The 62206-nt window shown below is 48.0% G+C and overlaps 1 pseudogene; it reads left to right on the forward strand.

Annotated features, from left to right (window-relative positions):
* The first annotated feature begins 44894 nt into the window (after positions 1–44894).
* LOC137460009 (U2 spliceosomal RNA) lies at positions 44895–45075 on the forward strand (annotated as a pseudogene).
* The last annotated feature ends 17131 nt before the right edge of the window (positions 45076–62206 follow it).

Consider the following 62206-nt stretch of genomic DNA (forward strand, 5'->3'; position numbering starts at 1 on the left):
CACCATCTGATCAACTAAACCATGGCACCAAGTGCCTCAGCCAGTCTCATTTTAAACACTTCCAGTGATGGTGACTGGCTTCATGCTGCAAGTGCCATAACCACTTGGCTCCTACCCTGGGAAATGAAAAGGCATGACTCACCCCTCCTCTCTTCCAACCTGCCAGTTCTAACTCCCCTGATTTTGGTGTCGGCCTCATTTCAGAGAGCTTCAACTGACATAAATTTCAGATGGTGCAACACTGAATCAGATCCCTCAGGCTCAGAAGATGCATTGCAATGGTATCTGTTCACTGACCTTTGTGAAATGAATATGGAGATCTCAGTTCAGCTCCTGCTTGCAGCACATGGTCGGCGCTGAAGCCCTCATCATTAATACCTCTCCTCTCTGCAGTGCAAGAGCTCTGCAGAAATATAGTCCTTTACTCCATTAAGACAAGTGTAAGAGACAGCAACATATATCTTAGGAGGAGAGAGCATCTCTGGGGTCATCAAACACTGCACTCTGCATCCATATCACCCACACAAAAAAATCTCTTTCAAGCAGTGAAAGAAACCTTTCTCTTACAGAGGTGGTTTTTAGTTCCTTCTCCTTGCCTGATGATAATCCTCCTCAGCTATCACATTGCTCAGTGAGAAAGCTTCTGCCAGGACCTTAGTGAATGGCTTTAGTTTGGGGTGGGTTTTATTCATCTTTCAGCTCCCTGATATGGGATAATAAAATATTCAGCCTTTAATTAAAGAAACAGTATTTCACACATAGCAGGATAACCCTGCCCCCAGAGCTGCCCTTGTGTTGGCAGCTACATGAGCAGCTAAGAGCTGAAGCGATTTTGCCTCTGCAGAATCTTCCTCTTCTCAACCTAGGATGGCTCTGCTAGTTGTAGCCAGCTGGGGGTTGGTCTCTTCTCCCAGGCAACCAGGGACAAGGGACACAGGCACCAAGTTAAACAGGTAAACTTACCTTATGGGGGTTGGTCTCTTCTCCCTAGTATCAGGTGGGAGGATGAGAGGGAATGGCCAAAATTGTACTAGGGGAGGTTTAGGTTGGAGATTAGGAAATACTTACTGCAAGAGTAGTCAGGGATTGGAACAGGCTGCCAAGGGAGGTGGTGCAGTTGCCATCCCTGAAGGTGTTTAAGAACTGTTTGGCCATGGCACTTGTGGACATGGTTTAATGGCCATGGTGGACTTAGGCTGACAACAGAGGTTTTTTCCAAGTGAATTAATCCTATGATTATATGGCTGATCCTGTTGCCCCTGTGATCTTTGTATTGTTCTAGTAACCTCTCTCGCTGGAAGGTGTCCAGAGAAGGGCAACAAAGCTGGGGAGGGGTCTGGAGCAGAGCCCTGTGAGGAGAGCCTGAGGGAGCTGGGGTTGCTTGGCCTGGAGAAGAGGAGGCTCGGGGGAGACCTTCTTGCTCTCTACAACCACATGAAGGGAGGTTGTAGCCAGGTGGGGGTTGGTCTCTTCTCCCAGGCACCCAGCACCAGAACAAGAGGACACAGTCTCAAGCTGTGCCAGGGGAGGTTTAGGCTGGAGGTTAGGAAGAAATTTCTTCCCAGCAAGAGAGATTGGCCATTGGAATGTGCTGCCCAGGGAGGTGGGGGAGTCCCTGTCCCTGGAGGTGTTCACAAAAGGATTGGACGTGTCACTTGGAGCCATGGTTTAGTTGTCAGGAGGTGTTAGGTATTAGGTAATAGGTTGGACTGGATGGTCTCTGAGGTCTTTTCCAACCTGGTTTGAGTCTATGATTCTTCTTGTCTCTTCTCTTCTTACTTTGTTGCTCAGGAGAGATACTAACTTACTTCTGCTTGGCCTTGGCTGCATTGTTTTGGTTAAGTCTAACAGCACCTTTGTCTGCTCCTTTCACTTCTTCCCTCTGGGACAGGGGGTGGAGGGGTCGAAAAGGAGTAGCTGGTAGTTTCTCCTGGTCTCTGACCAGGGTGGGAGTGTTGTGCTGTTTCTTAATTGTAAATCCCTGTCAATATTGTAACTTCTGGATGTTTTGTGCATGTTCATTGCATTCCACTGTAGATTGTTGCTCTGCCTGTAAATACAGCTTTCATTTGCTTCCAGCTGAGCTGAGAGTTAATGTTGGGAGTGTGGGGAAGTTTCAACCCACCACAGCTTGTTGTATTGCTCACAGCTTTAAAGAATGGAATGGAATGGAATGGAATGGAATGGAATGGAATGGAATGGAATGGAATGGAATGGAATGGAATGGAATGGAATAGACCAGGTTGGAAGAGACCTTCAAGATCATTGAGTCCAACCCATCAACCAATCTAACCCACCTAAACAACTAAACCATGGCAACAAGTGCCACATCCAGTCCCCTTTTGGACACCTCCAGTGATGGTGACTCCACCACCTCCCCAGGCAGCACATTCCAATGGGCAATCACTCTCTCTATGTAGAACTTCTTCCTAACATCCAACCTAAATCTCCCCTTTTGCAGCCTGAGACTGTGTCCTCTAGCAGAACACGTTGCAAATCCCTTCTCAGACAACGTTTCAGGTGGTTGTGATGTCTGTGGCAGCACAAAGCATTGCCCTGTGTTAGGACTGAAATGCAAGCTTGTCCTTTCTGCGAAAAACCTTTGCTTGGAGGAAATCAAATGGTTTTTCCTTGCCTTCTTATGCAAACCCCGATGAAAACATGCTTGAGTTGGAATTTGCTGTGAGAGACTAAAAGTTTGTCTCTCTCTGTGTGACTCAACAAAGATAAAATCACTTGCTGCTTGCCCAGACAATAGCTGATATGTGTTGGGCAGAGCCACTAGAATGACTCTTGGAAGGGGCAAAGATAACATTGATCACTGGGCCACAGCTGGCCTGATAACAATGGACCGAGGCCACCTTCGGGAATATGCATGAGACAAGATAATCTCCACCCATCAAGTACCCTGGGAAGAGTGACACAATGGATTCACCACCTCTTTTCCTGATGTGTAATGAGTGTGGGGGCTTGTCTGGATAAGGATGGAGGAGGCCCCCCCCCCCTCCATCCAAACACACAGGAATGCACAGAAAGATTTCCGGGGGAACGATACCTGGACATTTACCTAAGGATGATTTCCTGGCCCCTGAATTCCTGAGGGACAATACTTGCACACATACCTAAGGACTAAAAACTGTATAAAAGACTGGAGCCACTACTGGCTACTCAGAAGGAAAACACAGAAGAAAAATGTGGGGGACTGTGTCTCCCAGACTGGATGATTAACAGAAGAAAAGCGCAGGAGATGAAGGAAAACACAGGAGACGGAGCATGCCGCTGAGAAGGGAATGCCGGGACAATGCTGCTCCGGAGAAAAGTAGGCCGTGGAGCCTGGAAGCTCTACAGACCCAGGCTGCCCAGAGGACCACCTCTCTTCTCCGGCCAAAGCCTCAGCACCGTTTCTCTACAAACCCAACACCTCCTGCAGCACCTTTCCTCCACAGACTCAAACTGTCTTCAGGGGGTGAGGGGTGTGGTAATATAATTCATTTCCTCTTTTCTCTTTCTTCTCTCTCTCCCTCTCTATTTTCTCCCTCTCTATTTTCTCCCTCTCCCCTTCTTATGTCCACTTTATCTATGTAATCAATAGCCTAGCTGTTGATATTTTGGCCTCGTTTGTGCCTCTAATTTCACATCACGGGAATACTCAGAAGAACTTAGTCTCTTTCCCTCTCCGGACCGAGACATTTGCCCAGCCCTGTCCAGAGATTACCTGCTTTGACAAAAATACTTTGAAGTTTCCAGATGAAAAGCACACCAGGTAGGAGCTGAATATTGCTATAAACACATCAAATAGAAGATCTGAAAGACTTTTGTTGTTAGTATTATTATTATTATTATTCCCTGACTTGATTCTTGTGCGGAGAACACCACAGCCCTCTGTTTCCGTTTATCTTTCAGTGCTTGGGAACATCAAATGGCAGCTAATAGGGAGAATGTGCAGTTTAAGAGTTTTCTTCCTCCAGCATTTCTCTTGACAGGCCACAGAGAGCTTTGATTAGATTCACTGTCTGCAGCCTGTGAAAATTGTCACCTTTTCCCTTGATTTATACGCAGGGCTCTAATCATAAACCATCTTCAAAAGGAAACTGCGTGAGGCTGCCTGCCAGAGCTTCCAGAAAGGACTTGGCATAACTCAACAGCTAGCCCCAAAGTCAGTTCCAAACAGAAAACCTAAATTTTCTTGGCCTTAAAGCACCCCATCAAGTCTCCTCCTAAACACCTCCAATGATGGTGACTCCACCACCTCCCTGGGCAGCACATTCCAATGGACAACGACTCTCTCAGTGAAGAACTTTCTCCTCACCTCCAGCCTAAACTTCCACTGGTGCAGCTTGAGACTGTGTCCTCTTGTTCTGGTGCTGGCTGCCTGGGAGAAGAGACCAACATCCACCTGTCCACAACCTCCCTTCAGGTAGTTGTAGAGAACAATAAGGTCACCCCTGCGTCTCTTCTTCTCCAGGCTAAGCAACCCCAGCTCCCTCAGCCTCCCTTCATAGGGCTTGTTCCAAACCCCTCACCAACTTTGTTGCCGTTCTCTGCACACGCTCCAGGAAGTCAACCTCCTTCCTAAACTGAGGAGCCCAGAACTGGACACAGGACTCAAGGTGTGGCCTAACCAGTGCAGTGTACAGGGGCAGAATGACTTCCCTGCTCCTGCTGGCCACACTGTTCCTGATGCAGGCCAGGATGCCATTGGCCTTCTTGGCTGCCTGGGCACACTGCAGGCTCATGTTCAGCCTACCATCGACCAGCACCCCCAGGTCCCTCTCTGCCTGGCCGCTCTCCAGCCACTCTGACCCCAGCCTGTAGCACTGCATGGGGTTGCTGTGGCCAATGCGCAGAACCTGGCACTTGGATGTGTTTAGTCTCATGCCCTTGGACTCTGCCCATCTGTCCAGCCTCTTGAGGTTCCTCTGCAAAGCCTCTCTACCCTCCCTATCTCTATATTTATCTATCTTTATTTCTATCATCTATCTTTCTATCCATCTCTATGTCTCTCTCTATCTCTATCAATCTATCTATATTTCTATCTATCATCCATCTATCTCTCTATATCTATCTTCCTATCTTTCTATCTATATTTCTCTCTCTCTCTTTATCTCTTTCTCTCTCTATATCTATCTATCTATCTATCTATCTATCTATCTATCTATCTATCTATCTATCTATCTATCTATCTATCTTTGTATCTGTTTATCTATTTATCTATATCTCTATCTGTCTGTCTGTCTGCTTGCATGATCTCTGTTCTCATGAGCCCCCCACCTGTATCACTCTCTCAAATTCTGGTGCCCCCAGCAGAAGGAGGGTATGGAGCTGATGGAGGGGGGCTAGAATAAGCCATGATGATGATCAGAGGGCTGGAGAACCTCCCCTGTGTCGACAGGCTGAGAGAGTTGGGGCTGTTCAGTATCTGTAGGCAGCTACAAGAAAGCCAGGAAGGGACTTCTTACAAGGGCTTAGAGAGACAGGACAAGAGGAAATGGATTGAAGCTTGAAGAGGGCAGATTTAGACTGGAGATGAGCAAGAAAGTCTTTACAGCGAGGGTGGAGAGACACTAGAACAGGTTGCCAAGGAGGTTGTGAATGCCCCCTCCATGGAGGTGTTCATGACCAGGTTGGAGGGTTTAGTGGAAGGTGTCCCTGCTCATGGCAGTGGTTTGGATTTAGATGATTTTCAAGGTCCCTTCCAACCTAATATGTTCTATGAACATGTAGATATGTGTGTTTTCATACACAGGTCTCAAATGTGTGCCTCTGTATTTAGAGAGAGCTGTGTCTACAAAATTCACCCCTGACTTGAAAAGTATGAAAAAGTACTTTGAAGTACCCATAATAAGCCATCATAATGTAGGTAAAATACATTTCAGCTCTGCAAGTTGACTACACAGTAATTTGCTCTCTCTGAGTGGAATTCACTCTCTGAGCAAGGAGTTGAGTTGTCAGAAACCTTTTAGTGGAGAAACCATAGCTCCCCAAGGTTCCAAATGCTGTTCACAACGATGTTGTCACTTACCCTTCCATTATTTTCTCACCTTTCCCTGACTGACTTTTGGATCCTAATAGCTGCATACACACACAAGACTCAGTTTTATCTGAGGCATCTTTGGAATGACTTCAAGAGGTATCAGACTATCAGTGTAGACACTTTCCTGTATTCTTAGTGTTGGCATTAAGTCCTCAGGGTTATTTTTTGCAGAGGGGGAATTTTTGTTCTCATGGGGAGGTCTGGGAATCTCGACTGAAACACTGGCACAGGCTGCTCAGGGAGCTGGCAAAAGCCCCAACCCTAGAGGTGTTTGAAAGAGGCAGAGATGTGGGGCTGAGGCACATGGTTTAGCTCCAGACTTTATAGAGTTAGGGAGTCATAGAGTCATAGAATCAGTAAGATTGGAAAAGACCTCAAAGATCATCAAGTCCAACCTGTCACTCAAGACCTCATGACTACTAAACCATGGCACCAAGTGCCACATCCAGTCCCCTCTTGAACACCTCCAGGGATGGTGACTCCACCACCTCCCTGGGCAGCACATTCCAATGGCTAACAACTCTCTCTGGGAAGAACTTTCTCCTTACCTCCAGCCTAAACCTCCCCTGGCACAGCTTGAGACTGTGTCCTCTTGTTCTGGTGCTGGTTGCCTAGGAGAAGAGACCAACCCTCACCTGGCTGCAACCTCCCTTTGTCATTGCACTCAAGGATCTTAAAGAGGTTTTGGATGTTAGGAAGAGTTTCTTTAATGCAAGAGTGGTCAGGCATTGGAATGTGCTGCCCAGGGAGGTGGTGGAGTCCCCAAGCCTGGATGTGTTTAAAAGTGGTTTGGATGTGGTGCTTGAGGCTATGATTTAGGGGTGACCCTTGTAGAGTAGGGTTTTAGGTTGGACTTGGTGATCCTGAGGGTCTTCTCCAATGTGAATGCTCCTGTGACTCTGTGAATATTTTCCAACAGAAACAATTGTCTGATAGTAGAATTTCTTTGCTGTTAACAAAAACAAATGTGTATAGATGTACTTCTGACTTTGCAGTAGCTAATGAGTTTCTAGTTTTCAACATAGCCATGAATCCATGAAGAGATCCCTACTTTAATGCTTGAAACAGACAGAGAGATGAAATTAGACAGTATTTGGGGAACTGATTGACAGAATTATGCTGCTTGGTGATTCAAAAAGGATTGAAACTTTCCCTCAGAAAGTGGTAGAAGTAATTAAATATCCAGTAATGATAAGACAGAAAGAAGTATATGCAGTTAAGAGTTTACTGAAGTGCATTCACTGTTCATGACCTGGAGAATGAGACAATGTGGTCTTTGGTCAGGAGAATCATAGAATCCACCAGGCTGGAAAAGACCTGAGGAATCATGGAGTCCAGCCTATTACCTAACACCTAACACCTCCTGACAACTAAACCATGGCTCCAAGTGCCACATCCAATCCACTCTTGAACACCTCCAGGTATGGGGAACTCCACCACCTCCCTGGGCAGCACATTCCAATGACAAATGACTCTCTCAGTGAAGAACTTTTTCCTCACCTCCAGCCTAAACTCCCCCTGGCACAGGTTGAGACTATGTCCTCTTGTTCTGGGGCTGGTTGCCTGGGAGAAGAGACCAACCCCCACCTGGCTACAACCACCTTTCAGGTAGTTGTAGAGGGCAATGAGGTCTCCCCTGAGCCTCCTCTTCTCCAGGCTAAGCAACCCCAGCTCCCTCAGCCTCTCCTCACAGGGCTGTGCTCAAGGCCTCTCCCCAGCTTTGTTGCCCTTCTCTGGACATGTTCAAGTCTCTCAATGTCCTTCTTTAACTGAGGGGCCCAGAGCTGGACACAGGACTCAAGGTGTGGCTTGACCAATGCAGAGTACAGGGCACAATGACTTCCCTGCTCCTGCTGGCCACACTATTCCTAATGCAGGCCAGGATGCCATTGGCCCTCTTGGCCACCTGGGCACACTGCTGGCTCATGTTTAGGTGGCTGTCAATCAGTACCCCCAGGTCCCTTTCTTCCTGGCTGCTCTCAGCCACTCTGACCCCAGCCTGTAGCTGTGCCTGGGGTTGCTGTGGCCAAAGTGCAGCCCCTGGCACTTGGATTTAAGGGAAATTCGTTAGGTCAAAGCAGTTGTTAAGAAAGTCAGTTACTCTTATCAGTTGCATTCCAGGGTCAGTTGCATGCTCTCTGGCCAAAGATACAAAAAAGCCAGAGCAGACTGAAGCTGGAGTGAGTGAGAGAAAACTCTGTGAGCGATACTTGCTGTGGTGCATCTCACATATGACCAATGAATTCTGTTTAGAATTCATCTTTGTTTTCCTTCTTACATCCAAACATTCAGGTAGAGAATTAGGCAGCTGTCCTTTTCTTAAAGGCACAGCCTAACCTGCCACACATTCCAAAGGGATTTTCTCTTTTCAGTGGTTTCTGGACTGACAGACAGCGAATCAACCAAATGCCTTGCAGCATTTCAGATGTAAATTTCTAAGCACTAAGGCTGCTAATGACAAGACTTTGCAGACTTGCTCCAGTGGGTGCTGAGGGCCTGAGAGAATAAATCTAATTAATTCTAACCAGTGGGTTGTGCAAAGCTCTTTGAAGTCAGTGGACCTTCCACTCCCTCACACTACTGCACAGACTAACATTGTTCACCCATGGTGTCAGTGTGTATAAATGTATATAAACATATACCATAACCACAGCCTGGGTAAATCACAGAATCAAAGTACCTTAGGGGTTGGAAGGGATCTCAAAAGGTCATTAAGTTCAACCCCCCTGCCAGAGCAGGATCACCTAGGGCAGGTCACACAGGAACACATCCAGGCAGGTTTTGAATGTCTCCAAAGAAGGAGACTCCACAACCTCCCTGAGCAGCCCTCTCCAGTGTTTTGTCACCCTCAGTGAAAAAGTTTGTCCTTCTGTTCACATGGCAGCTCCTCTGCTCCAGCTTGCACCCAGTGCCCCTTGTCCTGTCACTGGTCATCACTGAAGCAGAGCCTGGCTCTGTCCTCCTGACACCGCTCTGCACATCTTTATCATCAGGATTGAGGTCACCCCACAGACTCCTCCTCTCCAAGCTCAAGAGCTCCACCTCCCTCAACCTGCCCTCACAGGGAGATGTTCCACTCCCTTAATTATCTTTGTGGTTCTGCACTGGACTCTTCCAAGCACTTTTCAATGGCATCAAGCAGTTTTCCAAGGCATGACTTCAATGTAGGTAATTCAGTTTCAATGTCCAAGTTGTGTTTCAGCTATTGGATAGGATTAAAAGAATATCTAGCAAGAATCTTGACAGCTCTATTGGACATTTGTCACACCCCCAGATCTGCTAACCTATCAGGGCAGGTGCATGGTATCTTGGGATGCAGCAAGAGAAGTGTGTCCAGCATGTGAGGTGAGACCTCACCTGGAATGCTGCATCCAATTCTGGGGTCCCCAGTTCAAGAAGGACAGGGATCTGATGGAGAGAGTCCAACAGAGGGCTACAAAGGGCTACAAGGATGCTGAAGGGACTGCCTGGTGAGGAAAGGCTGAGAGCTCTGGGGCTGTTTAGTCTAGAGAAGACAAGACTGAATGGAGATTTGATCAATGTCTATCAATATCTGAGGGCTGGGGCGTCAGGATGAAGGCACCAGGCTCTTTTTGATGGTGTCCAGTGACAGGACAAGGAGCAGTTGGTACAGGCTGGAAAACAGGAAGTTCCACCTCAACAGGAGGAGAAAGAGCACTGGAGCAGGCTGCCCAGAGAGGTTGTGGAGTCTCCTTCACCAGAGACTTTCAAAACCTATCAGGATGCATTTCTGTGTGACGTGTTCTAGGTGACCCTGCTTGGGCAGGGACTTTGGACTAGATGATCTCTAGGGGGCCCTTCAAACCCCTACCATTCTATGGTTTTATGGTGGTTCTGTGTCTTTGAGTCACCTGTTTCCAGTGATCTTCCACAGTGAGTTCCTAAACTAAACTCTTGACTTTTGGGCAGGATGAAGCCCTCAGGTTTATGGAAATTGCCAGTCCCTGGATCCTTTTGAACTGTGTTTTCAAACAGTCCTATTTGGAAATCTCAGAGAACATTAATTAGTCTTTCAGCATTTTATGGAGGGGGTGTTAGCTGAGCTTTTGCAAACCCAAATGCTTGTTCTGCCACAGATTTGTTGTGTGACTCTAGAGAATGTAATTAACTTCTCTTATCAACAGGAATGAAGCCCCAGCGTGGCTCTTGGCTCTGCTGTATCCTTTTAGTCTATGAGAATGGAGCTGTGTGTGTTTGACAGCGTGGATTTTGACAGCTATGACGACCTTAAAGCACCACTGTGGTGTCACCGATTAACTGCATTGCAGACCAGTCTTGCTCACAAGGGGGACACCAGGTGTTCCAACCATATCTCTGTTCCAGCCCTCTGAATTCCTCTGAGAGCTTCTTAGAAGCAGAGAATCATAGAACAGATTGTGTTGGAAGGGGCCTTTGAAGTTCATCTTGTCCAACCCTCCTGGGGATATTTGCATCTAGAGCAGGCTGCTTAGAGCCCCCAAATACTGACCTGCAATGATTCCAGAGATGGGGCACTTGCCACCTCTGGGCAGCATGGGCCAGGGGCTCACCACCCTCATAGGAAATCCTGCTTTGTCTCTAGTCTGAATCTCCCTGCTTTAAGTTTCAAACCTTCACCCCTTGTCCTGTCACAACAAGCCCTGCTGAAACAAATTAGAATGGAATGGAATGGAATGGAATGGAATGGAATGGAATGGAATGGAATGGAATGGAATAGAATAGAATAGAATAGAATAGAATAGAATAGAATAGAATAGAATAGAATAGAATAGAATAGAATAGAATAGAATAGAATAGAATAGAATAGAATAGACTTAACCTGGCTGGAAAAGACCTTCGAGATCATCAAGTTGAACGTATCACCCAACACCATCTGATCAACTAAACCATGGCACCAAGTGCCTCATCCAGGCTCTTCCTAAACACCTCCAGGGATGGTGACTCCACCACCTCCCTAAGCAGCACATTCCAATGGCCAATCTCTCTTGCTGGGAAGAATTTCTTCCTAATATCCAGCCAGAACTTCCCCTGGCACAGCCTGAGACTGTGTCCTCTTGTTCTAGTACTGGCTGCCTGGGAGAAGAGACCAACTCCCACCTGGCTGCAACCTCCCTTCAGGTAGTTGTAGAGAGCAAGAAGGTCTCCCCTGAGCCTCCTCTTCTCCAGGCTAAGCAACCCCAGCTCCCTCAGCCTCTCCTCACAGGGCTGTGCCCCAGACCCCTCCCCAGCCTTGTTGCCCTTCTCTGGACACCTTCAAGTCTCTCAATGCCCTTCTTAAACTGAGAGGCCCAGAACTGGACACAGGACTCAAGGTGTGGCCTAACCAGTGCTGAGCACAGGGCACAATGACTTCCCTGCTCCTGCTGGCCACAGCATTCCTGATGCATACCAGGATGCCATTGGCCTTCTTGGCCCCCTGGGCACACTGCTGGCTCATGTTCAGCCTACTGTCACCCAGTACTCCCAGGTCCCTTTCTGTTTGGCTGCTCTCCAGCCACTCTGACCCCAGCCTGTAGCCATCTTTCCTATCAACCCCATTAAGTACTTGAAAGGCCACAATAAAGTGTCCCTGGAGCCTTCTCTCCTTCACTCTGAACCACCCCAACTTTCTCAGCCTGGCCTGATAGTGTTCCAGCCCTCCTCAGCAGTGCTGTGGCAAATATTTCAAGATCTCTTTCTCCAAATTAAAGTTTCTTGGAGTGAAATCCCATGCTCTGCCTTTCCAAACCAAGCATGTTAAAGCTCAAGCTTCTCCAAATTACAATAAATTACCTCTTTTTGGTCTGCTAGTTTTAATTTAGGGGGAACCCAGCAGAAGATTCTGCTGTCTAGGAAACAACCAGCTTTAGCAGGAGGCTTGGGTAATGGCATGTTCAAAACAGAGCTGCTTCCAAAGGCTATCTCAGAAGGCAATGCAGGTGAAAGGAGCACATCTGACTGCTGACAGCACGAAACTTATGTCATTATCTAGTGAACTGAGATATTAAGTTCTTGCAGTGTTTGTCCTCTCTTGGATTAAGGTTTTAGTCAGCCTCAGGTCAGGAGTGGCATTTGAAATAATTCACAACCCTTTGTCTTCTTAGTCCTTTCACAGCAGGCTAGGCAAAATTTCATTTCCCCTGCTTTCAGATGCTGCATCTTCCCCCTCGTCACATGAGCCACGAGTACAGACACAGAAGCACAGAAACATTCAGGTTGGAAGAGACCTTCAGGATCACCAAGCCCAACCCAGAACCCTACTCTACAAGGGTCACCCCTAAACCAGAGGCCCAAGCACCACATCCTTTAAACACATCCAGGCTTGGGGACTCCACCACCTTCCTGGGCAGCACATTCCAGTCCCTGACCACTCTGGCTGAGAAAAAATGTTTCCTCATGTCCAGTCTAACCCTACCCAGCTGCAGCTTCAGGTCATTCCCTCTTGTTCTATCACTAATTACCTGTGAGAAGAGACCAGCACCAACCTCCTCACAGCATCCTTTCAGGTGATTGTAGACAGCAGTGAGTCAGCAATGAGTTGCAGCCAGCAGCCAGCAGCCAGCTCACAGAAACACAGAGCCAGTTTCAAACTTTGACACAACATTCATGGAATCATAGAATCATGAAGGTTGAAAAAGCTCTGTAAGATCATTCAGTCATTGAAACACTGTCATGCAATGAGGATGGGGAGAGGTCTCAAGTACAAGCCCTCTGAGGAGAGGCTGAGGGAGCTGGGGTTGCTTAGCCTGGAGAAGAGGAGGCTCAGGGGAGACCTTGCTCTCTAACAACTCCCTGAAGGGAGGTTGTAGCCAGGTGGGGGTTGGTCTCTTCTCCCAGGCACCCAGCACCAGAACAAGAGGACACAGTGTGGAATGTGCTGCACCAGGGAAGGTTTAGGCTGGAGGTGAGGAGAAAGTTCTCCCCAGAAAGAGGAATTGGCCATTGGAATGTGCTGCCCAGGGAGGTGGTGGAGTCACCATCCCTGAAGGTGTTCAAGAAAGGCTTGGATGTGTCACTTGGAGCCATGGTTTAGGTGTCAGGAGGTGTTAGGTATTAGGTAATAGGTTGGAATTGATGATCTCTGAGGTCTTTTCCAACCTTATTGATTCTATGATTCTATGCCCACTAAGCCATGTCCCAAAGTGCCATGTCTGCTTGTTAAAATCACCTCCAGGGATGGGGACTCCACCACCTCCCCGGGCAGCCTGTGCCAATCTCTGAGCACTCTTGCAGCAAAGGAAGCTTTCCTAATCTCCAACCTAAATCTTTCCTGGTGCAACTGAATGCATTCCCTCTTGTTACTAGGGAGAAGAGACCAACTCCCACCTGGCTCCAACCTCCTTTTGGGGAGTTGTAGAGAGCAATCAGGTCTCCCTTCAGCCACTCTTTCTCCAGGCTGAACAACTCCGCTTCCCTCAGCAGCCACTCCTCACCTCTGAAGGCAGCAGTGTTTCACAACCACAGTATCACAGTATCACTAAGGTTGGAGGAGACCTCAAAGATTATTGAGTCCAACCTGTCACCACAGACCTCATGACTAGACCATGGCACCAAGTGCCACATCCAATCCCCTCTTGAACACCTCCAGGGGTGGGGACTCCACCACCTCCCTGGGCAGCACATTCCAATGACAAATGACTCTCTCAGTGAAGAACTTTCTCCTCACCTCCAGCCTAAACTTCCCCTGGTGCAGCTTGAGACTGTGTCCTCTTGTTCTGGTGCTGGTTGCCTGCCTGGGAGAAGAGACCAACCCCCACCTGGCTACAACCACCTTTCAGGTAGTTGTAGAGAGCAATGAGGTCACCCCTGAGCCTCCTCTTCTCCAGGCTAAGCAACCCCAGCTCTCTTAGCCTCTTGTCAGAGGAATCCTAAGTCTTCTCAGATTTCTTACACTTGCAGTTACACTGCTCCAATTAATAATCCTTCCTGGGAAAAAGAAAAAAGGAAAAAAGGAAAAAAGAGAAAAAGCAATTGCAAAAGGAGTAAATCCTTTCAGTGTAAGTGGGCTAAGTGCTATTTATCTAAAAGCCTCTGGCAGCTGGGGCCTGGCTTAATCTTCTAGCCCAAATCAAATCATGTCAGCTCAGATCAGCTTCCCTGCATAATCTGATTTTTGTGGGAGTTCAGCCTCTCTCCCTGTGTGCGACCTCTGGCAGCAAAGTGAAGAGGGAAACTCAGCAGCTCTGGGTGAGTGTGGGGGTTTAGGCTGGGTGCTGGCCCGGATGCCACTGCACTGACCACACCTGGGAGGTCCCCAAAGGGTCCAGCCCACTGGGTGGACACAGCAAACCAGGTTATTTCACCCACAATCCTCTGCTCCTCTATAGGATAGGATAGGATAGGATAGGATAGGATAGGATAGGATAGGATAGGATAGGATAGGATAGGATAGGATAGGATAGGATAGAATAGAATGGAATGGAATGGAATGGAATGGAATGGAATGGAATGGAATGGAGTAGAATAGAATAGAATAGAATAGAATGGAATGGAATGGAATAGAATAGAATAGAATAGAATAGAATAGAATAGAATAGAATAGAATAGAATAGAATAGAATAGAATAGAATAGAATAGAATAGAATAGACAGCATGGGGTCTTCACTTCCTCTTTCATCCCCTGATGCTGCCTAGGTAAAATGGCTGGGATGCCTCCCTTGGGTGTACCCCCAGGTGGGGATGGGATGTTCTTGGGTCTGTTTTGGGGTTTCTTTTGTCACTGTGCTTCTGGTTTTCTGTACACACTCACTGTTCTCTATTGAAACTTTCCATCACTGTTGCAATCCCTTTGTCTGAGTCGATATTTCTGCCCGTGGTGGGGAGTGGGTCTGCCCCAACCCATTACAGTGAGCCAGCTCCTGAGGGGGTGGAATCCAGCACAGATTTCTGATGTCTTTTCCTTGAACTTGATCAATTCAAATCATCCAAGGATGTGGCTTCCGCGATTGAATATATTCATGGATGGTAAACTGGGAAAGGAATCACTCCAAAAACTTCTATTTCATGGCTTTCCATAATGTTAAAGTTTGTGTCTGTCCATTCAAAAATCTGAGCTTCCTCCCTCCCTCCCCAGAATGGCAACAGTCTGGTCAGAACAAGAGGACACAGTCTCAAGCTGTGCCAGGGGAGGTTTAGACTGGATGTTAGGAAGAAGTTCTATACAGAGAGAGTGATTGCCCGTTGGAAGGGGGCCTACAAGGAATCTGGGGAGGGACTGCTCAGGATCTCAGGGAGTGATAGGACTAGGGGGAATGGAATGAAGCTGGAGGTGGGGAGATTCAGGCTGGAGGTGAGGAGGAAGTTCTTTCCCATGAGAGTGGTGAAGCCCTGGAATGGGTTGTCCAGGGAGGTGGTTGGGGCCCCATCCCTGGAGGTGTTTAAGGCCAGGCTGGATGAGGCTGTGGCCAGGCTGATCTAGTGTGGGGTGTCCCTGCCCATGGCAGGGGGGTTGGAACTAGCTGATCCTTGTGGTCCCTTCCAACCCTGACTGATACTATGATACTATGATACTATCAATGTGCTGCCCAGAGAGGTGGTGGAGTCACCATCACTGGAGGTGTTCAGGAGGAGAGTTGATAGGGTGCTTGGTGCCATGGGTTAGTTGATTAGGTGGTATTGGATGATAGGTTGGACACAATGATCTTGAAGGTCTCTTCCAGCCTGGTTTATTCTGTTCTGTCCTTGTCCTCCTCGTGCCTGCTCCTTATATTTAGCTCTCCTGTTAGCTTCTCTGCTGCCTCACAGCATTCATTTCACAAACTTTATGCATAAGCAAACCTTTGCAAGGCTCCATGCAAAGATGAAAAAGCCTGTAAAAAGCCTGTGGAAATTGCAGTAAACAGCAAATGTTCCTGCAGAGAAATATTGGGTTTACTGTGTGATTAAACCATACCCAGCTCCTCTCTCTCTTTCTGCCATGCATTTGGTCTAGGACTGGTGGAGACACCAGAAGGCTGTGCAGTCATGCAGTGAGACCTGGACAGGCTGGAGAGCTGGGCAGAGTGGAACCTAATGAGGTGCAACAAGTGTAAGTACAGAGCCCTGCACCTGGGGAAGAACAACACCATGCACCAGTACAAGTCAGGGGTTGTCCTGCTGGAATCCTAGATGGGGCAGCCATGTGCCCTTGTGGCCAAGAAGGCAAATGGTATACTGGGGTGCATCACAAGAAGTGTGGCCAGCAGGTCATGAAGGGAGGGTGTCCTCTCCCTCTATTGTGCCCTGGTGAGACTACACATGGAGTACTGTGTCTAGTTCTGGGCTCCCCAGTTCAAGAGGGACAGAGGAACAACTGGAGAGAGTTAATGAAGGCTACAAGGGAGATGAGGGGACTGGAACAGCTGCCTGATGAGGAAAGGCTGAGAGACCTGGGGCTGGTTAGTCCAGAGAAGAGAAGGCTGAGAGAGGATCTTATTAATGCTTAAAAATAACTGAAGGGCGAGTGCCAGGAAGAAGGGACCAGGTCTCCTCAGTGGTGTCCTGTGATAGAACAAGGGGCATTGGATACAAACTGGAACAAAAGAAGTTCCACCTCAACGTGAGGGAAAACTTTACTGTGAGGGTGCTGGAGCCCTGGAGTAGGCTGCCCAGAGAGGTTGTGGAGTCTCTTTCTCTGGAGACTTTCAAGACCATTTGGATATGTTGTTGGGTGAGCTGTCCTTGGGTGATCCTGCTATGGCAGAGGGATGTGTTCTTGAGTGACCTGCCCTTGGGTGATCCTGCTATGGCAGAGGGATGTGTTCTTGAGTGAGCTGCCCTTGGGTGATCCTGCTATGGCAGAGGGATGTGTTCTTGAGTGACCTGCCCTTGGGTGATCCTGCTATGGCAGAGGGATGTGTTCTTGGGTGAGCTGCCCTTGGGTGATCCTGTTATGGCAGAGAGATGTGTTCTTGGGTGAGGTGCCCTTGGGTGATCCTGTTATGGCAGAGAGATGTGTTCTTGGGTGAGGTGCCCTTGGGTGATCCTGCTATGGCAGAGGGATGTGTTCTTGGGTGAGCTGCCCTTGGGTGATCCTGTTATGGCAGAGAGATGTGTTCTTGGGTGAGGTGCCCTTGGGTGATCCTGCTATGGCAGAGAGATGTGTTCTTGGGTGAGGTGCCCTTGGGTGATCCTGTTATGGCAGAGAGATGTGTTCTTGGGTGAGGTGCCCTTGGGTGATCCTGCTATGGCAGAGGGATGTGTTCTTGAGTGACCTGCCCTTGGGTGATCCTGCTATGGCAGAGGGATGTGTTCTTGGGTGACCTGCCCTTGGGTGATCCTGCTATGGCAGAGGGATGTGTTCTTGAGTGACCTGCCCTTGGGTGATCCTGCTATGGCAGAGGGATGTGTTCTTGGGTGACCTGCCCTTGGGTGATCCTGCTATGGCAGAGGGATGTGTTCTTGAGTGACCTGCCCTTGGGTGATCCTGCTGTGGCAGAGGGATGTGTTCTTGAGTGACCTGCCCTTGGGTGATCCTGCTATGGCAGAAGGATGTGTTCTTGGGTGACCTGCCCTTGGGTGATCCTGCTCTGGCAGAGGGATATGTAGTTGGGTGACCTGCCCTTGGGTGATCCTGCTCTGGCAGAGGGATGTGTTCTTGGGTAAGTTGCCCTTGGGTGATCCTGCTCTGGCAGAGGAATGTGATCTTGGGTGAGTTGCCCTTGGGTGATCCTGCTATGGCAGAGGGATGTGTTCCTGGGTAACCTGCCCTTGGGTGATCCTGCTGTGGCAGAGGGATGTGTTCTTGAGTGAGCTGCCCTTGGGTGGTCCTGCTCTGGCAGGGGGTTTGGACCAGATGATCTCTGGAGGTCCCTCCTAACCCCTACCATTCTGTGATTCTGTGATCCTGTGATTGACTCATTTTGATTTGAAGCTCCATTCAGAGAGCAATGCCTTTGATCAGTGACAAATGCTGCTGATAATTTTCCACTGGGAGCAGGTGAATGCATTAATTTGTTTTCTTAAGCAAGTTAGCAAGTATGATACATCCAGTGACAACTTACATTCTGCTTCCAGTTTGCCTGCTGTCTGTTCCTAACCTTAATAATTTTCTCATTCTGAGCACAGAGTTGCTGATCTGATCTACATTCTGGCCTGCAGGCTCAAGGTCAGAGATAGTGGAATATCATTAGAGTGAGTTGGAGTCACCAAAAAAAAGAGTGCATGATGAAACACAGGTCTCATAAAAACCTTAATGACTCTCCAGAATACCTGGGAGAATCCCAGACAGGGGAGAATTTGGCTCAGGCAGTTATTTGTACAGTGTGGTGTTTGGGGGTTGTTTAATTATTATTATTTTCTTCTCCTTTTTTGTCTCTCTTTTAGTTGTGAAGGGACAGTGTTAATTCTAAATCAACCATAAAGTAGCCATAGGATAGAATCAGAGAAGTGTCAGGGTTGGAAGGGTCCTCAAGGCTCAGCCAGTTCCAACCCCCCTGCCATGGGCAGGGACACCTCACACTACAGCAGGTTGCTCACAGCCACAGCCAGCCTGGCTGCAAAAAACCTCCAGGCAGGAGGCTTCCACCACCTCCCTGGGCAACCTGTGCCAGGCTCTCACCACCCTCATGGGGAACAACTTCTTCCTAACATCCAATCTGAATCTCCCCATTTCTAGTTTTACTCCATCCCCCCCAGTCCTATCACTCCCTGACACCCTCAAAAGTCCCTCCCCAGCTTTCTTGGAGCCCCCTTCAGATACAGGAAGGCCACAATTAGGTCTCCTCAGAGCCTTCTCTTCTCCAGACTGCACAACCCCAACTCCCTCAGTCTGTCTCCAAAGCAGAGCAGCTCCAGCCCTCTGCTTATCCTCATGGCCCTTCTCTGGACACCTTCCAGCACCTCCAGATCCTTCCTGGAAGAGAGGCTCCAGAACTGGACCCAGAGCTCTGGGTGTGGTCTCAGCAGGGCTGAGCAGAGGGGCAGAACCACCTCCCTCACGCTGCTGGCTCTGCTTCTCTTGCTGCAGCCCAGAATGTGATTGGCTTTCTGGGCTGCAAGTGCTCACTGGTGGCTCATGTTGTGATACTTCACTTCTGCCATTAATTTCATGTCATATGTTATGGCCTTTCTGGCAGGAGGCTGAATAAGCTTTTTCATTAGAAGTGAACTTTTCTTCTCTGTTCTTTTTAACACTTTCAGCATCTTTCACAAGGAGACATAGTCCCATCTGTAGATTACTACCTGCCTGCTCCCTCAGATTCACTGCTTTGCAACAAGATCCCTGTGAGCAGAAGACCTTAATCATAAATGGGAGTTATTTAGGACTGAATCCATAAAGGAAATTAGAGTGTCAAGTCTGACTCTTGCATTCAAGACATAAACCCCAAACTGAGACATCCACACCTCCCTGCAACTTTCCTCTCCTGTGTTTCCTCGACTGAAGATCTGCAGGCAATGTGATTTGCAAGGTGGAAGTTCTCCAGGAGCCTCAGATTTCATGGAATGATAGAATCATAGACTCAGCCAGGTTGGAAAAGACCTCAGAGATCATCAAGTCCAACTCATTACCTGATACCTAACACCTCCTGACAAGTAAACCATGGCTCCAAGTGCCACATCCAATCCCTTTTTGAACACCTCCAGGGATGGTGACTCCACCACCTCCCTGGGCAGCACATTCCAATGAAAAATTAATCTCTCTGGGAAAAGCTTTCTCCTCAGCTCCAGCCTAAACCTCCCCTGGCACAGCTTGACACTGTGTCCTCTTGTTCTGATGCTGGGTGCCTGGGAGAAGAGACCAACCCCCATCTGGCTGCAACCTCCCTTCAGGGAGTTGTAGATATCAATGAGGTCTCCCCTGAGCCTCCTATTCTCCAGGCTAAGCAACCCCAGCTCCCTCAGTCTCTCCGCATTGGGTTTGTGCTCCAGACCCCTCCCCAGCTTTGTTGTCCTTCCCTGGACACATTCAAGTGTCTTAATGTCCTGCTTAAATTGAGGAGCCCAGAGCTGGACACAGGACTCAAGGTGTGGCCTAACCAGTGCAGAGTACAGGGCAGAATGACTTCCCTGCTCCTGCTGGCCACACTATTTCATCTAGAGTATTTACAAACCCATCTTATTCTTGTTGAAACTGATATTTTTCATCTCTCAGATGTCTAATCCCTCTCCAAGTCACAAAGTGAGATTTGTTGTGCCTGTCCTGAGGCCTAGGAACAGCAGGAACAACATCACAGAATTGTCAGGGTTGGAAGGAACCTGAAAGATCATCCAGTTCCAACCCCCTGCCATAGGCAGGGACACCTCACACTAGATCAGGTGGATCATGGAGGACATAGGCTTAGTGATTTTTGACTGCCCAGGGACAATGCCATATCTCCTACCACCTTCAGGCTTCTTCCAATCATCAGTATCTGAGCTATTCCTGCTTGACAGAAGCTAAATGTCTTTGAATTTCTTTAATGAACTGCATTGCCTATGTGCAGAATAACTGCAGCGTCTCTAAGCTACCAGGCAAACAGCATTAGCATGAGAGTGTAGCCTAAGGGTTGAGGTATCTAGCTTAGAAAGGGAGATCAAGGGGTGTACTGTGTTCCAGTGCCCCCTAAATGATCTGATGTATAGTGGAAATATCATTGGGTGTCATTAAGGTGACTCTTCAGGATTAATTTTCTGACTGGAAAGAATCTATTGTGTGCAGTATTATATCTATCCATTATTGAACATCAGACTCTCCCAGGCAAGCAGCACCAGAACAAGAGGACACAGTCTCAAGCTGTGCCAGGGGAAGTTTAGGCTGGATGTGAGGAAGAAGTTCTTCCCAGCAAGAGAGATTGGCCATTGGGATGTGCTGCCCAGGGAGGTGGTGGAGTCACCATCACTGGAGGTGTTTAGGAAGAGCCTGGATGAGGCACTTGGTGCCATGGTTTAGTTGATTTAGATGGTGTTGGATGATAGGTTGGACTTGATGATCTCAAAGGTTTTTTCCAACCTGGTTAAATTCAATTCAATTCTATTCAATTCTATTCTATTCTATTCTATTCTATTCTATTCTATTCTATTCTATTCTATTCTATTCTACTCTACTCTACTCTACTCTACTCTACTTGGTCTAGAGATTACCCTTCTCATTGCAGTGGTGTTGGAGGTCCCTCCCAACCTGATGCAATCTGTGAATCTGTGAACATCAGCAAATAATCCTGAAGATCTCCAGAGAAGGGCCACAAGGATGATCAGAGGGCTGGAGCACCTCTCCTATGAAGACAGACTGAGAGCATTGTGGTTGTTCAGTCTTCAGAGGAGAGGGCTCTGAGGAGACGTTGTTGTGGTCTCCTGGTATCTGAAGAGGCCTGCAAGAAAGCTGGGGAGGGACTTTTGAGGGTCTCAGGGAGTGATAGGACTGGGGGGAATGGATCCAAGCTAGAGGAGGGGAGATTTAGATAAGGCGTTAGGAAGAGGTTGTTCCCCATGAAGGTGGTGAGAAACTGGCACAGGTTGCCCAGGGAGGTGGTGGAAGCCTCCTGCCAGGCTGGATGTGGCTCTGGGCAACCTGATCTAGTGTGAGGTGTCCCTGCCCCCCTGGCAGTGGGGTTAGAGCTGGCTGATCTTTAAGGTGCCTTAATGTGTGATTTGTGATCTCTTTAAGATATGAGTTATGAAAATAAGATTTACAATTTGAAGAGGAGCACAGTGATGTCTCTTCAGTTTTGCAGAGACTTGGGCCTGCACAGCTTATCTTATTTGACATATAAACTAAAGCCTAGGTGGCATCAATGCTGCCCTTCAACACTTTCCTCTCTCCTCTGCAGTGCCTCCTCTTAAATTCACACATAACTTTTTCTCTTTATCTTTTTACTTTTTTCTTTTTTTTCCCTCTTTTCCTTTTTCCTTTTCCTTTTTTTCTTTTTATATTTTTCTTTTTTTTTTTGTCTTTTTCTTTTCCTTTTCCTTTTCCTTTTCCTTTTCTTTTTCTTTTTCTTTTTCTTTTTCTTCTTTTTCTTTTTCTTTTTCTTTTTCTTTTTCTTTTTCTTTTTCTTTTTCTTTTTCTTTTTCTTTTTCTTTTTCTTTTTCTTTTTCTTTTTCTTTTTCTTTTTCTTTTTCTTTTTCTTTCTTTTTTTCTTTTTATTTTTTTTTCTTTTTCTTTTTCCTTTTTCTTTTTCTTTTTCTTTTTCTTTTTCTTCTTTTTCTTTTTCTTTTTCCTTTTTCTTTTTCTTTTTCTTTTTCTTTTTCTTTTTCTTTTTCTTTTTCTTTTTCTTTTTCTTTTTCTTTTTTTTTTTTTCTTTTTCTTTTTCTTTTTCTTTTTCTTTTTCTTTTTCTTTTTCTTTTTCTTTTTCTTTTTCTTTTTCTTTTTCTTTTTCTTTTTCTTTTTCTTTTTTCTTTTTCTTTTTCTTTTTCTTTTTCTTTTTCTTTTTCTTTTTCTTTTTCTTTTTCTTTTTCTTTTTCTTTTTCTTTTTCTTTTTCTTTTTCTTTTTCCTTTTTACTTTTTTCTTTTTTTTCTTCTATTTCTTTTTCTTCTTTTTTTTCTTTTTTCTTTTCCTTTTCCTTTTCCTTTTCCTTTTCCTTTTCCTTTTCCTTTTCCTTTTCCTTTTCCTTTTCCTTTTCCTTTTCCTTTTCCTTTTCCTTTTCCTTTTCCTTTTCCTTTTCCTCTTCCTCTTCCTCTTCCTCTTCCTCTTCCTTTTCCTTTTCCTTTTCCTTTTCCTTTTCCTTTTCCTTTTCCTTTTCCTTTTCCTTTTCCTTTTCCTTTTCCTTTTCCTTTTCTTTTTCCTTTTCCTTTCTCTTTTCCTTTCTCTTTTTCTTTTTCTTTTTATTTCCCCTTTTCTTTTCCTTTTCCTTTTCCTTTTTATCTTTTTCTTTTTCATTTCTTTTCTTTTTAATTTCTATTGAATTCATAGCATCAAATTCCTCAGATTATTCTAGTGGGAGGCAGGTGAGCTGGCAAAGCTGGAAATTACCCTAACATGAGCCACTGAAATCCTGCTGTAAGCATCTAAGCTTTTCTGTTCTGGCTCACTTGTCCTCTGGGAGAATTTAGCTGGAGCTGTGAATCTATGAAAACAATGTCTGCACCTCAGAGAACAGTCTGTACATACTCACTCCAGCCATTAGTTTCCCTGGAAACTTAGCAGAGACACCAGAGCAAAGTGCTTTCACTAGGAAGTACAGCTCAGGAGCTGGAATCCTGCTGTCTGCACAGTGCCTACCATCTGTAGGTTAGCACCAGGATTCCTTTGGAAGCTCCATCTGCTTTTACTGCTTTCCATGACTCATAACTACACAATAGTCCCCGTTTCTAACATTAAGGTTTCCAGCTGGAGATTGTTGACTGGAATGAAAAAACAACCCAGAAGTGGTAGCATGCATGGATAATCCATACTCTACTGCTTGATAAAAAACACCAGGACAAAGACTGATCAGCTGCCTGGGGAAGAAAAACCACTGTGGATGTATCCAGCAGGATGAGGGAGGTGATTCTCCCCCTGTACTCTGCTCTCAAGACACCCTATCTGGAGTCCTGCGTCCAGTTCTGGTGCCCCCAACACAAGAAGGACCTGGAACTGCTGCAGAGAGTCCACAGAAAGCCATGAAGATGACCAGAGGGCTGCAGATGGTGTTGGGTGATAGGTTGGACTTGATGATCTCTGAGGTCTTTTCCAACCTGGTTGGAAATTCTAATTCTATTCTCTCTCTGGCGAGTTACTTTAGATTTTTGTCCTCTACATCCGTCGAAAAAGGGAATATTTCCCACTGAAAAGCTAGAGTGAAAGTATCTCCATTTGCTAACAGCAACAACAGTGAGACTAGTAATGAAATAAGTCAAAAAACAAAACAATAATTAAAACAAATCCCAAGAAAAGAAGAGAGCATGAATTGCTTCACCTTCCACCACAGGTTTCTGCCACAGCTATGGGTATTTCTATTTTTTTTGTTCTGTTCCCCACTATCCAAAACTAGATGTGGAGAGGCTGGAAAGTGTCCAGAGAAGGGCCACCAGTATGCTCAGAGGGCTGGCAGCCCTGACAGGTGAGGAAAGGCTGAGAGCTGGGTTTGGTCAGTTTGGAGAAGAGAAGGCTGAGGGGAGACCTTATTGCCATGGGCCAGTACATACAGGGTGGCTACCAGGAGGATGGAGACTCCGTTTTTACAAGAAGTTCCACAGAGAAGACAAGGGGTGATGGGGACAAGTTACTGCTGGGGAGATTCCCATTGGACTCCAGAAGGAAATGTTTCCCCATGAGCATGGTCAGACACTGGAATCAGCTCCCAAGGGCAGCAGTGGAGTCCCCTGCATTGGGCAGTTTTAAGACTCAGCTTGCCAGGGTGCTGGGCCAGCTCGTTTCAGCTGCACTGTTACCCAGAAAGGTTGGAGCAGACGATCCTTGGAGTCCCTTCCAACCAGGCATTCTGTGAAGGAAGAAGCAATTGAGTCCTCTCTTAGTCACAGTATCACAGTATCACTAAGGCTGGAAGAGACCTCAAAGATCATCAAGTGCAACCTGTCACCACAGACCTCATGACTAAACCAAGTGCCAAGTGCCACATCCAATCCCCTCTTGAACACCTCCAGGGATGGGGACTCCACCACCTCCCTGGGCAGCACATTCCAATGACGAATGACTCTCAGTGAAGAACTTTCTCCTCACCTACAGCCTAAACCTCCCCTGGTACAGCTTGAGACTGTGTCCTCTTGTTCTGCTACTGGGTGCCTGGGAGAAGAGGCCAACCCCTTCCTGGCTACAACCTCCCTTCAGGTAGTTGTAGAGGGCAATGAGGTCTCCCCTGAGCCTCCTCTTCTCCAGGCTAAGCAACCCCAGCTCCCTCAGCCTCTCCTCACAGGGCTGTGCTCTAGGCCTCTCCCCAGCCTTGTTGCCCTTCTCTGGACATGTTCAAATGTCTCAATGTGCTTCTTGAACTGAGGGGCCCAGAGTCATCTCTGCAATTATTCACCTCCTCAAAGGTGGTGGAGGATTGCATGTAGGAGCACATATTCTGCACAAATAGGAAGAGACCTGCATGAAGAAATCTGGCTGGAGCCTCATGAGAAATGGAATCCCAGAAAAGACTCCACACACCCCCACCCCCCCCCAATCTATTTAAATTAACACAATTAAGGCTCACTGAACACTCCTCTGGAGCCACTGTCAAAGCAGATAAACAACCATCCAGCAGCCGGTGAGTGTGTAATCAGAAAGAGTCTGGAATTCACTGAGACGTGTGGTGATGCTTTGGACACGATGTCAGAATCATTATTTTACCTTAGACTCCTCTGTTCCTTATACCTCTGCCTCCAGCTCAATAATTTATTCATCACACATTTAGAAGAACAGAAGATAAACAGCACAAAAGTAGCTCCTGGAAACTAGCACAGCTCTGCACTGTGGGAATTTAAGCAGCAAAGAAAATAAACAAACTGCATTCAAAAGCTGGTGGGAAATAGAACTGTGATTCAGCTGGAGAGATATCAGCAACCTAATGGAACATTAAGGAGATATTCCATTGCACAGGCTCACAGGATGCCAGGGGCTGCAAGGGACCCAAAGAGATCATTGAGTCCAACCCCCCTGCCAGAGCAGGACCATACAATCTAGCTCAGGTCACACAGGAACACATCCAGATGGGCCTTGAAAGTCTCCAGAGAAGGACTCCACAACATCTCTGGGCAGCCTGCTCCAGTGCTCTGTGACCCTTACAGCAAAGAAGTTCCTCCTCATGTTGAGGTGGAACCTCCTGTGCTGCAGCTTACATCCATTGCTCCTTATCCTATCCCGGGGTGCAAGTGAGCCTGTCCCTGTCCCCTCCCTCCTGACCCCCAGCCCTCAGATATTTATAAACATTGATTAAATCCCCTCTATGTCTTCTCCTCTCCAGACTAAGCAGCCCCAGGGCTCTCAGCCTCTCCTCCCCAGGCAGTGCTGCAGTACCCTAATCATCCTCGTTGCCCTCCTCTGGACTCTCTCCAGCAGATCCCTGTTCCTCCTGAGCTGGAGAGCCCAGAGCTGGATGCAATATTCCAGGTGAAATCTCAGCGGGGCAGAGCAAAGGGGGATGAGAACCTCTCTGGATCTGCTGGACACACTCCTCTTAATGCACCCCAGGACCCCCTTGGCCTTCTTGGCCCCCAGGGCACATTGCTGTCCCATGCAGAACTTGCTGCCCCCCAGCACTCCCAGGTGTGGTCCTCTGTGCCCAGCTCTCAGTCTGTCCAAGTCTCTGAATAGCCTCACAGCCTTCAGGTGTCTCAGCCAAGCCTCCCAGTTTGGTGTCATCAGCAAACTTGCTGAGCAGACTCTGTCTGTTCCCTCATCAATGCCATTGATGAAGATATTGAACAGCACCAGTCCCAGCACTGATCCCAGGGGGACTCCACTGTTACAGCTCTCCAGCTGGACCTGGCACCATTGATCACCACTCTTCGAACTCTATCTTGTAACCAGTTCCTAATCCACCTCACTGCCTGCTCTTCCATCCCACACTTCCTGAGTTTGCTCACTCTATCTCCTGTCCTGCCTCAAAGTCTCCTGAGATACTTTCCAATGAGTTTTTAATGTCAATAGAAAATGTAGTTGCTTAGAAGATAAACACCCATCAGAAATTAGTAACAAATGCATCATTTGAAAGCTGGCTAAGGAGAATTTGCCACCTCCCTCCATAAACTGGAATACAGCAAGAACAGAAGGCTTGGTTCTAAACCTGCCCCATGTAGCCATTCCAAATTCAAACCACATGACAAAACCACACAACCTAAGAGGGAATCATGGAACTGTTTAGGTTGGAAGGGACCTTTCAGGCCAGCTGTTAACCCAGCACTGTCAGGTAACCACAAAACTGGGGACAGGGGGGGTTGGCTGACACCCCTCAGGCTGTGCTGCCATCCAATGAGATCTGGACAGGCTGAGAGCTGGGTGCAGACAAACCTCATGAAGTTCAGTAAGGACAAGTGCAGGGTCCTGCATCTGGGGAGGAATAACAGCAGGCACCAGGACAGGTCAGGGGTTGCCCTGCTGGAAAGCAGCTCCAAGAATAAAGACCTTGGAGTGCTGGTGGGCTGCAAGTTCTGCATGGGACAGCAATGAGCCCTTGGGGCCAAGAGAGCCAATGGGATCCTGGGGTGCAGCAAGAACAGTGTGGCCATCAGGGCTGGGGAGGTTCTGCTGCCCCTCTGCTCTGCCCTGCTGAGACCACAGCTGCAATCCTGTGTCCAGTTTGGGGCTTCCCAGGTCAAGAGAGACAGAGACCTGCTGGAGAGAGTCCAACAGAGAGCCACGAGGAAGATTTGGGGACTTAAGCATCTCCCCTATGGAGAGAGGCTGAGAGCCCTGGGGCTGTTTAGTCTGGAGAGGAGAAGGCTGAGAGGGATCTGATCAATGTCTATCAATATCTGAGGGGTAGGGGTCAAGTGGAGGGGGGCAAGCTCTTGGGTAGTGCACAGTAATAAGGCAAGAAACAATGGATACAATCTTGAGCATAGAAGGTTTCAGCTCAGCATGAGGAGAACTTCTGCACTGTGAGGGTGACAGAGCCCTGGTGCAGGCTGCCCACAGAGGTTGTGGAGTCTCCTTCTCTGGAGACTTTCAAAACCTGCCTGGGTGCATTCCTGTGCAGGCTACCCTGGGTGATCTGCTTTGGCAGGAGGCTTGGACCTGATGATCTCTGGGGGTCCCTTCCAACTTCTAATGTACTGTGAGACTGTGAACCATGTTCCTCAGCACCACTCCTGGTGCTTTGGCTAACCTGGTCTAGTTGAGAGGCATCAACAAAACCAAGTCCATTTATTGTGTGAAGGCTTTCCCAAAGAGTCAGGAGCTGGCATCAGCTAAGGTGGCAAATCCGCTGGTGCTGCCAACAAGGAGATCCAGATAACTGCGGGGTGAGATCTATAGAATAGAATAGAATAGAATAGAATAGAATAGAGTAGAATAGAACAGAACAGAATAGACCAGGTTGGAAGAGACCTTCAAGATCATCATGTCCAACCTATTATCCAACACCACCTAATCAACTAACCCATGGCACCAAGCACCCCATCAAGTCTCCTCCTGAACACCTCCAGTAATGGTGACTCCACCACCTCCTCAAGCAGCACATTCCAATGGGCAATCACTCTCTCTGTGTAGAACTTCCTCCTAACATCCAGCCTAAACCTCCCCTGGCACAGCTTGAGACTGTGTCCTCTTGTTCTGGTACTGGTTGCCTGGGAGAAGAGACCAACCTCTGCCTGTCTACAACCTCCCTTCAGGTAGTTGTAGAGAGCAAGAAGGTCACCCCTGAGCCTCCTCTTCTCCAGGCTGAGCAACCCCAGCTCCCTCAGCCTCTCCTCACAGGGCTGTGTTCCAAGCCCCTCACCAACTTTGTTGCCCTTCTCTGGACACGCTCCAGCAAGTGAATGTGCAAAACCTTTCTTGTGCAGAACCTGCTGCAGTGCACACTGTGGAGCCTGTGATTTATCTCCCTCACATCACACATTCAGTCAGGCTTGCAGGTTATTGTTTTGTGCCTGGGAATTTTTAATCAGGCTCTGCACACTTCTGTCATCTCACAGCCAGAACGAGCTGTTAAACCAGACTATTAGCTGTGTTTAAACTTTCCATCAGACACAGTCTCTTCTCCCTTCCCACTCCCTAAACTAAAAATATTTTGCACATTAACCATTTCTGATTCGTGGAGTCTGCACTCACAAAACCCTGCCCCGCACTGCTGCTAGAGCAAAGGCTCTCTGCCATTCCTGGAACAGCCCTGAAAGATGTGCTGCCCCTTCTTTAGAAAGCTAGGAGTAACCTACTTCCTTAGGAGGAGACATAGAACCATGGAAGTGTCTGGGTTGGAAGGGACCTCCAAAGCTCATCCAGTCCAACCCCCACTGCAGTCAGCAGGGACATCCTCAACAAGATCAGCCCCATCCTGTTCAATATCTTTATTGATGATCTGGATGAGGGGATTGAGTCCATCATCAAGGGGCAGGAGTTGATCTGTTAGAGGGTAGGAGAGCTCTGCAGAGGGACCTTGACAGGCTGGACAGATGGGCAGAGTCCAACAGGATGGCATTCAGCAAGTCCAAGTGCCAGGTGCTGCACTTTGGCCACAACAACCCCATGCAGAGCTACAGGATGGGGTCAGAGTGCCTGGAGAGCTGCCAAACAGAGAGGGACCTGGGGGAGCTGATTGACAGCTGCCTAAACATGAGCCAGCAGTGTGCCCAGGTGGCCAGGAAGGCCAAGGGCATCCTGGCCTGCATTAGGAATGGTGTGGCCAGCAGGAGCAGGGAAGTCATTGTGCCCTGCACTCAGCACTGGTTAGGCCACACCTTGAGTCCTGTGTCCAGTTTTGGGCCCTCGGTTTAAAAAGGACATTGAGACACTTGAAGGTGTCCAGAGAAGGGCAATGAGGCTGCGGAGGGGTCTGGAGCACAGCCCTGTGAGGAGAGGCTGAGGGAGCTGGTGTTGCTTAGCCTGGAGAAGAGGAGGCTCAGGGGAGACCTTCTTGCTCTCTACAACTACCTGAAGGGAGGTTGTAGCCAGGTGGGGGTTGGTCTCTTCTCCCAGGCAACCAGCACCAGAACAAGAGGACACAGTCTCAAGCTGCACCAGTGGAAGTTTAGGCTGGAGGTGAGGAGAAAGTTCTTCCCTGCAAGAGAGATTGGCCATTGGAATGTGCTGCCCATGGAGGTGGTGGAGTTCCCATCCCTGGAGGTGTTTAAGAGGGGATTGGATGTGGCACTTGGTGCCATGGTTTAGTTAGTCATGAGGTGTTGGGTGACAGGTTGGACTTGATGATCTTTGAGGTCTTTTCCAACTTTATTGATTCTATGATCTCCACCTCCCTGGGCAACCTGTTCCAGTGCTCCAGCATCCTCATGGTGCTGAACCTCTTCCTGGTATCCAGTGTAAATCTGCCTTTGAATGGTGCAAATCAGCAATTACAATGAAATGTGATCCAGATGTTGGCCTGCCTGATGTTACTCTTTAATTGAAACACTGCTGACAAAGCCAGCAGAAGGCTGTGATGCCAGATCATCCTAAAGCATGTCTCCTTTGTGACCTCAGCCTTCCTGACTGTGTGCCAGAGGATTTTAGAGTGAGGCATACACGAATAATGTGTTCTGTGAAATAGAGCTCTTCTCCTAGCAGAGGCCATTTCTCAGAGCTTATTAGCTACAGAGTTAATTAGTACAAGATTAACAGGAATTGCCCAGTGCTGTGGGAAAATCACTTTTCATAGAACCAGAGAATTGTTTTGGTTGGAAAAGACCTCTAAGATCATTGAGTCCAGCCATCAACCCAACACCACCATGGCTGTTAAACCTTGTCCTAATCTGCCATGTCCACCTCCAGGGATAGTGACTCCACCACCTCCCTGCCAGCCTCTCCCATGTTGTCATTTGCTGCTTCTAGGCTGAATGACCATCTTTAAAGTGCAACTAACTCCTTTTTAGGGGACTGGAGTAGAATGGAGGGGGGAAAAAAAGATCATGTATGAGAGGGAATAGGACAGGTAGGAGGCCAGGCACACAGAAAGGGGACAGGAGGTGTTTGCCCAGATCTTCTGTGTCTTTGCATAGATCATTCTGAGTTTCCCTGTTGGGGGTGCAAATAAAAAAATGACTCAGAGTATCAAAGAACCACAGAATGATCAGGGTTGGAAGGGACCTCTGGAGGTCATTGAGTCCAACCCCGCTGCCAGAGCAGAGTCACCTAGGGCTGATCTTTCAGGAATACATATTGATGGGCCTTGAAAGTCTCCAGAGACTCCACAACCTCTCACAGAATCACAGAAGCAACCAGGGTGGAAGAGACCTCCAAGATCATCAAGTGCAACTCTCTGGTCAGCCTGCTCCAGCACTCCATCACCCTCACTGTAGAGAAGTTTTTCCTCACATTAAGGCAGAACTTCCTCTGTTCTAGCACTACTTGTGTGCTGCCCCTCATCCTGTCACTGGGCACCAGTGAAAAGAGACTGGCCCCATAATAATGCGACAAAATGAAGCAAAATCTAAGTGAGGTCTTGCATACAACATCAGCAGTTTCACCTCACAAAACCCCAAAGATCAAACACTTTTCTCTGAATGGCAGATGGTCAGACAGAGGGAGGAGGCAGTCATAAAATCATAGCATCAATAATGTTGGAAAAGACCTGAGAGATCATCCAGTCCAACCTATCACCCAGCACCATCTAGTCAACTAAACCATGACACCAAGTGCCTCATTCAGGCTCTTCTAAAACACCTCCAGGGATGGTGACTCCACCACCTCCCTGGGCAGCACATTCCAATGGCCAATCTCTCTATCTAGGAAGAACTTTCTCCTCACCTCCAGCCTAAACTAAACTTCTCTGAAACACGTCCACACCTCCTGACACCATTCCCCATCAGACCTCAGCTCCCAAACTCATGCACTTAGTCAAAGCACCACTGTGAGGAGCACACTTGCTTCAGGCTCTGATGGGTTCCTCAAGAGGTGTTCAGGAAGGGATTGGACATGGCACTTGGAGCCATGGTTTAGTTAGTCATGAGGTGTTGGGTGACAGCTTGGACTTGATGATCTCTCAGGTCTTTTCCAACCTGGTTGATTCTATGATTCTGTGACTCTAAGAGCACGAGTTGGGCCCAGATGGGTTGAGGAAAGTCAAAACATGTCTGTAGTCGATGGAAGTGAAATGTGACTAGAGCAAAACCACACAATGCCACCTGATCTAGAGGAGGATGTCCCTGCTCACTGCAGTGGGGTTGGACTAGATGACCTTTGGAGGTCCCTTCCAAACTTCAACCATTGTCTGATTATATGAATGCACCTCTGTGTCTTCCAGACACCAAGCACTGTCCTCTCTCTCCATCTGTGCTCCATCCTCACAGTACCTCACACTGCTGTTCCATTTGTCTTTCCTCACCAGCATGTTTTCATCCTCCTTGTGCTCACAGTCCTTTTATGAATTAAAGCATCCTAGGGTTAGTGCAACATTGGAATAGAGGTTGCCCAGGGAGGTGTTTGGGGCCCCATCCCTGGAGATATTCAAGCTGAGGCTCAAGAGGGCTCTGGGCAACCTGATCTAGTTGAGGATGTCCCTGCTGAGTGCAGAGAAGTTGGACTGGATGGATGGGCTTTGGGAGGTCTCTTCCAACCCAGAGCAGTCTATGATTCTATGAAATTATTTGTTCTTTCCTCTGGGCTGTGAAAATTTGCTTCCTCAGTGCACTCCTGACCACTCTCAGAAATCAATTCTTACATTTGCAAATACTGTTCTGTGCCTTTCCATGCTCTCTCCTGGCAGACTGCAGCATCCCTGTCGCTGTGCTTCCCACAGTCAATGCAGCAATCAGGTCTGGGCAGCATCCAATGGAGCCTGGCTCTTAACAGCTCTGTTGGCCCCAAATAACTCAGTTCACATTGAACCTGGAGAAGAGGAGGCTCAGGGCAGACCTTCTTGCTCTCTACAACTCCCTGAAGGGAGGTTGTAGGCAGGTGGGGGTTGGTCTCTTCTCCCAGGCACCCAGCACCAGAACAAGAGGACACAGTCTCAAGTTGTGCAGGGGGAAGTTCAGGCTGGATGTTAGAAAGAAGTTCTTCACACAGAGAGAGATTGGCCTTGGAATATGCTGCCCAGGGAGGTGATGGGGTTGACATCCCTGGAGGTGTTTAAGGAAAGACTGGATGAGGCACTCAGTGCCATGGTCTGGTTGCTTAGTTAGGGTTGGGTGATTGGTTGGACTCGATGATCTTGGAGGTGTTTTCACACAATACCACAGTATCACTAAGGCTAGAAGAGACCACCAAGATAATCGAGTCCAACCTGTCACCACAGACCCCATGACTAGACCATGGCACCAAGTGCCACATCCAATCCCCTCTTGAACACCTCCAGGGATGGGGACTCCACCACCTCCCTGGGCAGCACATTCCAATGGCTAACAACTCTCTCAGTGAAGAACTTTCTCCTCACCTACAGCCTAAACCTCCCCTGGTACAGCTTGAGACTGTGTCCTCTTGTTCTGGTGCTGGGTGCCTGGGAAAAGAGACCAACCCCTTCCTGGATACAACGTCCTTTAAGGCAGTTGTAGACAGCAATGAGGTCTCCCCTGAGCCTCCTCTTCTCCAGGCTAAACAACCCCAGCTCCCTCAGCCTCTCCTCACAGGGCTGTGCTCAAGGACTCTCCCCAGCCTTGTTGCCCTTCTCTGGACACCTTCAAGTGTTACAATGTCCTTCTTAAACTTAGAGGCCCAGAACTGGACACAGGACTCAAGGTGTGGCCTAACCAGTGCTGAGCACAGGGCACAATGACCTCCCTGCTCCTGCTGGCCACACTGTTCCTGATGCAGGCCAGGATGCCATTGGCCTTCTGGGCCACCTGGGCACACTGCTGGCTCATGTTTAAGTGGCTGCCAATCAGCACCCCCAGATCCCTCTCTGTTTGGGAGCTCTCCAGCCGCTCCAACCTGGCTGATTCTGTGTGTTTCTGTGCACAGCTCATTATATAACCAAGGGTTTGCAGCTTCACTATTTCCACATGCTGAGCCTGGAAACTCTCTGCAATTCAACGGAGATGATGAGGTCAACTTTGCTAGCTGAGACACAAATCCTGTGCTATCTGCCTGGGATTTCACAACCCAGTGCTTTGAATGCAGAGTGCTCCTTTAAATAAACAAATGAATCCAGAGCAAGATCTCACCTGCTCTTCAGACAATCCAAAGCTAACACAGCCTAATCTTCCCAGCATTTAGATGTTTTAATGGTGTCAGGGGGGTGGGTGTGTGCCTCTGTGTGTGTGTGTTCAGCTTTGTTAAGAGGAAGAAATGATACATGCTGCAGAGACAGTCAGGGCTTCTTGCAGGGGGGATTGGATAGTGCATGCTAATGCTGGAATTCACAGAGCTGAATGCACATCAGTGGAAGCTGACAGACAAACCATGGATAACTTACAGTTAAGCAGATTAAACTGAGCCCTAAAGCAATGCTATCGTTTGGGGCAGTGGTTCTGAAGGGTTGTGCTGGTTTTATACCGGGCAGAATGTGGAATTTGCCCCCAAAAGGATAAATCACAGGGTCACACTGCGTTAGAGGTTGGAAGGGACCTCCAGAGGTCATCCAGTCCAATCCCCCCTGCCAAAGCAGGGTCACCCAGGATACTCTGCACAGGAATGCAGCCAGGTGGGTGTTGAATTTGTGCAGAGAAGGAGATTCCACAACCTCTCTGGGCAGCCTGCTCCAGGGCTCTGTCACCCCCACTGTCAAGGAGTTTCTCCTCACATTGAGGTGAAATCTTCTATGTTCAAGCTTGTACCCATTTTTTTCTTGTCTTATTATTGCACACCACTGAAAAGAGATTGGGCTCCTCCCCTTGACACCCACCCATCAGACATTTATAGACATTAATGAGATCCCCTCTCAGCCATCTCTTCTCCAGACTAAACAGCCCCAAGTCTCTCAGTTTCTCTGCACAGGGGAGATGCTCAAGTCCCCTAAGCATCTCCCCTGCAGGTTTCTGTCTCTCTTGAACTGGGGATCCCAAAACTGGATACAGTATTCCAGGAGTGTTCTCAGCAGGGCAGAGTAGAGGGGAAGAAGAACCTCCTTATACCTGCAGGCCACACTTTCCTTGCTGCACCCCAGCATACCATTGGTCCTCTTGGGCACCAGGGCACACTGCTGTCCCGTGGCATACTCAGAATTTGGAAGGCAAATGAAAGTGATATTTACAAAAGTAGATCAAATAGAAAAGTAAACTAAATATAAAAGGTAATTAACATATACATATGCATACACATGCATATAATCAAACAAAGCCCAGACCTCCTCTAGGTACCCCCTGTAGTACACAAGGACACTGAGACACTTGAAGGTGTCCAGAGAAGGGCAACGAGGCTGAGGAGAGGCCTTGAACACAGCCCTGTGAGGAGAGGCTGAGGGAGCTGGGGTTGCTTAGCCTGGAGAAGAGGAGGCTCAGGGGTGACCTCATTGCTCTCCCCAACTCCCTGAAGGGAGGTTGTAGCCAGGTGGGGGTTGGTCTCTTCTCCTAGGCAACCAGCACCAGAACAAGAGGACACAGTCTCAAGCTGCACCAGGGGAAGTTTAAGCTGGAAGTGAGGGGAAAGTTCTTCACAGAGAGAGTTGTTAGCTGTTGGAATGTGCTGCCCAGGGAGGTGGTGGAGTCACCATCCCTGGAGGTGTTCAAGAGGGGATTGGATGTGGCACTTGGTGCCATGGTTTAGTCATGAGGTCTGTGGTGACATGTTGGGCTTGATGATCTTTGAGGTCTCTTCCAACCTTGGTGATTCTGCGACTCTGTGAGATTCTTGCCAGCTAACAAGGTATTACCTCTCTCCTGTCCCCTTCAGTGTTTCTTATCAGAACCCAAACAGAATTGCTAGAAAGGTTAGAAGGAGAGACAGGGGGAGAAACAGCAGGAAGAAGGGAAGAACAAGCTGAGCTTCAGATTACACAGAAATTTTGCAGACCAGTGGAAGGGGATAAGGATATCTCTTCCGCTCTGTTCAGCCCCTTGCAGACCTCCATCCCCTGAACTCTCACATTCTCTGGAAATCTTTTATTTACAATTAAGGCATTAGTCTCAGGCCTGTAACAAATGTGCATGGCTTTGCAGGAGGTTTAGGGTGGTTGAATGTCAAGTTCAAACTGGAAACAGCCTGACCTCTCTGGGTAGCTGTGGAAACTCTGCATTTATCAAAAAGTGACAATTCACTTCAGCACCAATGGCACTTCCTGTGCTCATGGTGAGTCTTTTGCATTCCTACTTCATTATCCTTTGAGTGCCCAGAGGCTGGAGCCAGGCTCTGCTGGGGGATGCCCAATGCCAGCACAAGGGGCAGTGGTGGAAGCTGAGGCAGAGGAAGTGCCATGGGAACATAAGGAAAAAAATTTTCACTGAGGTGACAGGGCCCTGGAAGAGGCTGCTCAAGGGGGTTATGGAGTCTCCCTCCCTGGAGACATTCAAAACCCACCTGGATGTGTTCCTGTGTGATATGGTATAGATGATCCTGCTCTGGCAGGGGGGTTGGACTGGATGAGCTTTTGAGGTCCCTTCCAAGCCCTAACATCCTGTGACTCTGTGATGCTGTGTGACTCTGTGATGCTGTGTGACTCTGTGATTGTATGACTCTGTGACTGTGATTCTGTGACTGTGTGACTGTGACTATTCTGTGATTGTGTGACTCTGACTCTTCTGTGACTGATTCTGTGATTGTGTGACTCTGATTCTGTTATTGTATGACTCTCTGACTCTTCTGTGACTCTGTGACTCTGATTCTGTGATTGTGTGACTCTGACTCTTCTGTGACTCTGATTCTGTGATTGTGTGACTCTGACTCTTCTGTGACTCTGTGACTCTAATTCTGTGACTGTGTGACTCTTCTGTGGTTGTGTGACTCTCTGAGTCTTCTGTGACTCTGTGATTGACTCTGTGATTGTGTGACTGTGTGACTGTGTGACTCTTCTGTGACTCTGTGATTGTTTGACTGTGTGACTGTGACTCTTCTGTGACTCTGTGATTGTGTGACTCTGTGATTGTGTGACTGTGTGACCCTGACTCTTCTGTGACTCTGTGATTGTGTGACTGTGTGGCTCTGTGACTCTTCTGTGACTCTGTGGCTGTGTGACTCTTCTGTGACTCTGTGGCTGTGTGACTCTGGGATTGTTTGACTCTGTGACTCTGACTCTTCTGTGACTGTGATTGTGCGACTCTGTGATTGTGTGACTGTGTGACTCTGTGACTCTTCTGTGACTCTGTGATTCTGTGACTCTCTAATTGTGTGACTGTGTAACTTTGTGACTCTTCTGTGACTCTGACTATTCTGTGACTCTGTGATTGTGTGACTGTGTGACTCTGACACTTCTGTGACTCTGTGATTCTGTGACTCTGTGACTCTGTGACTGTGTGACTCTGTGATCTTCCCCGAGTCATTACAGCCGTGTCCAAACGCCATGGGTTTGCCCCTTGCCAAAGCAGCAGGCAACATGCCTGGCAGGATCTCTGTCTTCCTTTTCATGCTTGCCACTAACCACAGGCAGATTGCTTCTGTCCCTTTAATGACAAAACCCCCTCTGTTCTGAAGAGAGGAAGATGAGCCAGGGAGCGACGGTCTCTCTGCACTGCCTTATTTCAATCCTTTGCTTTCCCAGCAGCACTGCGCCGGGAGGCCTGAAACGCACCTGCCTCCACTTTCAACATTGGGATAGCTTCAAGTACAAAGTAAATGGGGCTTATTGCATTAACAAAAAGAAGAAGAAAAGGGGAGAGATTACAGTTTTCTTTACGAAGTTGGAAGCACATTTCCATAAGAAGCACATAAACTGAAATATTGTGTGCATACTGATAGGGGAGGCTGCTTAGAGCTCTGATTTTAGCTGTTTGTGGTGGTGGTTTTTTTGATGTGTCTACCAGGGTGTTGAAGCTCCTGCTTGGGAGGGCTTTGCTACCAAATAAAATGAGCAGTTGGTGGCTTTGTCTCTTTTTTTTCTGTCTTTTTTTTTCTCTTTTTTTTTTTTTTTTTCACTTTTTTCTCCTTTTTTCCTTTTTTTCTCCCAAGGTAATTTTCAATCTCTGAATTTCACAGGATCACAGAATCACAGAGGCTGGAAGAGACCTCAAAGATCATCCAGTCCAACTTGTCACCACAGACCTCCTGACTAGACCATGGCACCAAGTGCCACATCCAATCCCCTCTTGAACACCCCCAGGGATGGTGACTCCACCACCTCCCTGGGCAGCACATCCCAATGGGGAATGACTCTCTCACTGAAGAACTTTCTCCTCACCACCAATCTAAACCTCCGCTGGCACAGCTTGAGACTGTGTCCTCTTGTTCTGGTGCTGGGTGCCTGGGAGAAGAGACCAACCCCCACCTGGCTACAACCTCCCTTCAGGGAGTTGGAGAGAGCAAGAAGGTCTCCCCTGAGCCTCCTCTTCTCCAGGCTAAGCAACCCCAGCTCCCTCAGCCTCTCCTCACAAGCCTGTGCTCAAGGCCTCTCCCCAGCTTTGTTGCCCTTCTCTGGACACCTTCAAGTCTCTCAATGTCCTTCTTTAACTGAGGAGCCCAGAACTGGACACAGGACTCAAGGTGTGGCCTAAACCAGTGCTGAGTACAGGGGCACAATGACTTCCCTGCTCCTGCTGGCCACACTATTCCTAATGCAGGCCAGGATGCCATTGGCCCACTGGGCCACCTGGGCACACTGCTGGCTCATGTTTAGGCAGCTGTCAATCAGCTCCCCCAGGTCCCTCTCTGTTTGGCTGTTTTCCAGCCACTCTGACTCCAGCCTGTAGCTCTGCCTAGGGTTGTTGTGGCCAAAGCTCAGCACCTGGCACATTTCTATCCCTGGGCTTTGTTTCTTTCTTTTTTTGTTTTTGTTTTGTTTTTTTTTTCTTTTCTTCTTTTTCTCTTTAATTTTCTTTGCCCCTCCCTTTTTTGTCTGCTTTTATCTTGTCTGCTTCAAATGTAAATGACATTTCAGAGCATATTTCTTGTATTTCTATTAATATCAGAGACATCTCTTACTGTGATCTTCTCTTTTTCTGCTGCTGTGGAGTGTCTAACAATAAGAAGTGAACACTCCACAACTAGAGCCTCCTCTGTCTGAAGAAGAGAAGGCTGCAGGGAGACCTTAAAGAACCCTTCCAGTATCTGAAGTGGGCTACAGGATAGCTGGAGAGGGACTCTGTACAAAAGCATGGAGTGACAGGGTGAGGGATTATGGCTTCAAAGTGGAAGAACCTGAATTTAGATGAGACATTAGGAAGAAATTCTTCACCAGGAGGGTGGTGAACCAATGGAACAGAGAAGCTCTGGAGGTTCCAAGGCTGGGAGTGTTCAAAACCAGGTAAGATGTGAATCTTGAGCAACTTGGTCTATTAGGAGGTGCCCCTGCCACAGTATCACAGTATCACCAAGGTCCTATGAGGACAGATTGAAGGAGTTGGGGCTGTTCAGTCTGGAGAAGAGAAGGCTCCCAGGTGACCTCATTGTGGCCTTCCAGTATCTGAAGGGGCCTACAGGAAGGCTGGGGAGGGACTGCTCAGGATCTCAGGGAGTGATAGGACTAGGGGGAATGGAATAAAGCTGGAGGTGGGGAGCTTGAGGCTGGAAGTGAGGAGGAAGGTCTTCCCCATGAGAGTGGTGAAGCCCCGGAATGGGTTGTGCAGGGAGGTGGTTGAGGCCCCATCCCTGGAGGTGTTTAAGGCCAAGCTGGATGAGGCTCTGGCCAGGCTGATCTAGTGTGGGGTGTCCCTGCCCATGGCAGGGGGGTTGGAACTAGATGATCCTTGTGGTCCCTTCCAACCCTGACTGATACTATGACACTATGAAAGTTGGAAGAGACCTGAAAGATCATTGAGTTCAACCTGTGTATCCAACCATAGCAGGGAGGTTGGAGTAGATGATCTTTAAGATCCTTTCCAACTCCAACCATTCTGTGATTCTGTTTCTGTGAGCTTATTTGGGAATAAATCTCTTACAGGGGTAGAGAGAGGCCTTAAATGGCTTCTTTTTGTCCACTTAATTCCATTCTTCTTTCAAAACAAGTAGCTGACATGTTCATTTACACAGTAATTCAGCATCAGCCTTTGGTGAGATTTTTTCATGCCATGCAAGAGTTTGCCTTTTGGTCTAGCAGAGCTTTACCTGTGTGGTAAATATGCCATCTACCCACTTGCTTCTCAGTTAGAAGATTCCATTCATTCATCTAATCCCTGCACAGGCAAATACTCTCTTGTCAGTTGTTTTGCATCTACACTCCTGTGTCCACCTGAACTTGGCACGCTGCAGAGAAGCCTTCAGGCTGTTGTAACTGATGATAATGAGCAGATGGGTGCTGGGATGGGACCAAAATTAAATTAGTATACTACAGGTGGTAACAGAACAAATCAAACATAGTGCTGCTAGTGCAGAGATCTGGTGAGCACTGAAGGCAGTTCAAATGGAAGTCACAGGATCACAGATCAGAGGATGTTAGGGGTCAGAAGAGACCTCTGAAGGTCATCGAGTCCAACCCCCTGCCAGAGCAGGAGCATAGAATCCAGCACAGGTCACACAGGAACACATCCAGATGGGTCTCAAAAGTCTCCAGAGAAGGAGATGCCACAACATCTGTGGTCAGCCTGTTCCAGTGCTCTGTGACCCTCACAGTGAAGAAGTTCCTCCTCATGTTGTGGTGAAATCTCCTGTGCTGTAGTTTCCATCCATTGCCCCTTGTCCTGTCCCAGGGTGCAACTGAGCAGAGCCTGTCCCCTCCTTTTTGACCCCCAGCCCTCAGGTGTTGATAGACATTTACCCAACCCTCTCTCATTATTTTCTTCTCCAGAGTGAACAGCCTCTCCTCACCAGGCAGTGCTCCAGTCCCTTCAGCATCCTCATAGCCTTCTGCTGGGCTCTCTCCAGCAGATCCCTGTCCCTCCTGAACTGGGGAGTCCAGAACTGGATGCAATACTCTAGGTGAGGTCTCACCAGGGCAGAGTAGTTAACAACAACGTTATGTGTAGTTAACTCACAGGTTGCAAAGTGTGGTGATTAAATGTTGAACTCAAACTATTTTGTCAGCAGATTTCTCTGGAACACATATTTCAGCCCCTAAGCTGTGGATATCTACCCAGATAGAGAAACTTGGAAATCTCACTCAAGTCCATCCTTAACTGTATTTGTTCAGTGGTTGAGACACAGCTGCCACGAGTGACTGCCAAAGGAGGAGATTCAGAGTGGAGCAGGTGACTAAGCCTAGGGATCTAGTGCCATTTTAGATCATAGACTCATAGACTGTTAGAGGTTGGAAGGGTCATCTAGTCCAAACCTCCCAGCCAAAGCAGGATCACACAGGGCAGGCCACAGAGGAACACATCCAGGCAGGTTTTGAAAGTCTCCAGAGAAGGAGACTCCACAACCTCTCTGGGCAGCCTGCTCCAGGGCTCTGTGACCTCACAGTATAGAAGTTTCTCCTTATGGTGAGGTGGAACTTTGTGTGTTCCAGCTTGCACTCATTGTTCCTTGTCCTATTACTGGGCACTCTTGAAAAGAACCTGGCACCTTCATCCTGGCACCCACCCCTCAGATATTTATAGACATTCATAAGATGCCCGCTCAGGAGGAGGAGACTTGATAGGGTGCTTCATGCCATGGTTTAGTTGATTAGGTGGTGTTGGATGATAGGTTGGACATGATGATCTTGAAGGTCTCTTCCAACCTGGTCTATTCCATTCCATTCCATTCCATTCTATTCTATTCTATTCTATTCTATTCTATTCTATTCTATTCTATTCTATTCTATTCTATTCTATTCTATTCTATTCTATTCTATTCTATTCTATTCTATTCTATTCCATTCCATTCCATTCCATTCCATTCCATTCCATTCCATTCCATTCCATTCCATTCTATTCTATTCTCAACCTTCTCCTCTCCAGACTTAGCCCCAGGGCTCACAGTCTTTCTTCAGAGGAGAGATGGTCAATTCCCTCCATCATCCTTGTATCTCTCTGTGGGACTGTCTCCAGTAGGTATCTCTCTCTCTCGAATTGATGCAGTCAATTCGATTACAGTCCCTAGACCTGCTGGACACACTGGCCTTACTGCCCCCACTTGTTGTGGCTCTTTGTCAGGTCAGCAGATGGGTGTCAGTGCCCTATAACAGACACTCTCCCACTGTTGCTCTGGACAAGTATCTTGGTCCGGAGAGGGAAAGAGACTCAGTTCTTATAAATATTCCTGTGATGCGACATGAGAGGCACAAATGAGGCCAAAATGTCAACAGCTAGGCTACTGATTACATAAATAAAGTGGACATAAGAAGGGGAGAGGGAGAAAATAGAGAGGGAGAGAGAGAAGAGAGAGAGAAGAGGAAAGGAATTATATTACCACACCCCTCACCCCCCCAAGACAGTTTGAGTCTGTGGAGGAAAGGTGCTGCAGGAGATGTTGGGTCTGTTGAGAAACGGTGCTGAGGCTTTTGCTGGAGAAGAGCTGTGGTCCTCTGGGCAGCCTGGGTCTGTAGAGACAGGGTGCTGAGGCTTTGGCTGGAGAAGAGCTGTGGTCCTCTGGGCAGCCTGGGTCTGTAGAGACAGGGTGCTGAGGCTTTGGCTGGAGAAGAGCTGTGGTCCTCTGGGCAGCTCCACGGCCTCTTTTCTCCAGAGCAGCACTGTCCCAGGCTTCTCCTTCTCAGCGGCATGCTCCATCTCCTGTGTTTTCCTTCATCTCCATTTTTCTCCTGCGTTTTTCTTCTGTTAATCATCCAGTCCGGGGGACACAGTCCCCCACATTTTTCTTCTGTGTTTTCCTTCTAAGTAGCCAGTAGTGGCTCCAGTCTTTCATACAGTTTTTTAGTCCTTAGGTATATGTCCAAGTATTGTCCCTCAGGAATTCAGAGGCAAGGAAATCATCGTTAGGTAAATGTCCCTGGAAATCTTTCTGTGCATTTCTGTGAGTTTGGGCAAGGATGGGGATGGAGGGTGGGGAAGGCCTCCACCTCCTCCCTCTCCATCCAGACAAGCCCCCACACTCATTACACATCAGGAAAACAGAAGGTGAATCCATTGTGTCACCCTTCCCAGGGTACTTGATGGGTGGAGATTATCTTGTCTCGAGGTGGCCTCAGTCCATTGTTGTCAGGCCAGCTGTGGCCCAGTGATCGATGTTATCTTTGCACCTTCCCAGAGTCGTTCCAGTGGCTCTGCCCAACACATATCAGCTATTGTCTGGGCAAGCAGCAAGTGATTTTATCTTTGTTGAGTCACACCAAGAGAGACAAACTTTTAGTCTCTCACAACAAGAGATCAGAAAGGGGCTGGCTGGCAATAGGACATAGGAACTGTGGGAGACACAATTTACCTAGAGTTCTCCCTCCACATTGGTGTGCAGTGCTGTTCACATTGAGGTTTTAGTGAGGAATATCTCAGAGACAGCAAGGGAACATTGGGAACTGGCAGTGAGAAGATGAAGCTGAGGGTCAAATGGGCAGAAACACATTGGAACTACCTGCTGGGATGTGTTGCTCTGTGAGAAGCAGACAGCACAGTTTATGTTCTTGCACTCGTGATCTTGCTGGGGCTAAGGCATCAAAACTGAAGTCAAATTATTTTCCCCTCGGTGAATCTTTTCTCTGTGACAGAGTTGAGACATTTGCATTTCCCATTAGTTCAGTGTCATGTAGAATCATGTACATGGGAATGACCTTCAAGTGCAGGCTTCTCTACCCAGGTAATATCAGTGAGGTAAAACTCATTGCAGGCAGAAAACCTGAGCAGTATCAATGTTGAGCAGAATCACAGAATTGTCAGGGTTGGAAGGGACCTCAAGGATCATTCAGTTCCACCCCCCCTGCCATGGGCAGGGACACCTCACACTACAGCAGGTTGCTCACAGCCACATCCAGCCTGGCTGCAAACACCTCCAGGCAGGAGGCTTCCACCACCTCCCTGTTCCTGGAGTACTGTGTCTTTTTTCTTTCTTCCTTTTCTTTTTTAATCCAAGAACAATTCCATTGTTCCAGGTTTTGAAGCTCCTGCACTGGGAGCACATTCAAATGACCCCTGTTGTGATTAGGAACTCTGATAAAATTATTTTCACAGAATCATAGAATCAACCAGGTTGGAAAAGACCTCAGATATCATGAGGTCCAACCTATCACCCAACACTATCTAATCAACTAAACCATGGCACTGAATGCCTCATCCAGGCTCTTCCTAAACACCTCCAGGGATGGGGACTCCAGCACCTCCCTGGGCAGCACATTCCAATGGCCAATCTCTCTTTCTGGGAAGAACTTTCTCCTCACCTCCAACCTAAACTTCCCCTGGCACAGCTTGAGACTGTGTCCTCTTGTTCTGGTGCTGGTTTTCCTCAATATGGGTTATGCTGGCTGAGGTTCAGATATATGTGATTCATTTCTATGATTTAGAGCTGTGTCATTAAGCAGACATGGTAGTTGGTGGCACAATGTTGGTGGAACACAGGTGCATGAGACTCAGAGAGGGGAGGGAAGAGAGCGGAGCTTCTGTGGCTGTGACTGCTGAGACTGTGAGGGCAAGAAGTCGGATGCTTGGAGGGAAACTTTGAGGTCCCTGTCCCTGTGCCAGGTGAGGCTTTCTTTTGTGCTGTTTTTGTTTGTTGGTTTTCTAATTGTATCAACTGGGGCCTGAAGAAATTCCCTTTTTTTGGCAAATAATCCTTCCTATGTGGAGATGAAGCCTTTTAATACATGGTTTAGAGGCACAAAGTAAGTGGCTGAGCTGCAAAATTGGAGTTTGGCCTAAGAATAAAATTAACCAGGTTGGAAAAGGGCTTTGAGATCATTGAGTCCAACCTATCACCCAACACCACCCAATCAACTAAACCATGGCACCAAGTGCCCCATCAGGCTCTTCCTAAACACCTCCAGGCATGGTGACTCCACCACCTCCCTGGGCAGCACATTCCAACGGCCAGTCTCTCTTTCTGGGAAGAACTTCTTCCTAACATCTAGCCTAAACCTCCCCTGGCACATCTTGAGACTGTGTCCTCTTGTTCTGGCGCTAGTTGCCTGGGAGAAGAGACCAACCCCCACCTGGCTACAGCCTTCTTTCAGGTAGATCACCAAGTTCAAACTTTATCTAACTCTACCAGGGTCCCTGCTACACCATATCCTTGAGCACCACACCTAGCTGGCTTTTAAGTACATCCAGGGATGGAGATTCAACCACCTGTGCCTGTGGCAGTCTTTGAGAACCCCTTTGGTTTTGCAGATCTTCCTAACATCCAACCAAAACCTCCTGGGCATAACTTGATGCCATTTCCTCTTGTCCTGTGAGCTGTGATTTGTGACCAACACACACCTACCTACAATCTCCTTTTTCAGGGAGAAGTAGAGAGTGGTAAGGTCCCCCCTGAGCCTCCTTTTCTCCGGACTAAACACCCCCAGTTCCCTCAGCTGCTCCTCACCACACCTGTTCTCCAGACACTTCACCAGCTTTGTTGCCCTCCTCTGGACCTGCTCCAACACCTCAACCTCTTTCTTAGAGTGAGGCCCCCAAAACTAAATCAACTGTAGTAACTGTTCTTATCAGTTTAATATTTGATATGTTTAATATCTGATAAGTTTAATATCTGATACGATCTGATCAGAGGATTTATCCTAGTTTGTTTGTTTGTTTGTTTGTTTGTTCTAAAAAAAAAAATATTCCCCCACAGCAAACTCCTGGTCAAGCTGTCAGCCCCTGGCTTGGACAGCAGCACTCTGAACTGGGTTAGGAACTGGCTGGAGGGCCAAACCCAGAGAGTGGTGGTGAATGGTGTCACATCCAGCTGGCGGCCAGTCAGTAGTGGAGTCCCCCAGGGATCAGTGCTGGGTCCCATCCTCTTTAACATCTTTGTTGATGATCTGGATGAGGGCATTGAGTCAGTCATCAGTAAATTTGCAGATGACAGCAAGTTGGGAGCAGATGTTGGTCAGTTAGAGGGTGGAAGGGCTCTGCAGAGGGACCTCAACCAACTGGACAGATGGGCAGAGTCCAACAAGATGACATTCAACAAACCCAAGTGCCAGGTGCTGCACTTTGGCCACAACAACCCCATGCAGAGCTACAGGCTGGGGTCAGAGTGGCTGGAGAGCTGCCAAACAGAGAGGGACCTGGGGGTGCTGATTGACAGCTGCCTGAACATGAGCCAGCAGTGTGCCCCGGTGGCCAAGAAGGCCAATGGCATCCTGGTATGCATCAGGAAAAGTGTGGCCACCAGGAGCAGGGAAGTCATTGTGCCCCTGTACTCAGAACTGGTTAGGCCACACCTTGAGTCCTGGGTCCAGTTCTGGGCCCCTCAGTTTAAGAAGGACATTGAGACACTTGAAGGTGTCCAGAGAAGGGCAACAAAGCTGGGGAGAGGCCTTGAGCACAGCCCTGTGAGGAGAGGCTGAGGGAGCTGGGGTTGCTTAGCCTGGAGAAGAGGAGGCTCAGGGGTGACCTCATTGCCCTCTACAACTTCCTGAAGGGTGGTTGTAGCCAGGAAGGGGTTGGTCTCTTCTCCCAGGCAACCAGCACCAGAACAAGGGGACAGTCTCAAGCTGCAGCAGGGGAAGTTTAGACTCAAGAAGAGGAGAAAATTCTCCACCGAGCGAGTCATTGGTCATTGGAATGTGCTGCCCAGGGAGGTGGTGGAGTCCCCATCCCTGGAGGGGTTCGAGAGGGGATTGGATGTGGCACTTGGTGCCATGCGCTAGTCATGGGGTCTGCGGAGACAGGTTGGACTCAATGATCCTCGAGGTCTCTTCCAAGCTTAGTGATACAGTGTGATACTGTGTAAATACCCAGTACTCAATGTGTGACCTCACCAGTGTCAAGAACAGTGGGACAGTATAAAAGAGGGACAATATATAATTAAGGGGGAAAAAGTGAACACATACAAATAATTTATGAACCAAATTCCAGAGTGATTATTTTTCTTCACTCCCCCACAACCCATTACATACAAACCCTAGATCTTTAAAAGCCTTTTAGACAGGAAACAAAATGTGTGGCAAACACCTCCTCACAGCATTACTTTAGAACTCTTCCTGATAAACAACATTTGTGTTGCCATATTTTAATATCAAAATAGCTTCAAATGGAGCACTGGCAGTGTCAGAACTCCTTTATCATCTAAATGATTTAATTATGCCCCATACAGAGAATCTTTTTAGGTGTATTTGAAATACAAGCTTCATATAGAAGCATAAAACTGTTGAGTACAGGGGAGGCCTTTGAGGCCATCAAGTCCAAGCACTCACTTGGAGCTCACAGTCCTACCACTACTGCTAAACCACTATCACTAAACCAGCATCCCATCCATGAGTCTTCAAATACCTCTGGGGATGGTGACTCTACCACCTCAGGCAGCCTGAAAACCCCCTCCATGAAGAAATTGTTACTAATATCAAACCTGAACCTCCCTTGGCACAACTTTGCTGGGGTCAGAGTGGCTGGAGAGCAGCTAAACAGAAAAAGACCTGGGGGTGCTGATTGACAGCCACCTGAACCTGAGCCAGGAGTGTGCCCAGGTGGCCAAGAAGGCCAATGGCATCCTGGACTGCATCAGGAACAGTGTGGCCAGCAGGAGCAGGGAAGTCATTCTGCCCTTGTACTCTGCACTGGTTAGGCCACATCTTGAGTCCTGTGTCCAGTTCTGGGCTCCTCAGTTTAGGAAGGACTTGAATGTGTCCAGAGAAGGGCAGAGAAAGGCTGGGGAGAGGTCTGGAGCACAGCCCTGTGAGGAGAGGCTGAGGGAGCTGGGGTTGCTTAGCCTGGAGAAGAGGAGGCTCAGGGGAGACCTTCTTGCTCTCTACAACTCCCTGAAGGGAGCTTGTAGCCAGGTGGGGGTTGGTCTCTTCTCTCTAGCAATCAGCAGAACAAGAGGACACAGTCTCAAGCTGCACCAGGGAAAGTTTAGACTCGAGGTGAGAAGTTCTTCACTAAGAGAGTTGTTAGCCACTGGAATGGGCTACCCAGGGAGGTGGTGGAGTCATTGTCCCTGGAGGGGACATCCCAAAAGGGAATTGGATGTGGCACTTGGTGCCATGGTTTAGTAGTCATGAGGTCTGTGGTGACAGGTTGGACTTGATGATCTTTGAGGTCTTTTCCAGCCTTATTGATTTTATGATTCTGTGACCTTGAGGCTATTTCCTCTTGAGCTGTCACTTGTTGCATGTGAGAAGAGACCAACCCCCACCTCACTATGAACTACTTCGAGGCAGTTGTAGAGGACAATGAAGTCTCCCTTCAGCCTCCTGTTCTAATGATGAGACAATCCCAGTTCCCTCAGCTGCTCCTCACCAGCCTTGTTCTCCAGACCCTTCACCAGTTTGGTTGCCCTTCTCTGGACATGCTCCAGCACCTCAATGTCCTCCTTGTTGTGAAGAGCCCAAAACCGAACTCAATATTCAAGGTGTGACCCCACCAATGCCAAGTACAGTCACATCCTTAGACCTGCTGGCCACACTTCCCAATACAAGCCAGGATGCTGGTGACCTTCTTGGCCAGCTGAGCACACTGCTGGCTCATATTCCTTTGTCCATAAATCAACAACCCTGGTCCTTTTTTTACTGAGCAGCTCTCCAGTCACTCATCCCCAAGGCTGTAGAGGTGCATGGAGTTATTGTGTTGCAAGTGCAGTCCTCAACACTTCATCTGGGCCCCTCAGTTTAAGAAGGACATCGAAACACTTGAGCGTGTCCAGAGAAGGGCAACAAGGCTGGTGAGAGGCCTTGAACACAGCCCTGTGAGGAGAGGCTGAGGGAGCTGGGATTGTTTAGCCTGGAGAAGAGGAGGCTCAGGGGTGACCTCATTGCCCACTACAACTACCTGAAGGGTGGTTGTAGCCAGGAAGGGGTTGACCTCTTCTCCCAGGCAACCAGCACCAGAACAAGGGGACAAAGTCTCAAGCTGAACCAGGGGAGGTTTAGACTCGAGGTGAGGAGGAAGTTCTTCACCGAGCGAGTCATTAGTCATTGGAACGGGTTGCCCAGGGAGGTAGTTGAGTCATCGACCCTGGAGGTGTTCAAGGGGAGATTGGACGTGGCACTTGGTGCCATGGTCTAGTCATGGGGTCTGTGTTGATAGGTTGGACTCGATGATCCTCGAGGTCCTTTCCAACCTAAGTGATACTGTGATACTGTGTGATGCTGTGATCTTGTTGAGCCCTGTACCCTTGGCATCAACCCATCTGTGCTCTGTCCAGATCTCTCTGCAGAGATTTCATGCTCTCCAGCATATTGACAAACTAGGCCTTTTTGTCCTCTGTATTAGCTTATTTTTCTGAAAGAGCTTCATGGTATTTTAAATTAGGATAGGATAGGATAGGATAGGATAGGATAGGATAGGATAGGATAGGATAGGATAGGATAGGATAGGATAGGATAGGATAGGATAGGATGGGATAGGATAGGATAGGATAGGATAGGAGTAGAATAGGATAGAATAGGAATAGTAGATAGTAGAATAGGAACAGAACAGAACACAACAGAACAGAATAGAATAGAATAGAATAGAATAGAATAGAATAGAATAGAATAGAATAGAATAGAATAGAATAGAATAGAATAGAATAGGAATAGACCAGGTTGGAAAAGACCTTCGAGATCATCAAGTCCAACCTATCACCCAACACCATCTAATCAACTAAACCATGGCACCAAGCACCCCATCCAGGCTCTTCAGTTGCTAAGTTGTTGATACAACCAAAGTCATGGTTACCAACTTAGCACAGTTTAATGTTCAAATCCAGGCTGGAGGAGGCCTTGAACAACCTGGGCTAGTTGAGAGGTGTCCTTGGCCATGGCAGGGTGGTTGGAGTAGGTGATCTCTGAGGTCCCTGGGGTCTCTGGGGAAAGCAGACCTGTGGAAAAGGTGTGGGCTGATAGAATAGAATAGAATAGAATAGAATAGAATAGAATAGAATAGAATAGAATGGCATAGAATAGAATAGAATAGAATAGAATAGAATAGAATAGAATAGAATAGAATAGAATAGAATAGAATAGAATAGAACAGGAGTAGAATAGAATAAACCATGTTGGAAAAGACCTTCGAGGTCATCAAGTCCAACCTATCACCCAACCCGATCTAATCAACTAAACCATGGCACTTGCAAGGTTTTAATTGAAAGCTTTGCAAAGGTTCCTGATGAAGAGTGAAGCAATCTGTGCATGAGGCTGATGTCAGCTCTGTTCCCTTCAGGGGATGCTCTTACTAGTTTTAAATCCAGGTTACTAATTCAATTTCAGCTTTTCTGCAGGGTACAATTGACCTCAAAGGGATTTTGGACAGGTTCTGTCAGAAACTCTGGGCACAGAGACTTTAGTACATCATTAGAGCACTGCTAAAACTAGAATTTTTATATCAGTTACCCCTCCCACCTTCCTTGGCATCTAACTTTTTCATGCTGCAGATAACCTGGCAGAGGAAAAAAACCTTCCTGATGGACATGAGAACACTAAACTGTGCTGTTTCTCAGAAGCTCCATAAAAAAGAAGTTCAAAGCTGCCCTGTGGATCATCAAATAAGGATCCTGGGACTGGGAAAGATCCCCTGGGTCATTAAATACAATCTTTTCCTATTATATTCAATTAGCCATGTCTCTAAAGACCTTGCATTCAAAGTGCAGGCCAAGGGAAAAGAATTGGAAGGTCGGAAAGATGGAGAACAGAAATAAACAACCAGAGGATATGTGTATTGAGGCCTTCCACTGTCTGAAGGGGACTGCAAGGAACCTGGGGAGGGACTTTTGAGGGTGTCAGGGAGTGATAGGACTGGGGGGAATGGAACAAAACTAGAAATGGGGAGATTCATGCTAAATGTTAGAAAGAAGTTTTTCCCCATGAGGGTGGTGAGAGCCTGGCACAGGTTGCCCAGGGAGGTGGTGGAAGCCTCATCCCTGGAGGTTTTTGGATGTGGCTGTGAGCAACCTGCTGTAGTGTGAGGTGTCCCTGCCCATGGCAGGGGGGTTGGAACTAGAAGGTGCTTGAGGTCCCTTCAACCCTGGCATGATTCTATGATTCTGTATGGAGATCTGATTGCTGCGGCAGCAGGCTGTCAGTGCACTACTGATCACAGAATCATAGAATGGTTTGCATTGGGAGAATCCTTAAAGACCATGTAGTTCCAACTGCCTCTGCTATGGGCAGAGATACCTCCCATTAGGCCAGGTTGCTCAAGGCCTCATCCAACTTGGCTTCCATAACCTCCCTGGGCAGCCTGTTCCAGCATCTCACCACCCTCACTGTGAAGAATTTCTTCCTAATACCCAATCTAATCTCTCCTCTTCCAGGTTCAATCCATTGCCCCTTGTCCCATCACTACACACCCTTTTAAAAAGTCCTTTCCAAGCTTTCTTGTAGCCCCCTTCAGATACTGGAAGGCCTCTCTCTTTTTTTGTTTGTTTGTTTGTTTGGGTTTTGGTTTTTTTTTTTGGTTGTTTGATTGTAGGTACCACAGCTCCAGTTGCCTCAGGTAAGAACTATTTTGCCTTTGCCTGTGATGTCATTGGACTGACAATGACATCACACTTAAGCCTGGTTTTTAGAATGGAATGGAATGGAATGGAATGGAATGGAATGGAATGGAATAGAATAGAATAGAATAGAATAGAATAGAATAGAATAGAATAGAATAGAATAGAATAGAATAGAATAGAACAGAATAGAATAGAAGAATGGAATAGAATAGAAAGAATAGAATTAACCAGGTTGCAAAAGCCCTTTGAGATCATCAAGTCCAACTTACCACCCAGCACCATCTAATCAACTAAACCATGGCACCAAGTGCCTCATCCAATCCCCTCTTGAACACCTCCAGGGATGGGGACTCCACCACCTCCCTGGGCAGCACATTCCAATGGGCAATCTCTTTTTCTGGGAAGAATTTCTCCTAACATCCAGCCTGAACCTCCCCTGGCGCAGCTTGAGACTGTGTCCTCTTGTTCTGGTGCTGGTTGCCTGGGAGAAGAGACCAACCCCCCCTGGCTACAACCTCCCTTCAGGTAAAATATAGATATTCTTTTGAACTGTTGGCTACTGGCAGCTGATAGGTTGCCCCAGCAGTGGGTCTGGTTCTCTAACCCAGGCTGCCCTGGTGCACAGTTGCAAGACTTCAAACCAAATGAGGCCAACGAGCTCCTGAGTATGTGAGAAGTGAAGCCACCACCAAACAGTCCCACGTGCATGATTATAAAATCATCTGTCAGCTGCCTCATTCAACTTTTAATAGGCAGAACAGAGCCTAGCAATTAATGTCACTCTCTGTTATTTTCATTGTAAATGATGTGGGTTGGTTTTGGTTGTTTTGTTGGGTTCCCCCCCACCTTCAAATGCTCCCTGCTTTGCACTAACTAATCTGCTTCAGTAATACCTAAATCCCTTTCCACTGGGATAAAGTTCAATTCAATTCCTTTGAGTGCTGAGAAATGTCATGAATGTGTCCTGCATCTCATAAGAAGAGAAGAGCATACCAAGATGCTTTCACTTGGAACTACAGCTGTGCATGCAAATGAAACTGGTCCCCTTCATGAGAAAGGCAGGAGGTGCTCTGGCAAGGGCTGTGCTCATCTGGCTTACATGAGTTGTCTGAAGCATGGTCCAATTTCTTCCTCAAAGGAGGGCAACAAAGCTGGGGAGGGGTCTGGAGCACAGCCCTGTGAGGAGAGGCTGAGGGAGCTGGGGTTGCTTAGCCTGGAGAAGAGGAGGCTCAGGAGAGACCCTGATGCTCTCTACAACTACCTGAAAGAAGGCTGTAGCCAGGCGGGGGTTCGTCTCTTCTCTCAGGCAAGCAACACCAGAACAAGAGGAAACAATCTCAAGCCAGGGGAGGTTCAGTCTGGATGTGGAAGAAATTCTTCCTAGAAAGAGAGAATGCCCATTGGAATGTGCTGCCCAGGGAGGTGGTGGAGTCACCATCACTGGAGGTGTTTAGAAAGTGACTGGATGAGGCACTTGGTGCCATGGTTTAGTTGACTAGATGGTGTTGGGTGGGATTTGATGATCTCAAAGGTCTTTTCCAACCTGGTTAATTCTGTATGCTGTATTTAAAGCTGCTTTTTCTTCTCTTCCTGACAAAGGAAGCAGAAATCATGTCATTCCCTTCAGTCATTTGGAAGTGGCTTTTATTTGTTTATGCAATGCCTTGCTACGTGAGGAAGGTGGAGATCAGCTGAAAACTCACTGTGTACAAAGGTACAGGGTGAGCTGCACTCACTGAGACAGTTTCAGCATTCAAAATTAGCTCCTTGCTGTTCTGTCCCTCTTCCCTGTTCCTCCTCCCTTCAGGAAGGCTGTGTGCTCTAATGACTCACTGGTAACGTGGCCCTCTATGCAACATGAAGGTGCAGGAGTCCATGGGACCTGTTGCTTCTCAGTGATGCCCAGGGAGGTGGTGGAGTCCCCATCCCTGGAGGTGTTCAAGAGGAGATTGGATGTGGCACTTGGTGCCATGGTCTAGTCATGAGGTCTGTGGTGACAGGTTGGACTCGATGATCTTTCAGGTCTCTTCCAACCTTGGTGAGACTGTGATACTGCTCTGAACACAGTGGCTCAGGCCTCAGCTGATTTCAGAAGCTGAAACTCCAGCAGGCTGCATGTCAGCTTTCTGCCTGAACGTCTCACGGGCCCTGCCTGCTTCAGCAAGTCCTTCTCCCTGTGTCACAGGATAATTAGCAAAGCAGCTCCTTAGGAAATCTCTCATTGCTGTGAATAAAAGGAGTCAAATGGTGAGATTCTTATGGGCCTTCCTGCTGCAATCCACTAACTCTTATTTCAACATAGCTTTGCTCAGAGTTTTGGCCAAGTAATGTGATGGATTTGGCTTTTGAAAGCTCTGATCTGTGGTTATGATGAGGTGTATCATAGAATTGTCAGGGTTGGAAGGGGCCTCAAGGGCAGGGATGCCTCAGCCTAGATTAGGTTCCTCAGAACCGCATCCAGCCTGGCCTTTAAAACTTCCAGGGATGGAGGTTTTACCCCAGCAGGGCCAGGGAGGTGATTCCTCCCCTTGACTCTGCTCTGGTGAGACCACACCTTTGGGCTGCACAATGAGAATCCTAAGTGGTAGGAGAACACAGAGTTATGGGGGTGCTGGTGGATAAGAAGCTCAACAGGAGTTAGCAGTGTGCACTTGCAGCCCAGAAAGCCAATCACATCCTGGGCTGCAGCAAGAGAAGCAGAGCCAGCAGCACCAGGGAGGTGATTCTGCCCCTCTGCTCCACTCTGCTGAGACCACACCTGGAGTACTGCATCCAGTTCTGGAGCTCCTAGTACAGGAAGGATCTGGAGGTGCTGGAGGGTGTCCAAAGAAGGGCCACGAGGATGAGCAGAGGGCTGGAGCTGCTCTGCTCTGGAGACAAACTACGAGAGTTGGGGCTGTTCAGTCTGGAGAGGAGAAGGCTCTGAGGAGATCTTCTTGTGGCCTTCCAGCATCTGAAGGGGGCTACAAGAAAGCTGGGGAGGCATTTTGTAGGGTGTCAGGGAGTGATAGGACTTGGGGGGATGGAGCAAAACTAGAAATGGGGAGATTGAGGTTGGATCTTAGGAAGAAGTTGTTCTCCATGAGGGTGGTGAGAGCCTGGCACAGGTTGCCCAGGGAGGTGGTGAAAGCCTCCTGCCTGGAGGTGTTTGCAGCCAGGGTGGATGTGGCTGTGAGCAACCTGCTGTGGTGTGAAGTGTCCCTGCCCATGGCAGGGGGCTTGGAACTGGCTGAGCCTTGAGGTCCCTTCCAGCCCTGACAATTCTGTGATTCTATGATTCTATAAATGCCTCCAGAAACAGCATGGGGTTAGGTAAAGCACCTCTGCAAACTGCTCCTTGCCTGCTGCTGCACAACCACCCAGCTCTCAGAGTCTGAGGAATCTCATTCTGTGTGTATTCAGCTCGAAGTCTTACTGTGCCAGTAGAGCATGTCTGTAACAAAAGCAGCATGGAATTTGGTCAAATGATGTGACAGTGATCCAAAAGACTCCATTGTTATGTGATAGCTTTCTCCTCCTGATAGCCAGCCTATGGCAGAGTGATTGCAGGTGCTGGAGACCCTTTGCTTTAGCTTTAGCAGTTGGGTTGGACTAGATGATCTCCAGAGGTCCCTTCCAATCTCCACCATTCTATGCCACTCCACTCTTACAGCTATTCAAATAAACCCAACCTGTCCTACAGATGCCTCTTTATGTGGGCCTTTAGCTGCTGAGCTGGTGGTGTGCATGTGGTTCTCAGACAGCTACTGGCTTCCCGAATTCTAACCTCATATTTGGAAGGTATTCCCTCACTTAGATGAACTCTCATCTGCTGACTGACTATCTGCAGAGGTCAATTTGGGAGCATACAGCATGGAGTCTGTCATTATTGTGAGATGATTTTGCATGGCATCTTATCCTGCAGTCTTGGATCTGGGAGCTGGAAGAGGAGAGGCTTCAAGGGTGGGAGATAAGGAGGCTCTGGGGGAGACCTAATAGCAGCCTTCCAATATCTGAAGGGGGACTGCAAGAAGGATGGGGAGAGTAGGTTAACACTTTTCTGCCTTCTTAAGCCTGGTTTACATAGGCATGCCGTACTGGTTATAGCTCTAATGGTGCTGTGTTGCATCCTCCTGTCTCCCCACACTATCCACCCCCCTCAAATCCAAGACTGTACGAGATCTGGCTTTGATGTAAAAGCCTTAGGAAGAACAAGCATGTCCAAATGAAGGGGTTACCTCAGGATGACTGTATTGCTTTAAATGTAGAGCTTCATCCACTCCAGGCCAAAGGACTCTCTTTTCATTGAGCTGTGACGTGCTCTTTGCTGTATTTAAAATATTGAGAGAAACAAGGGTGGGAACTGCTGATGGCTGCAAGGTTCTAAGCAAGTTGTGGATGGGGCACTTGAAGCCATGGTTTAGTTAGTCAGGAGGTGTTGGGTGATAGGTTGGACTGGATGATCTCTGAGGTCTTTTCCAACCTTGTTGGTTCTATTCTATGCTGCTGTTTGCAAGGGCTTGCAATGACAGGACCGGGGCAATGGCTTTAAGCTGGAGGAGAGCAGATTTACATTGGATGTGAGGAACAAGTTCTGCACAAGTTCTTTATTTAGCAACAACTTCTTTACCATGAAGGTGTTGCAACACCCAGGGAGGTGGTTGAGGCCCCATCCCTGAAGATATTCAAGGTGAGGCTGGACAGGGCTCTGGGCAACCTGATCTAGTTGAGGATGTCCCTGCTGAGTGCAGAGGGGGTTGGACTGGATGAGCTTTGGAGGTCCCTTTAGACCTGGACCATTCTATGATTCTGTGATCACATTACAACTCCGGTTGCCAGTCTGCAAACCAAGAGTGTCTTGGTCTGAGACTTTCCAGCTGAAGACAGGGATGTATTTTACCTCAAGGAGCAGATAAAAACACTCACACTGGACTGGAAGTTAAATAATATTTACAAAAGTGAATATAGCACAAAAGGCACCAAGGTAAAAGGATATAAATGCAATCAGAATCAGCCCTGGCATAGCCCCCAGCAAGGCCTCAAGCTAGACCTCAATTAGGCCCTGGGCTAGTCCCCTGGAGAACTTTTATCTCTGTGGTTTTACAATTAAGCCTTAACCTCCAAGACAGAGGAAGCTGGGAGAGAGGGCAGCGTAAAGCACAACTGCTGTAACCATTGGGCTGGAAAAGACTCTCCTGGTTATGAAGTAGTAGCTTCATTTTCCTATCCCTGGGTCTAGCCAGACATTGAGAACTTAACAGCTGCAGCCTGGTATTGCCACCTTGGGAAGTTTTAAGCAGTGTAGGGCAGAGTTCAGGAAAGATCTGGGTTTCCTTCCCAGCTCTGACAAGGTTTCTGCCTGTGAAGCTCAGAAAACATCTAAGTGAGAAAAGAGAGGAGGCCCTTTCCACCCAGCCTAGCTCAGGAGCCAGGTTACTCTTTGGGAATCCATCCTCCTGTGGTGCCAGTCAGTGGAGGGGTAGTATCAGTTACCTCGCCAGGGAAACAGAGGACAAAACCCTAAAGACTCATATTTGGACTCATATTTGCATATCATAGATTCATAGAATCATAGAATCAACCAGGTTGGAAAAGACCTCATCTCATTTTAGACTTCCAAAGACTAATTATCTATAAAAATGGATACTTCTGGGAGGCTTTGGTCCACCTTAGTTCAGCCTGGAGAAGAGAAGGCTCCAAGGAGACTTGTAGCAGCCTTCGAGTGCCTGAAGAGGGCTACCAGAAATCTGGGGAGGGACTTTTTGCCAGGGCTTATAGCAACAGGACAAGGGGCAAAGGTTTTAAACAAGATCCAAGTAGATTAAGATTGGACTTTAGGAACACTGGAGGGTGGTGGAACACTGGAACAGCTTTCCAAGGAAGGTGATACAGGTTCTATCCCTGGAGGCATTCAAGGTCAGGCTTGCTGCAGCTCTGAGTAACCTGCTGTAGTTGGGGATGTCCTTGCTTACAGCAGGGGGGTTGGATCACACAAGCTTTAAAGGTCCCTTCCAACCCAGTGCATTGTATGACTGTGGTGGTTTGAGCCTTAACTGGGAGTTAAGAGCTCAGATGGGGGCAAAGCTTAGAATCCCTCCCCACTGCCCCCTCCTCTCTCCCAATAGAGAGGAAAAAAAGGGAAGGAGCAAATCCACCAAAAAATAGTTTGGAGTCAGTTTGGAAGTAGAGAGGTAAAGAATTTTCTTTAAAGAATATATATATATATAAAACAATAACAGGAGGGGTTCACAAAGGTAAGGAACAAGGGTGGATGGGGAAAACATGTCTACAAAACCAGACCTTTGGAGTGGTGTGGATGTAGCAGGGAGGAGGAGGAGGACCAGGCCTGACCATGTGGCAGAGAAGCAGGAAGCCAGCAGCAGCCCTCTCACCCAGGTAAAGGCAGGAGCCCAAAAGAGACAAGTGGGTGCAGTGTCCTCCTTTTTATAGGCTTGCTAGACAGGGTGGGGGAGTGGAACAGACTAACTCAGTTTCCCAGGGGGAAACCCCTTTCCAGGGAGGGCAAAGCTCTCACAAGCCCTAACCCCCCAACTGCTAATGGGTTCAGGGTGGCACCCACAGCAACAAGGAGAAAATGCAAGCAGAGTATAGAGAGAGCCTGGACCAAGAGACCAAAGACTCCCCTTGAGCAACTAATATTTCTGTCTCTGCTCTCAGTGTGGCTGCATGGATTGGCTGATGATGTGGCTGCATGGGATTGGTTAACAAGGTTTTTCTTAAGACTCTTAGTGGCTAGTGATACTCACAGTATCACAGTATCACCGAGGTTGGAAGAGACCTCGAGGATCATCGAGTCCAACCTGTCACCACAGACCTCATGACTAGACCATGGCACCAAGTGTCACATCCAGTCTCCTCTTGAACACCTCCAGGGATGGTGACTCCACCACCTCCCTGGGCAGCACATTCCAATGGCTAACAACTCTCTCAGTGAAGAACTTTCTCCTCGCCTCCAGCCTAAACTTCCCCTGGCGCAGCTTGAGACTGTGTCCTCTTGTTCTGGTGATGGTTGCCTGGGAGAAGAGACCAACCCCCACCTGGCTACAACCACCTTTCAGGTTAGTAGTAGAGAGCAATAAGGTCTCCCCTGAACCTCCTCTTCTCCAGGCTAAACAATCCCAGCTCCCTCAGCCTCTCCTCACAGGGCTGTGCTCAAGGCCTCTCCCCAGCCTTGTTGCCCTTCTCTGGACATGTTCAAGTGTCTCGATGTGCTTCTTAAACTGAGGGGCCCAGAACTGGACACAGGACTCAATGAGTACTCACAGTACTCATTAAACTAGCACAGCTGACTCCTATCTCCTCTCCTATAGTTACTCCTTAGGCTAGCACAGGTGGTTCCTCTCTCATCTCACAGTTTCTCACCCTCAAACATTTGGTCCAGGGGACTTTCCAGATTCTCATGGGAACACAGATTCATCACAGTCCCCCACACCCCCCTGCTTGCAAGATGGGTGTAACCCATCACAATGATCTAATGACTGAACTTCACTGATTGCAAGAGGGACCTATATGTGTATGCCTTAAACTAGGTGGGGTTTTGGCAGCTTCAGTTGGAACCCAAGCCTTTGAGATAAGTTTTATGGCACAGAGTATCTCCCTATTGTTCCCATTTGAACCTCCGGTCTTTGGAATCAGTACAAAATTCTTTCACTGAGAGGAATAATTTGGCCAATCCCAAAAGGTCAGCCTAGATGATCATGACAGTGCCTTTACCTTCCTCAACCTTACATTTTCTGAAGGTTTGGAAGTCCCTGCCCTTTGCTTCAAAATAACCATTGACTCACTGAGTGTAATTATAAAAGGCATCACAGTAAATGGAATTTATAGACTTCATTATCAAAGTTATTTTGCATACATTAAGGTTTTACATATTCCACGAGTAGTACAGGAAATCACCTAAAAATACAGAATTTAACTGCCTCTGGAAAACACTCAAACCTTCAGATAAACTGCAAATGAACATGATCTATCTTCTCTGGGAGCACAGAATTCACTTTCATCTCACCTTTGGGCTGCACAGTGAGAATCCTAAGTGGTACCAGAACACAGAGTTATGGGGGTGCTGGTGGATGAGAAGCTCAACAGCAGTGAGCACTTGCAGCCCAGAAAGCCAATCACATCCTGGGCTGCAGCAAGAGAAGCAGAGCCAGCAGGTCTAGGGAGATGATTCTGCCCCTCTGCTCCACTCTCTGAGACCACACCTGGAGTACTGCATCCAGTTCTGCAGCCTTTGTTACAGGAAGGATCTGAAGGTGCTGGAATTGGAATGTGCTCCCTGGGCAGCACGTTCCAATGGACAATTGCTCTTTCTGGGAAGAACTTTCTCCTCATCTTCAGCCTCCACTTCCCCTGGCACAGGTTGAGACTGTGTCCTTTTGTTCTGTTGCTGCTTGCCTGGGAGAAGAGGCCAACTCCCTTCTGGCTACAACCTCCCTTCAGGTAGTTGTAGAGAGCAAGAAGGTCACCCCTGAGCCTCCTCTTCTCCAGGCTAAGCAACCCCAGCTCCCTCACCCTCTCCTCACAGGGCTTGTGTTCCAAATCCCTCACCAACTTTGTTGCCCTTCTCTGGACACCTTCCATCAAGTCAATCTCCTTCCTAAACTGAGGGGCACAGAACTGGACACAGCACTCAAGGAGTGGCCTAACCAGTGCAGTGTACAGGGGCAGAATGACCTCCCTGCTCCTGCTGGCCACACTGTTCCTGATGCAGGCCAGGATGCCATTGGCCTTCTTGGCTGCCTGGGCACACTGCAGGCTCATGTTCAGCCTACCATTGACCAGCACCCCCAGGTCCCTCTCTGCCTGGCTGCTCTCAGCCACTCTGACCCCAGCCTGTAGCACTGCCTGGGGTTGTTGTGGCCAATGTGCAGAATCTGGCACTTGGATGTGTTCAATCTCCTGCCCTTGGCCTCTGCCCATCTGTCCAGCCTGTCGAGGTCCCTCTGCAGAGCCTCTCAACCCTCCAGCAGATCAACTCCTGCCCCCAGCTTGGTATCATCAGCAAATTTACTGATGACTGACTCAGTGCCCTCATCCAGATCATCAATAAAGATGTTAAAGAGCATGGGGCCCAGCACTGATTCTTGGAGCACACCACTGGTGCCTTGCTGCCAGCTGGATGCCAGGAAGTGATGGGAGGGAAACCTTGCCCTCTGCTGAGCACTGGTGAGATACACCTGGACTACTGTGTCCAGTACTGGACTTCCCACTATAAGAGGCACATAGACATACTGGGGGTAGCCCCTGTGCTGGACACTGGTGAGACCACTCTGTGGCTCACACCTGTGTTCAGTTTTGGGCAGCACAGTGTAAGAAGGGACATTGAGGTGTTGGAGCAGGTACAGAGAAAGGCAGTGAAGGTGGTGAGGGGTTTGGCGAGGAGAAGTTGAGGGAGCTGGGTTTGCTTAGCCTGAAGAAGAGGCTCAGGGGAGACCTTTTGCTCTCTACCTGATGGGAGGTTGTAACCAGGTGGGGGTTGGTCTCTTCTCCCAGGCAACCAGGAAACACTAGGACAAGAGGACACAGTCTCAAGCTGTGCCAGGGGACGTTTAGGCTGGAAGTGAGGAGAAAGTTCTTCCCAGAAAGAGAGATTGGCCATTGGGATATGCTGCCCAGGGAGGTGGTGGAGTCACCATCCCTGGAGGTGTTCAAAAAAGGCTTGGATGTGGCACTTGGAGGCATGGTTTAGTTGTCAGGAGGTGTTTGGTATTAAGTGAGAGGTTGGACTTGCTGATCTCTGAGGTCTTTTCCGACCTTATTGATTCCATGATTCTATGATTCTGTGGTCTTCTTTCTTGGGAAGAAATTCTTCACAGACAGAGAGATTGGCCATTGGAATGTGCTGCCTGGGAAGGTGGTGGAGTCATCATCCCTGGAAGTGCTTGAAAAAGGACTGGATGGGGCCCTCAGTGCCATGGTTTAGTTCTGTAATCCTCAGCAAACCTTCTGCTCCACGTGCTGCACCCCCACGCAAACTCGCTCGTTCATCAGTGACGTAACATGCACGTTTGTTTGAATGGAGAAAGACATTTCTGTGCCGAATAAATTCAGTCCCTCTGCACATTTCCTTGCTATGAGGAAGGAAAGCAGCTCAGTTTCATAGCTGAAGGCATGGCCAGCAGGCATCACTGTCAGTATAATTGTAGCCTTGAGTCCCGTTTTACATCAGCTACAACAAAAAATTACCCTTTCTCTTGTCTTCTCCAGCTTCAAAGAGCTCTGAACAGGGATGTGGAAAGAGGGACTGTTTGGTTTGGGGTTTTTTCTGTTTGTTGGTTTGTTTTTTTTTTCAAGGTGATCTATTTTTTATAACACTGTTTGAGAAAGGCACCTGGGGGTGCTGGTGGATGAGAAGCTCAACAGGAGCCAGCAGTGAGCATTTGCAGCTGAAAAAGCCAAGCAGAGCCTGGGCTGCAACAAGAGAAGTGTGGCCAGCAGGGCCAGGGAGGGGATTCTGCCCCTTCTGCTCCACTCTGCTGAGACCACAGCTGGAGCTCTGTCTTTATTTCTGGAGTTCCTAGTACAGGAAGGATCTGGAGGTGATGGAGGGTGTCCAGAGAAGGGCCACGAGGAGGAGCAGAGGGATGGAGCTGCTCTGCTCTGAGGACAGACTGAGAGAGTTGGGGTTGTTCAGTCTGGAGAAGAGAAGGCTCTGAGGAGACCTTCTTGTGACCTTCCAGTATCTGAAGGGGGCTACAAGAAAGCTGGGGAGGGACTTTGTAGGCTGTCAGGGAGTGATAGGACTGGGGGGGAACGGAACAAAAGTAGAAATGGGTAGATCAGATTGGATATTAGGAAGAAGTTCTTCCCCATAAGGGTGGTGAGAGCCTGGCACAAGTTGCTCAGGGAGGTGGTGGCAGCCTCCTGCCTGGAGGTGTTTGCAGCCAGGCTGGATGTGGCTGTGAGCAACCTGCTGTAGTGTGAGGTGTCCCTGGCCATGGCAGGGGGGTTGGAACTGGCTGATCCTTGAGGTCCCTTCCAGCCCCAACACTTCTGTGATGCTGTGAGAGCTGTGGAGGAGAGAGACTGCAGAAATTCAGCTCCTTAAAGCCCAGGGGTTTCATCTGTAGCTTTTGTTGCAATACTTAAAATCTGGTGTTGTTTCTTTTTCTCTTCTTTTACTCCAGGTAAAAATAAAAACAACACATTTGACCTTGTAAGTGCTGTAGAAATTTCCACTGGTGTTAGCAGTTTAGCTACCACAAACATGAGCACAGTTGTGAGGGGTCACTGACACAGAGGAGCAGTGAAATTCCTAAGCAGCGATTTGCAGAGGAGTTTGCCCTTATTTTCAGCTAAGTTCCAGTCCTTACCTGATGGATATAATTTAGTTAATGGA

The sequence above is a fragment of the Melanerpes formicivorus genome, unplaced genomic scaffold (assembly GCF_026170545.1).
Source record: "Melanerpes formicivorus ecotype bairdi unplaced genomic scaffold, bMelFor1.0.p_v2 SCAF_486, whole genome shotgun sequence".
Taxonomy (NCBI): Eukaryota; Metazoa; Chordata; class Aves; order Piciformes; family Picidae; genus Melanerpes; species Melanerpes formicivorus.